At 34.5% G+C, this 62,828-nt stretch overlaps 7 protein-coding genes across 21 annotated transcripts; 5 read left to right on the top strand and 2 right to left on the bottom strand.

Moving 5' to 3' along the window:
* Positions 1 to 7,571: 7,571 nt before the first annotated feature.
* On the top strand, positions 7,572 to 12,465 carry LOC107905576 (THO complex subunit 5B). The gene is made up of 8 exons (XM_016832264.2): positions 7,572 to 8,380; positions 8,488 to 8,778; positions 8,941 to 9,277; positions 9,641 to 9,978; positions 10,085 to 10,341; positions 10,677 to 11,274; positions 11,351 to 11,479; positions 11,756 to 12,465. Exons 1-8 carry the CDS (start codon positions 8,153 to 8,155, stop codon positions 12,020 to 12,022), a joined length of 2,445 nt encoding a protein of 814 aa, XP_016687753.1. The 5' UTR covers positions 7,572 to 8,152; the 3' UTR covers positions 12,023 to 12,465.
* Positions 12,466 to 12,670: 205 nt separating this feature from the next.
* Positions 12,671 to 15,800, bottom strand: LOC107905577 (ABSCISIC ACID-INSENSITIVE 5-like protein 5). The gene is made up of 5 exons (XM_016832265.2): positions 15,683 to 15,800; positions 14,069 to 15,169; positions 13,451 to 13,522; positions 13,325 to 13,354; positions 12,671 to 13,029 (listed from the first exon to the last, which is right to left on the bottom strand). Exons 1-5 carry the CDS (start codon positions 15,779 to 15,781, stop codon positions 12,955 to 12,957), a joined length of 1,377 nt encoding a protein of 458 aa, XP_016687754.1. The 5' UTR covers positions 15,782 to 15,800; the 3' UTR covers positions 12,671 to 12,954.
* Positions 15,801 to 20,305: 4,505 nt separating this feature from the next.
* On the top strand, positions 20,306 to 24,024 carry LOC107905575 (glutamate receptor 2.7). Of its 2 annotated transcripts, XR_005914011.1 has the most exons (4): positions 20,306 to 20,621; positions 21,255 to 22,555; positions 22,646 to 22,943; positions 23,031 to 24,024. XR_005914011.1 is itself a non-coding variant. In XM_016832263.2 (3 exons), exon 2 carries the CDS (start codon positions 21,425 to 21,427, stop codon positions 22,190 to 22,192), a length of 768 nt encoding a protein of 255 aa, XP_016687752.1. In that variant the 5' UTR covers positions 20,306 to 20,621; positions 21,255 to 21,424; the 3' UTR covers positions 22,193 to 22,943; positions 23,031 to 24,010. The 2 variants fall into 2 exon arrangements, 1 of the variants encoding a protein (XP_016687752.1); XM_016832263.2 differs by having other exon boundaries at positions 21,255 to 22,943; positions 23,031 to 24,010.
* Positions 24,025 to 24,401: 377 nt separating this feature from the next.
* Positions 24,402 to 29,839, top strand: LOC107905574 (serine/threonine-protein kinase tricornered). Its single transcript, XM_016832262.2, has 12 exons — positions 24,402 to 25,376; positions 25,613 to 25,787; positions 25,944 to 26,027; positions 26,464 to 26,705; positions 26,946 to 27,177; positions 27,299 to 27,463; positions 27,544 to 27,675; positions 27,986 to 28,099; positions 28,418 to 28,465; positions 28,580 to 28,658; positions 28,958 to 29,014; positions 29,457 to 29,839. Exons 1-12 carry the CDS (start codon positions 25,192 to 25,194, stop codon positions 29,552 to 29,554), a joined length of 1,611 nt encoding a protein of 536 aa, XP_016687751.1. The 5' UTR covers positions 24,402 to 25,191; the 3' UTR covers positions 29,555 to 29,839.
* A 3,719-nt stretch (positions 29,840 to 33,558) lies between these two features.
* On the bottom strand, positions 33,559 to 38,326 carry LOC107905567 (protein WEAK CHLOROPLAST MOVEMENT UNDER BLUE LIGHT 1). Of its 4 annotated transcripts, none has more exons than XM_016832246.2 (4): positions 38,259 to 38,326; positions 38,080 to 38,144; positions 35,882 to 36,813; positions 33,559 to 35,695 (listed from the first exon to the last, which is right to left on the bottom strand). In XM_016832246.2, the coding sequence occupies exons 3-4, from the start codon at positions 36,791 to 36,793 to the stop codon at positions 33,821 to 33,823; spliced, it is 2,787 nt and encodes a 928-aa protein (XP_016687735.1). In that variant the 5' UTR covers positions 36,794 to 36,813; positions 38,080 to 38,144; positions 38,259 to 38,326; the 3' UTR covers positions 33,559 to 33,820. The 4 variants fall into 4 exon arrangements, with proteins under 4 accessions (XP_016687735.1, XP_040950082.1, XP_016687734.1 ...); XM_041094148.1 differs by having other exon boundaries at positions 35,882 to 36,886; positions 38,259 to 38,299; XM_016832245.2 differs by having other exon boundaries at positions 38,080 to 38,299.
* A 2,478-nt stretch (positions 38,327 to 40,804) lies between these two features.
* LOC107905573 (cold-regulated protein 27) lies at positions 40,805 to 42,646 on the top strand. Of its 10 annotated transcripts, none has more exons than XM_041094145.1 (5): positions 40,805 to 41,191; positions 41,492 to 41,683; positions 41,780 to 41,960; positions 42,252 to 42,336; positions 42,449 to 42,646. In XM_041094145.1, the coding sequence occupies exons 1-4, from the start codon at positions 41,126 to 41,128 to the stop codon at positions 42,326 to 42,328; spliced, it is 516 nt and encodes a 171-aa protein (XP_040950079.1). In that variant the 5' UTR covers positions 40,805 to 41,125; the 3' UTR covers positions 42,329 to 42,336; positions 42,449 to 42,646. The 10 variants fall into 10 exon arrangements, with proteins under 10 accessions (XP_040950079.1, XP_040950080.1, XP_016687745.1 ...); XM_041094146.1 differs by having other exon boundaries at positions 42,252 to 42,352; XM_016832260.2 differs by having other exon boundaries at positions 41,007 to 41,206.
* Positions 42,647 to 44,026: 1,380 nt separating this feature from the next.
* Positions 44,027 to 47,658, top strand: LOC107905570 (coenzyme Q-binding protein COQ10 homolog, mitochondrial). 2 transcript variants are annotated; one of them, XM_016832251.2, is made up of 5 exons: positions 44,027 to 44,327; positions 44,979 to 45,335; positions 45,452 to 45,647; positions 46,667 to 46,798; positions 47,223 to 47,658. In XM_016832251.2, exons 2-5 carry the CDS (start codon positions 45,019 to 45,021, stop codon positions 47,343 to 47,345), a joined length of 768 nt encoding a protein of 255 aa, XP_016687740.1. In that variant the 5' UTR covers positions 44,027 to 44,327; positions 44,979 to 45,018; the 3' UTR covers positions 47,346 to 47,658. The 2 variants fall into 2 exon arrangements, with proteins under 2 accessions (XP_016687740.1, XP_040950077.1); XM_041094143.1 differs by having other exon boundaries at positions 44,100 to 45,335.
* The last annotated feature ends 15,170 nt before the right edge of the window (positions 47,659 to 62,828 follow it).

Raw genomic sequence — 62,828 nt, 5'->3', positions numbered from 1 at the left:
TTAACCTTTATTTTTTTTTCAAATCGCTTTAAAATAAATAATAAAATTATTATTTTTTAATTTTATTATATGACATATATCACGGGTCTAAAACTTAAGTCTCACAAACAGTGCGGCTTTAAGTAGAAACTTAATTTCAAAACTACTTAAATTAGTTTAACTCTAGAATGATAAAAATTTACAATTGAATTTTTCTAAGGCATTGAAATAAAATAGAAGTAAACTTTTAAGCGAATGAAAAAAAAGTGAACAAAAAAACTATAATAAAATGTTTGAATAAATGCTCTCAAAGTGTTTCTATTACTTTGAATGATTACAACTAAGTATTACAAAGGAAAGAAAAGAGGAAAGATCTTCATTTATAGTTGAGCTTCCCAAATCAAACGGTACAATTTAAATCATATCGACAATTGAGATTAAGCATATCTACAAGTTTGAGAATCTTGAGGGATCTAAACACTTTACATGATCCTTTAAGAATACAAATATTCACCATGATAATTCTAATTTTACTGGAGTGTTTCACTAGGCCACCAATGCTTCAAGTAAATGGACTTTTCCATGTGTTTCATGAATTAGGTCAGTTCAACTGTTCAAGTGGGTCAAATGAGCTCTATTTAATCATTTAATTATTCGGTTCGCAACGCATGATGCATACACGTGAGTTGCTATTTGGATGACACGCCAACATTTAATTAAATTTTTTAAAATTCCAAAATTAAAAGTTATTTTTAAAAATAAAAGCCATTAAATTTATTGTAAAAATATAAAAAATATAAAAGATAAATATTTTTATTTAAAATAAAATTCTATTATTAATCTAGTACTATGTTAAATTACGAATTTGGTTTTCATATTTTAGTTTTTTTTGTATTTTTTAATTTTTTAAATTTTAATTTAAATACAAATAATAATCATTAAATTCTTTGATTTAACTGAGATTATTTCTAATATTTTATGTTAGGAATATATTACCACATATATATATGATGCAATGTAAATCACGTTATTTTAGTTAAGGGATTTAATTGTTACAGTTTGATCTACGATTGAAATTTTAAATTTCAAAAAGTTTAAGGATAAATTTTACTCAATTAGAGAAAATGGACTAAATTTACAACTTATATATAATACGAGACTAATAAAAAATTTTGACATAGCAAATTTAACCTTAACTTTTTGAGTCAAGACTAAAATTTCAAACTCCAAAAAGTACAAAAACTAATATGAACCAAATTTAAGTACACGCTTGCAATTTACACTGAGTATAGAATGATTGCAGAATTTAAAGTCTTTTATTTAGTACTAGAAATCATATCACACACGTATGCATGTAAAAATTACAGATTTAGAACACATATGTTCGGTTAAAAATAATATACAAAAAAATAGTTCGAAACTAATTAGTCATAATAACACATGGAATATGTATGATATTAAAATAAAATAAAATATTAAATTATGAGTAAAATAAAATTTGAACACGTAAATTCATCGTATTAACAATACTAAATGCACTACAAGTTTGCAATTGTTTATCATTGTATTGTCATCAAGTGTTGAGTTGACTTGCAACACCAACTCAATTCACAACATTGTTAATATATACAACTAATGGAGATAATAAATTATGCATATTAAGATAAAAATGTATATAACATATCAAAATGAAGCTTTGGTTAGGGATAACAAAAAAAACCCAAATATGACAGGTTGTGACCCAACCCGATCTATCAGGATTGGATTTTTTTGAAAAATTAGATTCAGGCAGGCTAGGTTGGGTGAACTTACAAAAGAAATAAAATAGTCAGGTTAAGATCAAGTTTGAGGTAAATCCATCCTGCCTTGTCCTGAGATATTTACAAAAATACTCTTGATAATAAATAAATATATAAATAAATAAAGATCAAATTTTAAATATAAACTAAAAATAACAATATTATTTGCTTCAAGAGATCTTACAGTCTAATACTGATTTCCTCAATAGAATTGTTTGGTTTTATTGTTTTCGTTTAATGTTGTTTACTACTACTAAAAAAATAATATTATTTGCTTCAATATAAGGAATAAAACAATTAAAATTGCAATCTTATTTGGTCTCCTATTAAATTTTGGATTCGAAGCGAATTTTTTTCTTAAGAGTTGGGGTCAGGGTGGATTGGTCAAGTTTCAGGTTGGGTTTGGGGCGGGCAATAACCTGTCCCGTCTTGCCCTGCCCTGTTGTCATTATTAGCTTTGGTTGAGTGATAAATTTAAGATATTTACGATTTTATCAATTCAATTGGCATGAGTTCAAATACCACTATATGTATATTTTTATTGGTTTTTGTTAAAATAAAAAGACTAACGTAGTATTAAATAATACAACTTATTCTAATTACGAAAGAAAATTTCCGTAATTTCTTTAATTAAATTGGTGCCTTGTTGACTCGTGAAACAATTCAATTAACACCTTAAATAATAGTATAAATTTAATATTTTATCTAATATATTTAAACAACCCCAAGTGTTAGTGGAGTGACACTTGGCTTAATAACAATATTTAAAATAAATAATTACGAACAATAAAATTTGAATTTCCATGTCAAAAATTTTGAAAGAATAATTAATTATTAATATTAACTAATAGAATAATTGAGAAAGTACTATAAAACATTTTTTTATTTTGAGAAAAATAGGATGGTCAAAACTAATAATTGGTAAGGTGCAATTCTTGTGTTATAAAAAGGAAACCCATCAAAAGGAGCTTGCATTTTAACACATTGAATTATATAATTCAATTTGGATTTTTCGAAATAAAAGAAAATATATATTAAAAAAATAAAACTCCTGAGTTAATTTACGAGTTGTTGGTTGAATTGTTCATCGATTCTATTTATGTTTATTAAAGATGATTTGGTTTATTGTAAATTTTATCAAATATATAATTTCAGAAATTAAAGACAAATAAAAAATGTAAGTAGAAATAATTATGTTGATCAACAAATTAGAAATCATAATGGAAACAGGGAATGAGCAAGACAAGCCATCAAAATAAAGTTGGAATTGACCCCTACATTACAATTCCATTTATGACTTGAATATATAAGGGTAAATTACAAAAATAGTCACTTTTATTTGTCTCAAATTATATTTTAGTCACTTATATTTGAAATGTTACGTTTTAGTCACTTACGTTATTGTTTTGTTATTACGAAATAGACACTCACTGTTAAGCTCCGTTACTTCCCTAACGGCGGTTCTACATGGCAGTCCAAAAGGGTTTTAAATGTCAACTTGGATGTCCTACGTAGTAGTCCAAATTAAATTTATTTAATTAACAACCTATTTTCATCCAAGCAATTAAACATCCAAGTTGATATTTAAAACCTATTTGGACTACCACGTAGGACTGCTGTTAGGGAGGTAACAGTATAGAGTGATCGCTTCATAACAAAACGATAATATGTAAATGACTAAAACGTAACATTTTAAATTTAAATGACTAAAATATAATTAGAAACAAATTTGTAGGTTTACCTTCATATGTATTAAAGTCATAAATGGAATTCTAATCTAGGGTCAATTCCAACTTTATTTTGATGGCTTGTCTTGCTCATGATAACTGCTGAACCCCACATATAAATAAAACATTGTTTCTAAAGTTACATCAATAATCATTCTAACTATATAATAAACGAAACTCACCGCAATTAGCTCTTTTCCTCTCTTAACTTTTACTATATCATAATAATAATAAATCATGTGTGTTATTGACTGCTTTAAATTGGTTGGTTGCAAATATAAGTAAGAAAGACAAAAAGCATAGTATAGATGCCCAAACATTATCAATTGACTTGGATTAATATGCAGGGGTCCTTTGATAAAATAATAAAATTTTAATTTTGATGAACAAGGGTTTAATCTTGCATAGCATTGCATCCTGAGTGGGCAAAAAACTGCCTCACTACGTGGAGCTGTCATCTTCGTTCATCCGACTAGTATTACTCAGCTTACAACTTGCATGGATATTTAATTTTAACAGTTTTCTTCATCTCTCACAGCCTTCGGGGCCTACAACGAAGCTCGAAGCTTATAAGCTTCCTGTTTCTTTGCATATGTGACCTTTAATGGTATGAAGTATATATTTAAAGAAAAAAAAACTAAAAGCAATTAGCCAGCAGTTCGCAGCCCTCACTTCCTTTTTCTCATATCCTGCTGAATTTTTAATTAATGTTTACTGAAATTATTAAAATGGCGGAAGAACTAATAATCAAAGATAAAACGATTAATTAATAAATCATAAAGGATATGTACTCACTATTTATACTTAGCTACTTACATACATATATGCACATATCATGAGATGAAATTGGTAAATTTGATGACCCGGTTTGATAATATACTTTGCTAGGAGCAACCATGTTTTTGAATAATGACAAAATTATTATTATTTTGACTCTTTTCATGAAATTAATAATTTAGTTTCAGTCTTTTAATTCCTTTAAAAAATTAGTGATTTAATTTTTTTTTAAAATGCATTCTAATCATTCAAAAAATTAGTAATCTGATTTAAAAGATTTCAGTACAAATATTTTGATATTTAATCTTTTAATAAATTGATTTATGCTGGTCGGCATTGTTGTTGCTATCATTGTTGGTGAGTGAGGTTAGCTAGGTGTGTTTGGTTGAAGCAGGAATGGACCCAACCCCCTTTTTGGAGTAGAATGGATGGGAGGAGGAGGTTGAGGTTCAGGTGTCGCTTTGCCCGAATTAATTATTTTGTGGTACACTTCACAGATAGCAATAATTTGAATGGATATTTTTCTTCTGGTTCATCTTGCGTGGTATCTCGAGTCATTGACCCCAATCTGATTTGCCTTTTAAGATGGTATTTGTCTTCTTTTCATAACACGAAAAAAGTTGAAAAACCAGGCCATGCATCATCTCTGTTTTCTATTGGAAACCAACCTCCAAAGGGACCATTTTTATATTCCTACTCATAACTGTAATATCTTCCTACCAAGCACATGCTCTCACGTTGTTGGCAACTGTTTGTTAATATTGTTTATTACTAGGTTATCCAGTTGTTGCATCCATATTCACCCATCTCTTTAAACATTAAATATTTATTACTTTACTTATTTAGCACAAATCATGAATCTTCCCTGCACCTTAACTTGCATCTAGCTTTACTCATTCATAGTAAACCTGCATATGGAGCACGAATTGTAACCACCAACTGCAATCTCAATAATTTAGCCTTCTTTTTTCATTTATTATCCACTCCTATAAAATTTATTGTTACAAACCGATTGCTTCACAAGTTTGATCCTTATGAACTACTGTTAAATGAGATTGATTAGGGTTGATATGTAGTTTGGTATATGTAGTATACTTCATTCATTAATGTTTTTAATTCGGTACCTATGGACAATAAATATTTGGTCCCTGAACAATCACAAAAATGTTACAATAATCTAACGACGTCATAATATAGACCAATGTAGTGCTGCCATATGTTATATATATACATATTTTAAAAATAAAACCTTTTTCTTTTGTCTTTTCCCACGTCGCTTCTTCTTCTTCTACCTTTTGCTTGATTGGGTATTTACTTAGCCAATGAAGAATTATTATAGAAAAAGGATTAAAAAAAAAACTCTCATCATCTAGAAAAAAAAAAGGGTTGTTTTTATTAAAACAATATAAAAAAATTAATTAATTACGAAATTGAGTTGACGATAAATTATTTATGTAAATGGGTTGTTTGTTACAATATCTGATTTGTGTCGTCATAGTGTTAGGAGGTACTCACATATGTGTATCCAAATATCAATGAAAATACGAGTATAAATAATGAGAAAAAACCAAAAAAGTATATTTTTTAATGGTGTCACCGGTTTGTCAGGTGGCACCACTTTAAAAAAAATGTTTAAAAAATATTGTAAAGAAAAAAATATTTTTTTAAAATGGTGCCGCCGGTCTGTTAGGAGACACCAGTGTGAGAAAAGAAATTGTGTTAGAAAAAAAAATGTTGTGAAGAAAAAAATTAATAGGTGCCGCCGGTGTGTTAAGCAAAACTACTATTTTTTTAAATGGCTGCTAGGGGAAAAAAAGAGAAACCAAAAAAAAAAATTAATTTATTAGTGGTACCATCGATGTGTCAGGTAGCACTGGTGATCTCCCGACACTGTTAGGCGGCACCACCCAATATATATACTCTATCCCAAACCAAAATCTAATTTGTTGGAATTTTTTCGTTATTGTTGAAGTTTTTGGTTTCTACTCAAGTTAATAAAAAGAAGAAAAAAACATTTATGTTTAGTAGAAGGGTAGAAAACATGAAAAAAAAACTTTGCGTTTAGTAGAAGAGATGGAAGCGGGAAAGAAAAGACTTAAAGAAACATTTTAATTTATATAATTGATAAATTAATCCTAAAAAAATAAAGGAAAAAGAAATATTTTTTATAAAAAATAAAATAAAAATTCCCTTCCACTAAAACCCCAAAATTTTTTATACCTGTTAATGTAATGTAATAATTTAGTCATGCACTTATACCTATTAATGCATTTCTCTCTTTTTTTTAAAGCTAATGAATTTATCTTATTAAATCATATGCTTCCCTTATTCAGATCACTATTCATTTAACTAAATATCATTAATCATTTATATTATTTAATCATATATTCACATATACCAATTACTTCCTCCATATCAATTACCAATCCATAAATGTTTCCATGTATTTAAATAATATAATTATTATTTTTAAAAATATATTATATATAATTGGGCAATCTTTGACTTAGGTTAAAAATTTCTTACTTGACTCCAAAAAAAAAATTTTTAAATTTTGGGAGTGTTTGGTAAATGATATTTTAGGTTTTTTTAATTGATGTAGGCACAAACGGAGGATTGAGTAGTCAAACCCTCTAATTGTAGTGTTTAGTGAATGAATGTTTGCAAGAATTTGTTGAGCTAAAACCTCAAAGACAAAAAATGCAGAGATGAACAGCTTTTTCCACAGCTGATTGAGAATGACATATATGAAATGATATATCTGACCATACTTGCTCAAAAATTACTCAATTTCCCGCATGCTCTCAAATGTTATTGAATATTTATTTACTCTTAATTTATTTTCAAATTACTTGTGTAAAATGACTTTATATGTAACTTTATATTAATTGAAATATGTTACTTGACAAGTTTATTCGGAGACATAATTATCACTAATTTATACACTAAGAGCATGACATAATTGTGTACAGTTATATTGATACACTATTAATATTTATTAATTTCCACAAGATTAATATTTGTAAATAACGAACTTAAGAAATTTGTTTATTTAAAATTTTAAAAATATTTACTAATTAATTTTCATAATGAATGTTTTAATTAATTGATAATAACATTTTATTTCAATAATTTCACCAAAAAAAATTAAAGTATTATAAAAAAATAAATACCTAATAATAAAATGTGTCATATCCTTTATTTGTTATTTTACATATATCAACTTTTAACTTTCAACTTTCAACTAGATTTTATCAAACACTTTTAAATAAACTACAACTAATAAAATCAATTGCTCAAATCAACTATCAGTCAATTACCGAACAAGCTTCGCTTCGTGGAAAAACATTTTTCAGGAATTATCATTCGAGTTTTATCCCACATACTCCCATATTTTGGGTGGAGTTTCAGGCTTGATCGCCAGACCTTGAAAAAGTCCAGGCTACATTCCAACTTAATAAAGGACGGCACAGCACTTGTCCCTAGGAAATACTAGCAGTGGTTGGGGATATTAGGTTTTCATGTGATTTAGGCAGGGATATTTCCTTCTCCCGTGTTAGCGGAAACAACAACAAAACCACTGATCAGGCTGCAAGAGACACTGGAGTATATGCATGAGCTGATCAGTGGAAGGAATCTCCACTGGATCAACTTATTAAAACATTTAAATGAAATTTCATTTTTATCTCTTTAGAATGTTGGGCTTCGAGCGCCCGGTTTTAACATACCCAAACCCTAAGGCAAAGAAAGGCCGAAACAACTAAGGGGATCGCCGTTTTAATCAAATCGAAGTTGGAGCTGATTTTTTGCTTGGGATTTGTTGTTGTAGCCAAAAACTGAAGCAGAGTGCTGCTGAGGGGAAGCAAGAAGATGGAGGACGGAGAGATAGAGGAGGGAATGGTGGTGGACGAGAGATCAGAGTCACCAGCTCCGCCGCGCAAGCCTCAGAAATCTTCTTACGATACGCTTAAAGAAACCAAAGCCTCGGTCGAAGCAGTCGTCGCCAAAATCCTCTCTGTCAAAAAGGAAAAAAAACCAAAATCCGAGCTCAGAGAACAGGTCACCCAAATGTTCCTTCACTTCGTCAATCTCCGCCAGGTTATCTTCGTCTCTTCCTCTCTATCCCTCGCATCTCTATTTATCCATTAGAGAAGGAAAAATAATTGAAATGGAAACCTCGTGTTTTGATTTTCTTTATTTTTCAGGCGAATCGTAGCATATTGTTGGAGGAAGACAAAGTGAAAGCGGAGACGGAACGCGCAAAGGCGCCGGTTGATTTCACGACGCTGCAGCTTCACAATTTAATGTACGAGAAGAGTCACTATTTGAAAGCTATAAAAACTTGCAAAGATTTCAAATCTAAGTATCCTGATATCGAGCTTGTATCCGAGGAGGAGTTTTTTCGCGATGCGCCTGAAGAAATTAAGGGTTCAAATTTGTCTGATGATAGCTCGCACAATTTGATGCTTAAGAGACTTAATTATGAGTTATTCCAGGTATTTGCTAACTAAATCGAAGCTTAATTGATAAATATATTATTTTCTTTATCTATTTTTTTGATGTTATGAAAACTGTGTTTAGTAAAGCATATAACGTGTTTAAAGGAATTAGGGTAAAACTGCTTTGCTAAGCCAATGTTTGGATATTATCTTTCTCAGAGGAAAGAGCTATGCAAACTTTTAGAAAAGTTGGAACAACAGAAGAAAAGTCTTCTGGAGACGATAGCCAATCGGAAGAAGTTTCTGTCGAGTCTGCCATCACACCTCAAGTCCCTTAAGAAAGCATCGTTGCCTGTTCAGAATCAATTGGGTGTTTTGCATACAAAGAAACTGAAGCAACATAATTCAGCCGAACTTCTTCCACCTCCACTCTATGTGATTTACTCACAGTTCATGGCCCAGAAGGAAGCATTTGGTGAAGATATTGATCTGGAGATCATAGGAAGTCTGAAGGATGCTCAGGCTTTTGCCCGTCAGCAAGCAAATAAAGACAATGGTGAGTAATGCTAATCTTCCTTCTGATTGTATGCATAGTGACCATAGTTGATAGCTTTTGAGATGTTACTTTAAAGTTATTTCTGTACTCCAAGGTAATGGACAAGTAGGTTATTACAAATGGACGTGATCATTCAAGTTGAAAAATAAGGGTTGGTAACGAAATTAACTTTGTTAGGTTAGGTTAAACTCCTAGGAGGGTGAGTGTAACTAATCCTGTCTATTTCTGCAAAGAATTTTATTTATGATGTTTCCGATACTTATTTTACTTCAGTTTATCTTCTTAACTCTGCCTCTAAAATGTTCTGGGCTAGCAAATGGCTTCAATTTTTTTTAATCAAGTACTGATATTGTTAATTGCCAGGCGTATCTAATAGTATAGAGAGCTCAAGGATGGAGGATGATATACCAGATGAGGAAGATGATGGACAGAGGAGGAGAAAACGACCAAAGAGGGTTCCCAGCAAGGAGGCTATTGATCAGGCGGGAGTCTATCAAGTTCATCCTCTGAAAATTATCCTACACATATATGATGATGAGGCATCTGATCTTGGATCCACAAAACTTATTACTTTGAAGTTTGAGTACCTGTTAAAGTTGAATGTTGTTTGCGTTGGGATTGAAGGATCATCTGAAGGACCTGAGTATAATATCCTCTGTAATTTATTTCCTGATGACACCGGACTGGATCTGCCTCACCAGGTTTGTGTCTGATGGATATTATGTGCCCTGCTTTCACTGTTACCTTCACTAACATTTTTAAGCTTTCCTTTTCATGTAATACTGACTGTTCTGAATGATATTGCAGTCAGCCAAGCTCTTCATTGGTGATGGGGCTACATTTGATGAAAAGAGAACTTCACGTCCATACAAGTGGGCCCAGCATTTGGCCGGAATTGATTTCTTACCTGAGGTTTCACCATTGCTTAATAGTCAGGAAGCTTCAAACAATGAAACCAAAAGCGAAGCTGTTATCTCTGGTCTTGCATTGTATCGCCAGCAGAACAGAGTGCAGACAGTCGTGCAAAGAATCCGCTCACGAATAAAAGCTGAGCTGGCTCTTGCGTGAGTCACTGTCCTGTATGTTTGGAGTTTGGATCTTGAAGAAAACAATAAGAAAGCAAATAGGAGTGAATTCCACAATGTGGTCAAATCTGAATATTTTGGTTATAAAATATAATTTCCTGTGCTAGGGTCTTTGTTGGCATCTTTATGATATAAAGTCCCAAATTTGTGGTTTTAGTACAAATTTCTCTCTCTTCCTTAAATGGAACTTGTTTGTTTGATGCATCTTGCGTGTTGGAATTTGTTTTATTCTATGTTGGAATTCTCTTAGCTTGTTTTGTCTTCAGTATGGTAGGTTTTTGTTGAAAATTTGGAATTCTTTCATTGAATTACAGGGAACAGCTTGATTCACTTTCGAAGCTTAAATGGCCTGCTCTGAATTGTAAAAGTGTTCCGTGGGCCTTGCATACTCCCTTGTGCAGTTTGCATAGTTGGTCATCTGTAGGATCCAAAGTCAACGAGGCTTCATCTCAACCTATTATTGACTCAGAACCAGTTCAAGAGCCCATGGATGTTGATATGGATGGAAGATCTGGTATCTCGAAGGAAGAGCTGGAGGGTTTTAGGGAAGATGGGGAGCTTCCATCTTTGCTTTCAGTTCCATCCGTCACAAATGATGCTAAACTTACTCCACTAAAGGGATCTAGTCTTAACCATTCCAAGCAGTTGGCCTTGATTTCGAAGAGCATTTTGTCCCCAGGCAGTAGGGGAAAATTACCTAGTTTCAAAAAACATGACAATGAGTGTGTCTTCATGCTAGAGACTGATAGTGAAGTGGATGAACCCCTAGAGACAGAGACTGAAAACTCTTCTTCTACTCAGTGCTGTGAAATAGCTGAAAAATCATGGGTTGACTGTGGTATCAAGGAATTTGTTCTTCTTTTAACGAGGAAAATGGACACAACTGGGCACAATATGAAACTAGAAGCCAAGGTGTCAATAATTACTTCGTTTTGTTTTATCATGTTCATTAAAGATGGAAATCTGACATCAAATTAAACTGTTGCAGATTAAGATCAGCATGGAGTACCCTCTCAGGCCTCCTTTGTTTACTGTGAATCTTTACTCTCCTGGAGAAAGTTCTTCCAAGAATGACTATTCCGGGTGGCAGAATGAAGTTCGTGCTATGGAAGCTGAGGTAAGCAACTAGAATTTCTGAAGTAGCTATTTCTCATGATAATGCATTGTGATTCATTAGAGTTTTTCTTCAGGAGTTGACATGGAATGACATTACATGTAGCATAATTACAAGCTCATGCTTCTTATGGTGAATCATGAAGTTCGGAAATGATAAAAAGTTTTACCAATTTCTTATTCTCCTAACAACTTTAAACTGCATTGCCTGAGAGCCTACTGCTACTATCTTCCCTAAGCATGTGCAACTAATTCTCATTCTCTGGTTGCATTGTTGTAGGTAAATCTTCATATGTTAAAGATGGTACCCCCAGATGATGAAAACTATACATTATCACATCAAGTCTACTGTCTTGCTATGTTGTTTGACTATTACATGGATGAGGCAACTCCATCTTCCGAGAAGAGGAAGAGTAGTTCTGTGATTGATGTTGGATTGTGTAAACCTGTTAGTGGTAGGATTCTCGCCAGATCATTCAGGGGAAGGGATCGTCGGAAAATGATATCCTGGAAGGACATGGAATGCACTACTGGCTATCCTTTTTAGAATTAAAGTATATCATGATTTGGATGTAATGATGCTATCTTGCTGTACGGCCACAGAGGAAGTAACTTGGAGATGGATTTTTAACCCAAAAAAAGGACCAGGTTGAACCTTTTGTGCAACTAAAACAGTGAATCTACTAGTGAAGGTAAGGTTGCTATGGCAACTTGAAAGGAGTTGTTTCAAAGTGGATCTGATTCCCTTGACTTGCTAAACTCAAAAAGAAGGGGCTCAGCCTTTGATTAGCAAGCTGTATTAATGTCGGATGTGGCATCAATTTGTTTTTTCATAATGTTGAACCGTAAGGTATGTCTAGTGCTCTTATTTATCGATTTGCGATTATGTTTTAATTGGTTTTTGAATTTAGGGCATATCGATAAAATTATGAACAGGCATGTTTTCTAAGCTGTATGCTGAATTACACCCCTCCCCCGATCGTTATTGCATGTATTTCTCTTCGTTGAGCCATCAACGGCCCAAAGAACAGAGATTGGGTATTTTCATTGGTTACTTTTGCCGAGAGACGATGGTTTAGTAAAAGAGAGTAAAAGCCTAAGCATAGCACGATCCAACCGGCCAAGATGAAAAAATTCAGATCATGATCCTCTGATGAACATGTACTGGGCATCGCATTAACTAATTGGGCCATGCTTTTTCATGAAATAAACTCAAATTAGTTCAATTGATGTTGGGGATATTCCGAAATTTACAGATATGGTGTAACTAAATGAACCATCATCCTTGTGGGAGCAGGAAAAAAATTATTGCAAATATTGGAAGATCCTTATTCTACACTACAGGCTACAGCACTAATTCATCACTCCAAACCTAAAGATGGAACCATCCTTGCCACTTAAATATGTACAACCACCTGCCACGCATAATTTTAAGTTTTAACCACGAATCACAGGCTTCTTCGTAAACATGATTTACTTTCACCAAGGACCGGTCTGGGTTCTTCGTAGGCATCGCTTCTTAGCTCCTTGTTGCATATCCACCATCTCAATGACCTATGGCAGTCGAAGAATTTAAGCATGATTTTAGAATATAGAACATTCAAAGGTTGCCAAGTTCAAAGCACATTTTCTAGTAAGGTCGGTCATAATATTTAATAGGGCAAAAGAAAAATTTACAGCTCACGTGGATTGTGCACTTAAGAATGCTTTCAAAAGTAAACCAAGTAGTGAAGTAGAGTACATGGTGCAAGATTACGCAAATAACGATGCTTCATGGTGTTTGAGGAGGGTATAACTTAAGTTGTTAGTATATAAATAAAAACAGAGGTGCCAAAGACAACTTCATCACCTGATTTTTCTGCATTTCCATGATTTCTGCCTGCAAACAACCAAAGTACAGACGATAAGAGAATGTATAAGTACTATTGTGTGCAAATGATAAGGGGGTGCATTGAAAGAAAGAAAAGTAAAATACATGTTTCTTCCGCAATTCTTGATTCTCCTCTTTTAGCTTTGCAACTTCTGCTTCCAATTCCATTGTATAAGCCTAGCAGAGAACCCCCCCGGCGCCCCCCCCCCCAAAAAAATAAAAATTAAGAAACTTCAATGCATATATTTGAGACAACAATAATTTCACTGGTTAAAAGCCACCATGGGATACAACCGTTTTGCTGGATAATAGTTATACCAAAATCAATAAGGTCAAGAATGTCAACCTCAATTAAAGGGTTTTTTTAGGTTCTTATACGATACACAGCTTCAAACCTCCCATGTTGTTAAACAAATGCTCCATTTAGCCAGTAAAACTTCCCATGTCATGTCAGATGGCTATCAAAATTACCATACTGCAGCATAAATATTCCATGAAGTTTCGGTACGCACCAAGTCACAGATAATATGAGCAGAAGGTCAATGACTGATAAAACTCATTAAGCCACAACAAGAGGAAAATGGGTGGGATGGTAATTCTGATTTCTCAACTTTGGAAATTTAATGTGGGTTACGTTTTATTCGACTCGAAAAGCATAAAATTTCAAACAGAAGTTTCATTGAGTAGCTAAACGAATTTGAGTAACCTAGAGAATAGATTCACCTGCTTGCGAGCTCGTGATCTTGCAGCTGATTCTCTGTTCTTTATCATTCTCCTTTGCCTCCTCTCAGCAACCTTTTCCACCGCACTGTATTTCCTACCCCTCATGCTTCCATTAAACACATAAGGAACTGGGGAAACTGATGAAGTATCTCCACTGCTCTTCCCAATCCCATCTGACGAAACCTGGTTAGCAGGTGATCCGGTCGCAACACCTACCGCCCCTCCTAAACCAACCATCCCCATCCCTCCACCTTGCAGTGCACCTGCCTGAATCAGACCATTACTTATTCCCTGATCCCCAATCCCATGCATTCCACTCCGAATTCCAGGACTCCCCAACTGACCACCACTTTGTAAAGGTATCTGAGCTCCATATCCCACCCCTGTTTGCTTAGGAAAGATTGGTTGTTGGTGTTGGTGCTGCTGAGCCAACTGGTGCTGGTTTGATCTAACTCCATTAACGTTAGGATGCAAATTGGAAGCCTGAATACCAATTTGGTTACCACCATCAGGAATCCTAGTTCCCATCAAATTTGGACCTTTACCACCTTGTTGAAACCCAATTTCAAAACCAGTATTATTCCCACCAAAGAACCCCTCATTATTAACCTTCCCAGCCAATTGGGTATCCTCTATTACCACACCAGCCCTCACCAAAAACTCCTCTAAAGTCATCTCTCCTAAAGTTTGCTGCCTTTGTGGCATATTATTAGTGCCTCCTCCACCTCCAATACCGTCTTTCCCCAATGAATACTCCTTTGAAATATCTTTCCAGACTTCATCAACTGTTTTCTGGCTAAGTGTTCTTGGCAGAGTCAAAGAGCCTTGCCTTTGTAACCCTCCATTTCCCTCTAGGACACCACCGGAAGAAGCCATTGTTTGAATTTCTTCAGTATTCCAAATGTTCCTCAACAATTCATCCATGTTCATTGACCCAAAATCTTTGCCTATTCCACCCATAGTGCTTTGAAACTCATCAAAGGTTAGAGAATAGATTGACGGCTGTCTAGTTAGCAGGTTATTGCCCGGCGGTTTGTTCCCGCCGCCATCACCTGACGGCGGTGGGTTACTTCCAAAGTTCATGTTAGTCCCCATTAAAATCTGTATAGAATAGTGTCAAAGAAATGATCCTAAAAACTATGCTATATAAAAGTCCTTAACTACTACTTCAATGAAAATAAAACAGATAAAATAAATCCCATGCAGTTTGAATGATTTACATATTTCTATATTTGGGAAGTACACGTTGAAAAAAGAAGGAAAAACCCAAAAATCAAGATCTATACAGTAAATCTTTAACTAAGAAAAACAATAAAAAAACATAAACACAAAAGGGGATGTAAAGACCAACTCTTTCTTTTTTTTGTTCTGCAAGTGCTAGTAACACCTAACATTCCAATGTGCTCAAGAAATTTAACAAGCCACACCCGCAAAAAATTAAAAAATCAGATACTACATATGAGTCGATTAATTATTCAAAAGAAAACCCAATTTTCTAAATGAAATAAAAAAGTGGAACACGGCAAAGAGAAGAAGGGCTATAGCTAGCTAGAGAGACAAAGAAACACAGTGCTAAAGTTAGAGAGAGAAATTAAAAAAGGTAATATATTTCACCTTGTTTTTTAGGTTTAATATAATTTGTGCTTCTGGTTGCTTCTTTGGACGGCGTTTGGGGCGTCGTGGAAGCGCCAAGTGTTTATTTGTCTTTTTCATTTTCCCTTTTAAGACATTAAATATATAGGTTTTTTTCTTGCAGGACTGTTTTAAATAATTTTGTGGGGCGACGTGGACCAATAGAGTAGGGGTAGGAGGATTGTGATGTAAGCTCTGACCAATCATAAGTCGAAAAGTGGGACGATCTGGACCGTCCACGTTGCGTGCAGTGATTGAACTCTTTTGGTTGGTTTGGTTTGGTTTTGGATTGTAGTGGTATTGTTAGTTGGATACCGCCGACAAGAGAGAAATAGCTAAAGAAGAGTAATGGGCAGGCGTTGAATTGGATTCCGGGGGTATTTTCGTCTAAACAGCATGTTTGCGTGATGTTTATCCCCCCCCCTTTTTTTTTCATAGCCCCGATAAAGCCAATAATTTTTATTTGTTCCTTTATTACATGAGATTCGGGCTGGCTTCTTCAAACCCGGGATAAAGCGTTGAATTTTATGAATTAAAAATAATTAATTAAATTAAATTTTCGTTATAAAGCATTGATTTTGGTTTTTGGATAACATATTGTTTAATGTTTAATATAGTAAAAAATATTACTTCTTTATAATTTTCTTCATACCTTTTTCTTTTTTTTCTTACAAAATAGAAAAAAAGGAAGTGTGACGTCAAATATTATTAGCTCTTAGCTTGGACGAGATTCATATTTCTACATATAATTGAGTATGAAGTAAGCCACCAAAAAGACGAAACATATAAAACTAAGCTACTAAAAGACGGGTTATTTACCTAAGAAATAGCACCTTGTCTTCTGAGTTCGTGTGTGGCCAAGAAGATCCCATTTTTGTATTTGATTAGTTCAAATCAAAGGCAAAAGCATGATGGTTGATGAGATAAGATGTGGCAACAATTTACCTATAACAGAAATTACAAACAAGAATTCACCTAATTTTTAGTCAAGAAATAAATACCTTTCTAATTTGTGGAGTGATACCATGTAAGTGAAAGACAAAAAACTCTTTATTTTATATATATATATACATATATATACCTAAATTGAAGGCAAAGAAAGAGAAGAGAAAAGCAGAATTTTATAACATAAGATATGGTTTTGTATTGGTAATAAATACTTGGATGTCTTGTTCCATACTTTGCAGTGAACTACCCAATTCATTAAAATATTGTTTCATTGTCGGAATTAAAAACGACAAACCCTTTCTCTACTTTTCACCTATAAGTGGAAAGTTTAATGAAAATGAGAGGTGCATATGTTAATTGGCAATGATAAGCGATTAGCCGAGGTGAAAGCTTGGTATGCCAACACCTAATGCCCCTACCTAATGGTAAAACAATCAGGAAGAGCTAAAATGATGATAGTGAAGAAGTAAATGGGACAGATATGCAATTCACTATGCAAAGGCTGACTGACATATCCTCCGTTTTTAAGAAAGACAAGGTGCAGTCAAAGCAGCATGAGTGTGTGCACATGGCCGCGTTTATGTGTTGAGAGGGACAGAGCAGCAGCAGAGCAAATGGTGAAATCCAGTGATGTATCATGAATTAAGGGTGTGTCAAAGCCATTTAGCAGAGATGGTTTACTATTTTAGGAATATGCTTTTCCAGAAACTACATCCGGCACTTAATTATACTACCTGCGTTTTTTCTGGGGGGGTTCATTTACTACTGGGCTTTATAATTTTATACCACAAAAGAACTTAACAAATACATATATACATGGGGAATTTACTCAATATCGAATGGGTTGTCCTACCTGCCACATAGAGGTGATGAAAGCAATCCGTATTGCAAACTTCCAAATGTCTAAACATAAGAAAACTAATCCCACACAAAATCAATCCCAAGAGAATTCCGAAACACACGTATCAAAAGTCATGGAGGATCCTCCATACATTTGACAATATAAAATGTCATGATAACAGACTAGAAATTCCCATCATAAATCTCTATCTAAAACTAAGCATAAATTCATCAACTTTTCTACATTCTAACCTGCTGTTGGTCAAACACAGGTTAAAAAAAAAACTAAAATACATTAAGGGAGGTCGTGCTGGAGTATCGGCAGTTTTCCCTAAAAACATACTCAAGGGTCTTAGAAGTCATAACAGTCAGGACGAGAAATAATTAAATGCATTCTCTTTATTAGACATAGAAATGTATGATAGTAGTTGCATCTACTTTCATGTATAAGTTGCTAATGTTCAAGTCTCTAGTCATCAAGAGACCATCCCTGAAGGCCCACAACTCTGATTGCTCCATTGTCCTAGGTGGGAGCCATCTTTATTAAGTTTGTACCATCCTCTTAAGGGGGTCTTCCAAGCCACCGGGACAAAGGATGGTAGAGGTGTTATGGTGAGAGGGCAAAGAACTCTCCAGGTCCTTCAACAGCTCGAGTAATCGCATTAATTGTGGATTGCCCCAAAAAGCCAAAGCATTTCATCGGAGCCAAATTTCCCACGTCATACAAGAAACGATCATAGTCCAAGGAATTTTTGGACTATGGAACCAAGCATTGGAGGTTAAATCCCAGTTTCTCCAACTGCCCAATCTAGTTGGTAAATTAGGGGAGTTAGCGAACACTGCTGCTGACCACCATTATTTAGAGATTAGACGTTCCCAAAATAAGTGCTCTATAGTTTCCTGATGAATTGAGGAAAGGGAGAGGGGGTACTAATCTGAAACTTCCATCCCTCTACCTTTCAACAAAATTTTATCAGTCAAATTTCATTCTCCAATACACTATATGATTGTGACATGAAAAACGCATATGAAAAATATGAAGTGTTTTGGCAACCGCAAATCTCAGCTGACAAAATAGATGGTGAGAGAACGATTCTTGGTACAGGTTGCCCGCCTTTTGTTTTTGCTTATTTTGCTCTTCTTCTTGTTTTGTTTATTTATTTGGGCCAAATACTGGACCTTGGGTTGATAAATAATAGGAAGTGATTCACATAAAAATAATTTTTCTTCACTTGTACTTATTCATAGTAAAAAAGAGAGAACAGAAAAACACAGTTCTTGCTTGTTCTCTCATCCTCTAGTATCTATAGCTTCAAAGTAAATCCCTCTTTTTTGTTCCCTCTTTTAAACAAGTTTTACATATATAGTGTCATTAAGTAAATATTTTTAAAATATATTTTTTATTGATATCAAAATTTAGTATTCATACAATTTTAAGTCGTATGTGCGATATATAAATATGCTTTAATTTATACTACAATGTAAACATCTTCACCACTTTGAGTGAGTTAATATGTAATTTGTTTTTTTGAATGTATTCATGTAACAGGCTGAATCAAAACGTGAGAAAATAATGGTTACATAATATTATTAGTCCCTGTAATTTGTAGAGATTATGGATTTAGTCCCTATATTTTAATTTGATCAAATTTAGTCCTTGTACTTTTCGAATTTTAAAATTTTAATCCTATCCCAATCAATAGCAGTTAAGTTCATTTGGTTTAGTGCAATTACTAGTATTGTATTATGCACATGGTTGTAGATTTACTCCATATTCTCCAATTGGATTATTTTAAATCTCGATACATTTCGAATTTTAAAATTTCAGTTTTAATTCAAATAACAATCATTAATACGTTAACGATATTTTTAATGACTAATAGTGGAAATAACAAGTTGACATGACATTACACATATGGTAATATGTTTCTCGCAATAGATTTTGGAAATAGCAAAACTTAATGAATTTAATAGTTACCGTCTGACGATGACTGACATTTTGAAATCCGAAAAGACATGGACTAAATCCACAACTTTGATAAAATATAGAGACTAATAACATAATTTAGTAAAAAAACATACATGGTGGATTAATTCAATATTGGTTCATAAGATATTATTATTAAATATTTAATTCAAATATTTGTTAAGAATAAAGATGACTGAAAATATTAAAATACATGAATATTATCTTTTATTTAATAAATGTAATTTTATAAAGTAATATTACATTCTTAGGAAAGTGCTGAATATATCAAATGTGTTAATGTAACTTCTCCAAATTTTAGTTAATACTTTCCAAATATTCTCATCAATTACACTCCATTCAAATCATAATATGGGAAAGTACCAAACACCCACTTAAATTCTCCTTAAACAATTTTGAACATTACTTCATTATCAATATATTTCTTTGAAATTTATTATTTCCGCTTGATTTTGTTGTGTATAATATTAGTGTTTAATGCATGAGATCATTTTTTTCTTTATTTATTTTAGATTTGTTGATAAAATTTATTAATGAATATTTTATTCACGCAAGTAAGTAAAGTATTACCGTTGACCCTAAGTTCCATATGTTAATCGGCAAGTATATGGGATGATGAAAGCAGTATCACAACTTGGATTTGATTAAGAATGTTTGCTTTGTAATTTTTGGTCAAAGGATTCAAAATGATATTGGTCCTGGCGTAATGAAGAAATGCCAAAAGGAAGAAAAAACTGTGTGGTTTACTTGTATCATATAAACGTCAATGTCAAGTCATTTTCGTAAAGAGTAATACTAATTCTAGCGTTGAATCGCCCTTCAGCATACGCTAGATTAATATCCACAACCCAGACTTCCTTTATCTTTCTCCTTCAGAAAGAAAAGGTGTGCGAAGACTTGAACAGTACGTCTCGAATCTCATATTTCCTCCTGCTTTTGCTATTAATAATGAGAATAATCGCTGAATCAAACGGCAAAGATGAGGGGGAATGCGCCAATGAAACATGACGGAAGCAGGAAGATAGGTGGCGTTATTGACTACAGCTCTCGTACCGGGAGGGAGCAGGGAATAGCAATGGAAATGGCCGTCCAGGATTTTCATCATTTAACTTGCTCAAGGAAGCTCAGCTCGAGCAGCTTCTTCTGGTAAATCATTTTAATATCCTAAACTGCATTGCTTCCTCTTTAGCACATAAAATTACGTCAGGAGATTATGAGAAATTTGGGCTTGCAAGAAAAAACAAAAACTATGGGTCCAATACCATACTTAAGTCAGTAAGAGAAGAGCGCTTATTAGTCTGATAAATGTACTTATTATTGGGGTATGTGAGGATCAACATGTTGGTTAGATTATTAGAATTGTGTTTGATTTTTTCAAGCTAATTTTAAGTTTTGAGTTTTTTACTTATATAGATTTTAATTTACTATTTAGTGACGTTTTTGTTTTTTCATAAATTTTTTAAAAATTCAAATAAATAAAAAATAATTAATAACTCTTATTTAGAATCTTAGTTAAATTATTTTTATTATTTAAATATAAATTAAATAAAATTCAATTGTTGTAACGATATTTAAACTCGTGTTTCAAAACCCTGGTGTTTGGATGGATTTGGGTTTGGTGACTTTTGATTATCATCAGGGGTTGTTGCGCTAAGTTAGGACAATTACATGTTATCCAATCGTCTCATACCATGTAAGCAATTCTGTAATTTGGAGCTTTGATACTACTGAGTTCTTGACCATAGCTATAACACAATTTAAATACTACATCTACTGCAGCGTTGGAGCTCATTGGTAGCGAAGAAGTGGAAGCAATCATCGGAACAATTACACCGCCAGAAGCAACTCTAGTATCTGAAATCGAAAAGGCCACCAGGGATATGCCTATTATATCCCTAACTTCTTCACCATCCATCTTACCAACATACCAGTTGCCCTTCTTCCTCTAAATGGCTAATGACATCAAGGTCAACATACAATGCATTGCTGCCATCGTAAACTACTTCCGATGGAGAAAAGTGACTGTAATTTACCAAGATAACAATGATTTTATTACTGATTCTGTTATAACTCTGCTTTCTGACTCACTTAGAGTTGTTGGTTCAGAGATTGATCATCATTTATCTTTCCCTTCTCAATCATCTGTCTCGGAACATAATGGTGCCATCGAACAAGAGCTCAGGAAACTGAGGAGCAATAGCAACAGGGTCTTCATTCTAGTACAGTCCTCTATACGGTTCGCTATCTCGCTTTTCGACAAGGCTAAGCAAATGTGTATGATGGAAAAAGGATATGTATGGATTGTCGGTGATGAAATCGCCAGCCTTCTTGATTCTATTGATTCTTCAGCTCTTTATAACATGCAAGGCGTGCTCGGTTTCAGAACCAGTTTCATCGACTCTAGCAAGTCTTTTAGACGGTTCAAAACAAAATTCAGAAAGCACTACGGGACAAGATACGCTGAAGAAGAAGAGTATTCGAACCCAAGTATTTATGCCCTGCGAGCTTATGATGCAGCTTGGACAATTGCTGAAGCCATGGACAAATCACCAGCTAATGCCACATCCAAAGAATTGTTTAAACAAATGTTATCAAGTAACTTTGAAGGTTTAAGCGGAAGAATAAGATTCAGAAATACCACATTATTGAAACATCTTCCAACCTTTCAGGTCATTAATGTGGTAGGTAAAAGCTACAGAGAGGTTGCAATTTGGTAACCACAATCCGGGTTCACGGAAAACTCCAACAAACATGAAGGAGAGAACACTACGTTTGGCAACATGACCATGAAAGAATTAGGCCCGATTCATCGGCCTGGCGGCTTACAAACTGTTCCAAAGGGATGGACTTCTTTTGAATTTGACGAGGACAAGCCACTGAAAATTGGGGTTCCTGCCAGGGGAGCTTTTAATCTGTTCGTTAAAGTGAGTTACGACCAAGGCATTAATGGTTCATATGTCACAGGATTCTCAGTTGAAGTGTTTGAAGCTGTTGTCAAACGCCTTCCTTATCGATTACCTTACGTGCTCGTTCCGTTTTATGGCTCATATGATGATATGTTGGAACAAGTCTATAGCAAGGTCAGGTTTCTTCCTTTCACTATGCTATAGCTATCTATAATCTTCCAACTGTGCTTGGTGAACACTGATAGATTCATGTAAACTTGGTAGGACTTAGATGCAGCAGTTGGAGATACAGAAATAATGGCATATTGATATCAATATGCAGAGTTTTCACAGCCATACCTTGAATCCGGACTTATTATGGTAGTGACTGCAAAACCAGACAAGTCAAAAGAACGGTGGGTGTTCTTGGAGACATTTACAAGGAGAATGTGGCTGATAACTATAGCAATGCATACTTTCATAGGATTTGTTATTTGGCTAATTGAACATGCGGAGAACCCCGATCTCACGAGGTTTGGGGCAGTACTTTGGTTCTCTGTCACTGTTTTATTCTTTGAACACAGTAAGCTCAGTTAAAAGTCATTTAAGTTTTATAAATATGTTCCATTTAGCTTCATTAGAGAAGTCTGAGATATATGATCACATGCAGGAGGACCATTAAGGAGCAATTTATCTAGATTTGTGCTGGCCCCATGGTTGTTTGCAATTCTAATAATATCGGCAGGCTTCACCGCAAGTCTTACCTCCATGTTGACAATCTCACACCTCCAACCATCTGTTTCAGACATTGACACACTTTTGAGAACAAATGCAAGCGTTGGATGTAATAGGAATTGATTTATCGTTGGGTATTTGATCAATGTGTTGGGTTTTAAGCCAAAGAACATTAGGAAAATCGATTCCATTAATGACTATCCGGATGCCTTTAGAAATGGAGATATTCAAGCTGCTTTCTTTGTTGTGCCTCATGCAAAAGTCTTCCTTGCCAAGTACTGTAAAGGGTTCACCATGACAGGACCTACCTTCAAGCTTGGTGGTTTTGGCTTTGTAATTAATTCCTACCACTTTCCATATACCGTCGATTTTCCATTGATGAATCTTTTGTAAAATATATTTTTGTCTGCTTTGGGTGTTCCCGAAAGGTTCTCGTTTGGCATTTGAGTTTTCGGAGGCAATCCTAAAAGTGATGGAAAATGGAGAAATGCCGCGATTGGAAGAATATTTGCTCATCTCTAACAACTCATGTTCACAATCTACGGGCGTGAGCGACGGATTAAGCTCAAGCTTAGGTCCTCGCCCAGTCGCTGGCCTGTTTTTTGTATCAGGTGGAATCTCAGCATTTGCTTTCCTAGCGGCTACCGTGCGCCTGGCAAGAAGACACCAACATTTCATACGGGCCAAGCTAAATGGACTCCGAACATGTGCATTTACATTTCTCACAAATTGTACCCAATTTGTCGAATTTCGGTTCTTCTAGGGAAATCCCATCCGCCAAACAAATAGTCAAGCTAATATTTTAATGGCAGAAATTAACATCTAGTAGGAAATTTCAGAAACATTACTGTACATATATATATATATCCATGTCTTTTTTTGTGAATAAAAGTAATTAATATCAATCAATTTCATTTATTTTTCTTTTTTCATACGAGAATCTTTCCGAATATTAAGGTAAAAGATACATTGAGTTAATAAACTTGTAAATAAATACTTGCTATTTTGTTCCGGTTAAGCTGTAGTTAGGTGCAACTTTTTTTTTTTTAAAGTAAAATTATTTTCTAAGAAACAAAGTATGGAGCGATAACATAATTACAAAATTCCTTCTTTTTTTTGTTACTGAAATTAAAAATAGATTAGAAATAGAGGAATTGATGCATAACTTTTATTACCGTGATTAAACGTAGAATTAGGCCTTTTCAGAAAAACCACGTGGCATGTTGCTGTTAAATTGAAGCATTTTGACGCACACAACATGGCAGAGTCAGAGACCATTCCAGGACCATGTCGGATGTCGAGTTGGGATCGATCATACCAAATGCATCCCCTTCTTCCGCTCGCCTAACCCACGCGCGTCAACGTCAATCTCCTTTTTCCTCCACTCCACGCGAATTCATTTCTCCGCCAAACTCATTTTTCACGTTCCCACCCACCGCTCCACCGTTTATTTTAAAACCAGAACTCGTACAATTCACGCGCACATATAACACGTACGTTAGATCTCCGCCGACACTGTACAGACGCCAGTTCATAAAATCTACACCAAATTGCGCGCACCTTTTTCTTTTTCAATTTTTTGCTCTAATCTTAAAAGAAAAAAAGAAGAGGTTTCCTAGCAGGCATTCAGTTTACGGGTGGAAAACGATGGCGTTGATTACACTCAATTCCCAAATATAAAGCCTCAAAAAGAAAATTAAACCTTCGAAAAGCCTGAACAGATAGAAACAATAGCAGTAGCAGTCTTAACAGTTACAGACAGCCTTGCAATGCAAAGCTGTATGTGAATTTATATCTGTAAAACAAATCTGGCGCGCGCCAAGGCACACGCTTACGCATTAAACATTTGGTGGTTCATTTTTTTAAAAGAATATTTGTAAATCCTTTTGCTCTTCTTTGAGTCATTTTCACAAGCAAATAACAAGTGGCAGCTCCTAGATCTCTCCTCGATACTGTGTCACCAAACAAGCTTCATTTAACAGCTTTTTACCGTTGTATTTGGAATGGTTATTATTACTTAAATTTTTTGATTTAAAGTTGAAAGCTGGTATTTGGTGAAAATAGAAAACCTTCAATTACAACTTTTTTGAGGAAAAATGGACGGTGGAGATGGGACGGTGAGATTAGGAGCTTTGAATTTGAAAGCGGGTCGAGGCTTAGATTTGGATCCAGATGTCTCCGTTTCTTCGCCGGTAACCAGGCAAAAAGCTGCCGCCGCCAAACAATTTATAGAGAATCATTACAAGAACTATTTGCAAGGATTGCAAGAACGTAAAGAAAGGTAAATTCTGGTCCGTACTTCTGTTCCATTTATAATATCCACGTGCTTCTTTATTCTCATTCTTACTATTATTTGCAAATGCAAATTATTGTAGTTGAATTCATTTGTTTTAGGTCATTATTGAAAATTTGATGTTAATCAATGGATGTGGTTAGCTTAGATGGAATTTGCTGTAAGGTTTTTGAGAATTCAAATTAAGGTAGCTTTATTTGGATATTAACTGTTGCTCTTTTAAGACGGCGAGCACTGCAAAGGAGAGCTGAGGAAGCTCAGATTTCAAGCGAGGAACAAGAAGAGATGATGAGGAATTTGGAAAGGAGAGAAACTGAATACATGAGGCTACAAAGACGTAAAATCGGAATTGATGATTTCGAACAATTAACTGTAATTGGAAAAGGTGCATTTGCAGAGGTATATTTCATAGGCTTGTTACATTAATGCTCTTTATCCTTGGTTCAAATTTTCAGTGGCATTTTTAACCTGTTGCCTTTCTGCAGAACAAGAAATTGGTAACCTATATAATCATATGGCTTTGCACTTACTACCGTATATATGTAACAAATGCAGGTTAGATTATGTCGTGCTAAAAGTACAGGAGAGATTTTTGCCATGAAGAAGTTAAAGAAATCAGAAATGCTTAGTCGTGGACAGGTAACCCATAAAAATGAATGGATAGTTTCGGAATAGTATTGCATTTATTGATTATGCCAATTTCTTTTATCACAGGCTTTGTATTTCTTTTTTGTTTTAATTTCTAGTTTAATCATATGAATGCAAAAATTGCTAGAATTCCTGAACGTGACCAGTAGCTTCTTTAGGGATGCCTTTAATGCAGGAATATTTGCATGGTTATTGCCTTCTTTTACTTTCAAATCCGCCTTTAGTTTTGGTACTATGGTATTATTGAATTCCAATCCCATGCATAGGCAGTTAGCAAATACTCGCTTCATCTTAATAACATATCGATTTCACTTGCTTTGGTTAAGTTCTTTTTGGAACCTTCTCATGCATTCATTGGGATCATGACACAAACCCACAGATTAGTTTAAAGTGTTATCTTTACTTTTCACTTTATTTTTTCTTCAAGGTTGAGCATGTTCGCTCCGAGAGAAACTTACTTGCTGAGGTTGATAGCCGGTGCATTGTAAAGATGTTCTATTCTTTTCAAGATTCTGATTTCTTATACCTTATTATGGAGTATTTGCCTGGTGGTGACATCATGACACTATTGATGAGAGAAGATATTCTATCTGAAGACGTTGCGCGTTTCTATGTAGCAGAGAGCATTTTGGCTATTCATTCAATTCACCAACACAACTATATTCATAGGTATTGCATTTTGCTAACATGTTTGCAAAATTACTAGGTGGAGTGTTTCAGTGGCTGGACCTGGATTTTCCTCAATGTATGTGCATTTTAATCAATGATAGAGGATAGCCATGGCTAGCCACAAGGTTTTCATACATTCTGCTTGGCCTGGAGGAAAAAAGCGGGGTTAATTAGATACTTAAAATGCTTGAAACTTGAATGGTGTCTTTAAATATGTTTACCCTCTATGATGTTTTGTAGGGACATTAAACCGGACAACCTGATTCTAGATAGGAATGGGCATTTGAAGCTTTCAGATTTTGGCTTGTGTAAACCTCTAGATGGAAAATATTCAACAATATTGTTGGAGGATGAAGATTTAACTTCTATGGAATCTACTAATGAAGCTGAGGTCCAGTCGCGCTCTGAAAGAGCCCCTTGGTTGATGCCAAAAGAACAGCTACAACAATGGAAACGAAATCGCCGTGCGTTGGTATTATCTTTATCTATCTGCAGTTACTTACATACAAATAACTTTTTACTTTTCTGATTTTACATTTGTTAATCAGGTAAGTTACTTTCATTCAGTAACAGTTAACTTCTGGCTTTTGCAGGCTTATTCAACTGTTGGAACTCTTGATTACATGGCTCCTGAAGTTCTTTTAAAGAAGGGTTATGGTATGGAGTGTGATTGGTGGTCTCTAGGGGCAATCATGTATGAGATGCTCATCGGCTATCCTCCTTTTTGTTCTGATGATCCTAGGATAACATGCCGCAAGGTGGCACCAAGTTTGTCATTCTAAGTTATTCTGTTACCCTCCTTTGTCCACTAGATACTAATCTTTTTCTCTTTGCATAGATAATCAATTGGAGAACCTGTTTGAAATTCCCTGAGGAACCAAAAATATCTGCCGAGGCTAAGGATTTAATTTGTCACCTGCTCTGTGATGTTGAAACACGCCTGGGCACCAGAGGAGTAGAAGAACTGAAGGTAAGTACTTTCAACGACATATAAATGTTCATTAGCATAAGTGTCATATATTAAAGTTCAGACAGTTCCATATATGTTTCTCATACCTGGTTTTGTTGCAAAATACTCTAGCAGTAACGACAAGTACACACTGATTCTCCTGACAAAAGGCTGCTTCTAGATCTTAATTATGTAGATTGGTAAACTAGTTGCACCAATATGTAGATTGACAAACTAGTAGCATTATCTGTTTGTGCAATACTTAATGTATTAGATCAATTTGTTCATTTTCTTGTTTTGAGATCGTTAGCGTTTGTTGAATATTTATCAGGTGCATCCATGGTTCGAAGGTGTTCAATGGGAAAAACTTTATGAAGTTGAAGCTGCATATAAACCAACAGTCAATGGAGACTTGGACACTCAAAATTTTGAGAAGTTCCCTGAAGTGAGTACTCTGAATGTTGATGCATCTGATTCATACCCTACTGATGGGGCAATAAAGTATTTACAACTCTTACTTGGAGTAATTTAAACTCAATAAAGCCTGTTTTACATGGCGGATATTAATATGTCTAGAAATTTGTAGGCTGGTAGTTGCCTCCTTTTATTTTGGTTGAAAGGTGGTGTAACAATTTTGATTACTTTTTCTTCTTGGTCCTTAATGTTTTTTAATATAAGTTCGGAATCCCTTTTGTCTTTCTTTAAAGTTACTTCTAATACATTTTTAGTAAAACTAATTTTGCAATTTCTTGCTTTTTCGTAGATTGATATCCCTCCCTCCGCAATACCACAAGTGGGACCTTGGAGGAAGGTAAAACACCTTTGCTCAATTTTTTGTTTTTTTTTCTAGAAAGCATTCGCCACTGTATTTTAGTAAATTGATTCTGAAAATTGTTACTTTGTTTTTGTTTATTTGATTGCGCAGATGTTGACATCAAAAGATACCAATTTCATAGGATTTACTTTTAAGAAATCAGATATCGCTAAATCACTTGAAAGTTCAGGTATACTTCTTTACACGTACTTGGGAGTGATTTGAAACTCCCATGTAGTAACATTATTTCGTGGGATTCATAAGGTTGATGTGTCACTAAAGCTACTTGATGACGGGGAGTGCAATTCTGGTTTTTTTTTTTTTTCTTTTTCCTTCTTCATGATAGCAGTTCAGAAATGCTTTTTCTTTTTCGCACAGCAGCTATGAATATGATAACTGTACAAACAGAGAATTTTATGACAGACTTCGTGAGTTGCCACACATGTCACTATTTGGGATTAGACTTAATAATTTAGGTATGCATTACAGGTACTGACAGGACAGCCAGCGGCCCTTCAAAAGCCCCATCTCTTATTTCCTTGCTAGGTATGATATTTTCTCATTGGAGAATACTGAGAATACCCGACTTATTATATTCGTGTATGGCTGGTTGCTGGTTGATCAAAACGTATATATGCCTCATTATCCAGCATAAGAACACACATACTTGCTCTGCACATGAGATCCAATTTGTTCTATATACTATATTGTTTTTGTTTTCTTTCCCCTTTTCTCAAAGTAAGCAAAATATCTGAATTCCATTTGCCCTAAAACCTGTCTATAATATCTAGAATAGTTGTTTAGCATAGGACAAATTGCAACGATCGTGTGTGGATTCCTCCCCACTTTCCTCTTGTGGAGCAAAACATCAGATTACGAATTGATTGTTTATGGAAATATCATCTCCATATATGATGACACAACTGTTTTATGTTTGCAAAATAAAGGGTTCATTTGACAATCAATTAGTTCCTTTCAATTGAAACAGGTCAGATTGATCTTCAAGAAACAGTGATACCAGAGGGTGAACAAAATGCAGAAACAGGAGGAAACTTGAATCAGACAGAACATAGTCTGTCTGTCTGATACCTTTTGTTTTCATCTCATGAAGAACAACACTCAGTAAGCGAGAGCCCAAAGGGTTGCTAGCTATCATATGAGATTGAATTTGTGATGAACCGGTTCTTGGAAGGAAGACATTAATAAGGTCAGGTGGAAGGAAGTCATCTTGACCACTATATTTTGGTCTTCTTTCTCCAAAAATTGTTGTGTATAAGCTGCTACTTTAAAACCCAAAATTATGTTGAATCCATTTTTGTCTGTAAAATAAATACTACATTCAACTTTTTTATAAACAGATTCATTTGTCTATCCAAATTTTAGATGATATAGATAGCTGGTTGTTATACACTACTAACAGCATACCTATAACAAGATTTGAATATTTTTAAAATTTCAAAATTAAAAAAACTATAATATATTAATAATATTAATTAGTGAAAATTAGATGGTATATTGAATAGAATTTAAAAAAAGAATTTCATTTATTAAAGATAATTAATATAGGTTTATATAAAGTTAAACATTATTGAAATAATATATTAATTAGAATATATTATTTTTATTTCACTTAAGTATTGAATTAGTTTTATTAAAATTTTAGGTAAAATATCTTTATAGATAACTAATTTAATAAGGAGTGTATTTCATATTTTACGAGAGTTGTTGGTATAAATGAAAAGCTGTTATAAATGTTAAAAATAAAATATGATGAATCAGTTATACAACAAATTTAGTTGTTGTAATGAAATGATGTTATTGGACCAATCATATTAAATTTTTTGATATTTGAATGTTAAAATAAAATATCAGATTCATAGATTTTAATTTTGAAATATTCATAAAAAAATATAGTATATTTGCTAAAACTTAATACATGATGATGATAATAAAGTACGGCCACGTAATTCCCCTGATGCAAAACAAAACCCTGAAAAAATATCCCAGGTTTAGGAAGATTAGAAGACAATTTTATTTATTAAAAAAAGAAAAAGAAAAGATAGAGAAAATGCTTGAATAGAGAGGAGAGGAGATGGATGGCCTGAATCCAAGTCATGGGTTTTTCTGGCAATGTTGAGACAACTCCAATTTCTTGGCCTGAATGGAATTTTAGCAAATATGTTATGATTGACAACCTTGGCATTCTCATTTCTGACTGGCATGTTATTAGATTAGAATACATTAACGCTTAATGGAAAACTACTGATTTTTACTACAATCTTAAGCTTTTTGAAGCAATCTCTCCTCATGTTAAATACATATGGTAAGAAGTTCATTGTCGGGTCATTTAGCATTATTTATATAGTAGGGTATCTTGTGAAAGAGCGTTTAAAATGTATTATCGGGAGATTGTTGTTAATCTTTTAACTTTGAAGATTCTAAGTTCAGTAATAATATTGTACATTTTCATAATGGACTTATGAATCTCTTTATTGATAAGCTTCATAAATATCAATCTACTCATTAATGTGTTATTTAAATTAAGCATAACTGTCTTAAATTAAGCATCAATAACTACCATATTATTCTAGACTTTCTCACAATTCGGTATCCACCCATGAATACTATCCATCATGTGAGATTTGATAAACATTGTACTTAAATAGTTAAATTGCTTTCACCATTCAATGGATACACCTTTTAGTGGGTATAGTCAAGGTCAATGCACTCAAAATATGAAAGGACATCCTCTTTCCATTACAATATCATTAACTATAATTGACATTTACTTTTATATCATCATAACATGTAAATATATACTTAATTTGTATGCTTTTTTATAGAATAAATATTGTGATTACTTTAAATTATTCGAATTTATACGATAATATAAAATCATGATCAAATGTTGTATAGTATTATATTTAACATAGCATTTAGCATTGCATAATACACAACAAAGCAATAAAATGCAACATTCATGCATTATTTATACATAAAACACTAATTTATGTTAAATATTAACACCAAATGCATTTTGTGAATCATAAAAAGCTTGAAAAATCTATGTCCTCAAAAAACATGAACTAAAAATCATTACATGCACTCTCATGTGCTGGAAAAACCAAACCATATGTCTTAACAAAGTTTCATATGCCTCCATGTGTCAAAATGTGGCCTCATGTGCCGCCCACACTATGTGCAACTACACACCGATCAACATTGGTCAACATTTGACTATTGAGTTGATTACTTCAACTAGTTTGACTCAGTTCAAACTTATTTGATCTTTTGTAATCTGATCTGACTTGATTTAGATTTCTTTAACTTGAATTGAACCTATTTGACTTTGGTTTAACTCGGTTTGGCCCGATTTCATATGAGTTAACTCAGTCAAACTATATAGGTTGACTTTATGGGTTTGTTTGGTGGGTTTAATAAGTGTTGGGTTACTTTAATAAAATCTATTGGGCTCAAGCAACATTGGATACTTCAAAAGTAATGTGTTTTCTGACTTTTTCAGAAAACTAACAAATATATATTTCAATTATCCGGATTTTTGAAAAATACAAATTTGAAATTTATGATAATCGAAAGGTTTCCGTTAGCAGACAAGTAGCTTTCCAAATTTTACATTACATTCAGCTGCAACTCATTTTCAGATAGGAGTAAACATCTTGCTTTAGTATTCGTAGCTTGCCGTTTTCCATAAATCATGACCACACTTATTTAGTACCCTTGGAGCTTTCTGCCAGGAGCTGCAAAGGATACACGTATTGGCTAAGTTGAAATGGATGATGTCTCCGGCAGGTGTGCACCCTTTGAAGCACACCCCAGCTTGCTGACCTTTTTATTGATTAAATCCTACTTAACCACACTCTTCCATTGGAAAATCTGTGTCTCCAAGACATGACATAGAACCTTATCATGCAGTGAGTGGCCAGGGAATATATGATTTTTATATGGTTTTCCCCTCGTTTGAATCGTGTCATATTCCTGATCATCTAATTTCTAGATATGCCATATCTTGAGAGGTTCACTGATTTTTAAAAAGGCCATATCTAATAGGCTTCTTCATCTTCTGCAGATAAATTCCAAAATTCATGAATCTAGAGGATGAACTTCAGATCATCTTTCAAGCATATCCCTTGTTCCTTGAATGCTATTCAGTCAGACTGCCATCAGTAAGTTCACTACATATCTATACCAACACAAACCATCAGAATTTTCTCCAAGATTAAAAACTGTGCTCTATTTCGACATAAATAACCCTCCATGGATTCACGGTAAGCCTAAAACTGAATGATAAACAAAAAATCATAAGGTATGACATATGATTTTTTTTCAAGTCAATAAATATTCATATTCCTAAGTAGGGTTGTACATAGGCCGGATCGGGTCTTGATAAAATTTTAGGCTCAATTGATAGGTCCTACTCAACTCAAAAAATGAGGTTAAATTTTTGTCTAAGTTCAGCCGAATAAAAATGCTAAAATTTGGATTCGGCTAAGCCCACTTATATTAAATTATTTTATTTTATTATATAAATTTTTTTAAAAAAATAATTCATTAAAAACACTAAAAACATTAAAATAAATAATTTTCTAATAAATTAAAAAGTATTTATACTTAAATAACATTAAGATAGGTACAATTTAATAAGCAAATGCTTGTACAATCTTTCTCCAAACTCTACAATCTTGAACTAAGTAAAGCAATATCCACGTTCCATTTACACCCCAGTTTTCTGATCTTCCTTTTGTTTTTATTTTTCTTCACACCACAGTTATTATTGAAGTTATGTTTTCTTTCTGCTAAGCAAAAGCATCTAAAAACTTATCCATCAGTAAAATATTTATCAGTTTATAGTTCATCAAATACTTGCTAAAAACATAAACAACAGTTTCGACAAGAACAGCAAGAATTTGGGCATTAAAACTACAAGTTTTCTGCGAAGGAAATTGTTCTTCATGTTACAAGGACCTTGAATGAAATTGAACAACTTAATGAAAAGCTAGAAGCTTCCCTGCGGGCAAGAAGTGACTAGCTTATGCAGACGAGGTTAGGAATTTCTTAAAATACGCATAATGTGAATAACAAACCAAAATCTGTCCTCATAACAAACATCACTTTTACAAGAGTTGACGTCCAAGCGTCTCAAAGCCTATACAGAACCATACAACCCTTCCAGTATGCAAAAATATGTTCTCAACTTTATCATACATCAAATAAATCACTAGAATTTACACTCAATGAGTAAAAATCTGTCAAATCTTATTGAACATTTATGGACACTGTGACAACCCAAGAAAAAGGGAGGCAAAATCACAACAACAAATATACCTCAGCACGTCATTGACTACTTACGTGGGACTTGGATGAACTTGACTTCTTCCTGGACAAAAACATTAAAATCTTCGGGAACAATGACTTTTTCTTTTTCTTTACAACCTTAGGTTCCGGGGATGATTCAGTTTCTGTGGTGCTCCCGTGATCATATGCCTTTGGGCTTGCTAGGGTATCGGCCAGAGTAGGAGCAGCAGGTACAGGTTCAAAGTTCTTTGTTTCTTTCTTTCCCTCAGAGCTTGCCCTTGGAGGGTTTTCTCCATGATTTAATTCAGTAGCCTTACGCCGCTGCTCATGTTCAGCCCTCCACCTTCTCAATTCCTGCTCAATACCTAACTTCCCTTCCTTGGCCTTCTCAGCCTTCTCCATAGCAATTTTTAGTGCTTCCTTTCTTTCAGCCATCTCTCGGGTCACTTCTTCCAGCTTACCCAAGCTTCTTGACTCAGATTGCTTAGCTACCTCAATTTGAGAAATAGCTGCTGCAACCCTCATGTTGGCCTGCTCCTCTGCCTCATTTGCACGTCTACTAAGATCATAATACTCCTCTAAGGAAAGTGTTACACCAGCTGGTGAGTCAACATTATCAATGCTTTTAGCCGATTCGCTCTCTTGCAACGCTTTGATTGCAGCTAAAGCTAACTTCTCTGAAGCCCGGGCAGCCTCTATCTCTTTTTGAGCTGCAAGTAATCGACTCTCCATGGTACTTGCTCCAGCCTTTGCTTGCGCTGCTTCTTCTTTTGCTTTGCGCAGATCTTCACGAGCCATTTCAGCAAGTGACTTGGCCTCATCAGCCACTTGTGCTGCCTGCTGCAGTTGTTTGGGGAGCTCCACCATTTTTTCTCTGGCCTCTTTTTCCTTCATCTGGACTACTGCTATTTCTGATCGAGTCTTCTCCAGCTCAGCTTCCAAAGAAGCAACTGCAATTGAAGCCATGCCTTCTCTCTGCTTAGTGTTGGCAAGATCAGATTTTTCCTTGTCAAGCTCTGATTTTAATGAAATAGCAGCCACCTTCAAACAATCCACTTCTGCAGTTGCTTTTTCTATATTGACCTTCACGTCTTCAAGTTCCTTCTTTAATGAAGCAACGGAAGCTTGTGCATCAGTGTGAGTTCTTGACTCTGATGCCTGTGACTCAGTATTGTGGTGTCCATCAGTTTCCTCCTTAAGTGTAGATTCCATATAAGAAGCTAACTCAGCTTTTAAATCAAGTAGCAGGGCTGAAGCAGTGTCTAGCTTTGATTTTAGATCCTTGGCTGAATGAATTTGCTGATTGAGTCTTTGGAGCTCCTCTTCAACCTGTTTTAGTTCCTTTTCCCAATGGTGAGTATCTTGGTCTCGGGCCATTGCTGCTCCAATCCTTTTCTCTTCTGCTTCTAAATGGGCAGCATGTGCGGACTCTAAGGACTCCTTTGTGGCAATCAGCTCAATAGTCAATTCTTCCACTGTCTTGTCAACCTCCTTTGAAGCAGAAACAGCCTCTTCAGCTTTCTTAACGGCAATATCTCTGTCATTCATCAAAGAAGCATATTCCTTTTTTAATGTTTCCAACTCTTCTTTAACGGATTTCAGTTCCGAAACTGCAGCTGCATGCCTGGCTTTAGCAACCTCAAGCTGTGTCTTTGCTGCAACACTAGCCTCATCAGCAATCCCTTGTTCCATCTCCTCCACCCTAAGCTTGGCTAGTTCAGAGTCTTGTTTTGCCTGATTTTCTTCAGTTTGTGCTCTCTCCAGGTTTAGCTTGAGCTCTTCTATTAGTCTCTTTGTGCTATCGAGCTCCTTTAATACTTTCATTTTTGCCTCTTCAGCATCCTCTGACCGTTTTTTATATTCAGGCATCTCTTCCTGTACTTTTACAAACTCTTGTTCCACAAGCTTGCGTCTCTGTTACATAAAATTTAAGTTTTAGTGGACATGAACAAAGTAGGCAGAGAGAAAAGACGAATTTATGATGATCAATAATAATTGATAAAGGCATAATAAAATTCAAGATAAACAACATTCACTAGACATGAAAAAAATTGCAGCAACGCAGATTATTTTAAGACCATATTAACATATCTAATATACCTCCAAAGTTTGCATTCTATGAGCTTTCCAATCAACAATTCCTCCAAACTTAGAAACAGCTTCTTTAACAGATTCAAAAGGTGCAGCTGTATCAATGAGACCTCTATTTAAATCAATTTGCTTTTTACGTGAAGGGCCAATATATTTTGGGGATTCAGCAGAACTGATAATCTTTTGATGAGGCAGGGTAAGATCATTGATTTCGTATACATTATCCTCATTTTTAGCATCTCCTGCCTTAGAGTCATTGACCTTGGGAGAGGATGAAATAACGCCATCAAGCAGAACATGAGAACTATCAAGAGAGGATCCAATAGAAGTATCTGGTGAGGACCCAACAGCAATGGTACCAATATCGGAAAGGGGCAAGGTAAGCTCACTAGTTTGTGATTGATTGGTAGAAACAGAAGGTAAAATCACGCCATTATCATTATTAACAAGAGAAGAACTGACAACAGAATTGATTTCTTGAGATTGTTGTCCATCAGAAACACCATGAATAGATCCAACAGCAGTTTTGGCTGGTTCTAAATGGTCATTTCTGGAATCTCCAACCTTTGGATTGGAACCAGTATTTTGAGAGGGATGTTCATCAGAACCATCATGTATTCCCCCAGTCTTAATATCTTCTATCAGTCTACCCTGATGATCTGTCTCAGTTTGTTCAATTTTAACTGACGAAGTTGAAGCTGCACTTTCTGTTCTACTGGCTTCTTGTCCTCTAACTGGATCACCGGAAGCATTTTGTAAAGAGGCTGATTTAGAACTGTCTGTTACCAACAAATGACTTTTAGGTTGCTTTGTTCCATTACTAATCGAAATTGCTTGACCTTCACCAGAAATGTGGTCCATATCTACAGGCGACGAAACAGATTCTGAACGAGGCATCTCTTCTGCTTTTACATTCTCCATATTTGAAAATAATAAGGTGTCTGAAACCGAGAAAACAAAAACCGTCTAAGGGACAGGGAAAAGAAACTCACAAGATATCACAGCGTAATCCATCTAATTCCAAGAAAAAAAAATAGCAGATATGAAAATCAGCAATTATATGTTTAACAAGCAAAGTAGATTTCAGCAAAACGAATTAGTGTCTACAACTGCATTCATGTATTGTAGATCCTCAAATTATGTTAACAAGTTTTGACCAAATAAATTAGGAGCAAGAGTAAGAAAGCATTAAAATCAAGTGGACCCTGGAAAGCTAGAACAATTTATCATCTCAAACTTGTTTTCCTCTATCTATGTTTAAGCTAGCACATGCACCTTATAGATGTCCTCTTTTATCAGGCACAGATGTTTAACTAAAGATTCAATTAGTAAATACCTCAACAACAACTAATCACATCAAGGAATGAACCAACAATGTCAAAGAAAACGGAGCAAAAGTTGAACATCTCATCAAATTTAATTTCATGCAAAAGCCCCATTCAATTATCAATTAAATGGAAAAAGACGCCAGCTTTCAGCTCAAACCTCTAAAAAGGTAAAAAACAGAGCCCCATTAACAATTGACCCCAAATTCAGCCCCACAAATTAGAGGGTCTCTCAATGACATAAACTAGCAATTTAATCAGCAAACAAACATTTCCTAGATCATTCATCTGCTAAGGACTGACAATATAAGTTTCATATTCCTAAATCTTATTCCTAGTCGTAGATTAGAAGCGTAACCATTTTCAATCCTATTTCTTTTGTTATAAGCAGATAAAACAACTTGATTTAATCAGGATTGAAGATCTTTACCAGTGTTTTCAAATAAAAGGATTGCTTCTTATCCAAAGAGTGATAATCATGATAATACTTAGAATAAGTTGACCGGTTATCATCTATAAAATCTGTAACCTTGAATTCAATTGCTAAAAGTTGGGAATATAAGTGTAAAGGAAAGCTCACAGCAGTCAAAAGAAGCTAATATGCTAATTAAGAAGCCATAAATGATTTGAAGTCTCGACTGTTTCCGTCAGCCACAAAAAAGGAAAATAAATCAGGAAAGTAAGCTTCATTACTTAAGTCAACGTCGTGATAATAAATTCAACCAACTCAAACACCAGCAATTCTCAGATCTTCATTCCCACAGGCAAAAAAAAAAAATTGTCGCTTAATTTATAATTAAAGCTTCGATTTGTCAGAGATTAAATGGAAAGTTAATTAATAAATTCCATTCCAAAAAAAAAAAGAAAAGGAAAGAAACTTACCCGGATTTCTCAGAACCAAAAGGACAGACGAAGAGTGGAAAGTAAGCTATAATTATTAGTGATTTCTGGAAATTAAAGAAAAATAAATCATTAATTAATAGAGAATGGTGAGGAAAATTTACTGCTAAAATTAGGGAAAATAAATGAAAAAGCAAAAAAGCCAGAGGGAATACACGTGCCTATCTATTCCTCGCCTCTTCTTACATACCAGATAACGGACGGATTGTGATTTGAGGGGTGTTGAGATTAAAGAACCAAGTGTGGCAATAATATCGGCCTTGTCTGAGGTTAGTGGGTTTAAGCCCATTGGTAGCTTTGTGAATAGCCCAGGAACTGTTTTGGGCAGCTCGGCCATTTTGTAGCATTTAGGTGAACACTGTACTGAACCCAACAAGGGTCGGTCAGGTAGGGAGACTTATCAATAAATTTCAGCCCATTAAAAGCTTACTGTTTGGACTCTCGCACCCAAAATTCTTAGACACTTGTGGAGGTGTAAATGAATAGATCAATCTGTACTTGAATCGTTCGTTTATTAAGTTAAATAAATGAGTATGAACAAAAATTTTATATTCGTTTAATAAATGAATGAACATAAACAGATGTGTGTTCGGTTCGTTTATGTTCACGAACAAACTCATTTAAAAGCTTGTTTATTGACTTGTTTATTTATTAATGATATTTTCTTATAAAAATTCCATTAGTATATATTAATAAAATTATCTTAAAACTCGTTTATTGTTCCATTAGTATATATTAATAAAATTATCTTGGTTTGTATTTTTTCATTTATAATATAATTATTAATATTTATATTTGACTATTTTATATCCAAACAATATATGCGTGTATGTATTTATTTATTGTTTGTTTGTTTATTATTTATTAATATTGTTCGTGAACATGTTCAATTATATATTCATGAGCATGTTTGTGAATATGTTCGATTAAGTTAAATGAACATGTTCGTGAACATTAAACAAACGAACATGAATATACATAATTTTAAATAAACGAACATGAACAAAAAATTCGAACTTCTTAACGAACACAAACTGAACACGAACAAGCTTAAAAATAAACAAACGAACATGAACAGAGGTTTGTTCGTTTAAGCTCAGTTCATTTACAGCCTTAGACGCTTGAGCAGAAATGTTACTACCACTCTGATCACGTTCAGTTTTGACGAAATTCAAATTTCATAGGCCTTCCCCAGAATACAAAGCTAAAGATAAGTCACTCTCGGAAAATAAAAAAAAATTGAAAATTTTTTAAGATATCAAAAATAAAGTAAAAGTAAGAAGTCACGAATGAAATAGAAAAATAGTGCACATCAAGTGTTTGAATAAATACTTTAAAATATATTCAAATTATGTCCCTAAATCTAATGATACAACTTACTTTACATCAACGGCCGAGATTCAAGCTTATTACAAAATCAAATTTGAGAATGTATGTATGATAAAACTCGGGCACCTTATTTCCCTCGTACAAAACTATACATTAGTGGAGGATTTGCTTAGTGCTCAAACAAGTTGTCAGGCAGCAGATACGTACAACTATAGTACTCGTATATTTGCAAAAGGTGGAAAATGGAGGCTTCACTTGATAATCAATTAGTTCCCTTGAAAACTTGAATCAGACAGAGCACTGTCTGTCTGTCCGTCTAATCTTTTTGTTTCATCCCATGATGATTGAGGAACACTCACTACGCCAAAGCCCAAAAGGGTTGCTTGCTATCATATGGGATCGAATTTGTGAAAGAAGTGCTTCTTGGAAGACATAAAGTCAGGTGGAAGGAAGTCATCTTGACCGCTGTAGTTTGATTCCATTTTGTTCTCTGAAATTTTGGAGGATTCGAAATTAATTGTTTTGGATTTTATTTTTAAAGTAGTGATTGTTGTTTCTATTATTATTTATTAAAATGTATATATGGAGAATATTGCTTTGAATAAGTTTTCTTTTAGAGTTACTTGTTACTATGGTATTCATGAAGGTTGAATTATATATGATTTTTTTTACTTAGCCAAATATTTTGCACTTGGTTGAAATTAGAATAATTATTTCGATTTTAAACGGTGACAATAATATTGAATATTTTAATGGTTGGACTAACATTCAATTTGAAGTTTTATGAAATTTTAAGAATTAAGTATAATGTTTAACGAAATCCTAAATGGACATCAACATCTTTATGTTTCAAGTTTCAACTAAAAACTTCAGCAAAACCCTCATTTAAATTGGCTTGGTAAAAGGCCCTTTAGTTAAAAAAGTTGACATTGTTAATTCCTCAATGACGAAAAAATTAATTAGGACTTTTCATTTGCGAAAATTATTAACCGTTAGTGGTGTTAATACAGCTGATCATAGACACTTTAAACTTAAGACAGATATATACATATTAAATGAATTTCGATAAATGGTTTTTATACTCCAATGTAAAAGTGTAAAAAATTGATCATATTGCCAATGTGTTTTTGATGCGACAATTTTCCCTAATAATAAATTACTTTTTGGAAGGCTGAAGAGGATTTTGAAAAGAAAAATGAGAAAAAATAAAATTCCTAATTCAAACTTCAATATTTCAACTTAGTACCTATAAACGTCAAGATATTATTAATTATAGTTGATAGGATTGTCCTTATGATTAGATGACTAGGGTCTTATTATAAAAATATCTTTTACATAAACAAATCCAAATATAAATAAGAAATAAGAAATAGGAAATAGTTGAAGGAAAAAAAAGAAAGTACTGCTACATAATCTTATCTCCGAAGTTAAGCGAAAAGGAGAGAAAGAGAGCGAGGGAGGGAGGAGATATTTTGAACACTCCAACAAATATCTGGCGCTTGTTTTAAGGAGTGACGTGGCTATGTGAAAGTCCTATGACACGTGTAAAAGTGATGACAAGTGTAACTTTCTTTTGTCAATCCTCATTCCTCGACTGATCACCTTTTCAGTACATCTCACCTGCCATCATCTCTACCCCTCCCTTCAAATATATTTGTCTTCATCGCTCTGGGGATCTTTTCTTAAGGTGTTTTTTTGCATGGAGGGTATCAACAGAATTGAGCCTCGGAGGAGTCTAGAGGCGTCTCCCTCTCAGTTGACTAGTGTAATTTTCACATGGGTTTGCAGCTCAATTTCCTTGCTTCACTTTAAAACCACCTAATATACTAATAAAACACTTTTATAGGCTAATTTTTTATTTGTTTATTTTCAAGCATGCATCTTCTTTTAATTTTTCATTTACAACCGTTCTTCTTTTGAGCATTAGTTTTATATTTGGTATTTATTTACTTTAATTTTGGATTGTTGTTTTCTAATCTGGTTGCTGGCAAGAATTACGTACTGTTTTAATTTCTTCCCTTTTGCAATAACTTGCTGATGATGTCTGTTGATGATAATACAACAGAGTTCTGTGGTGGCAGAGTCTACCTCTACTGAATGGACAGATGAAAAGCACAGTTTATACCTTAATTCCATGGAAGCGTCATTTATTAACCAGTTATATGATTCTGTGAATCTTGTTGGCTGGAACTCACAAAAGGAGAAATTGGAAAGACCAAAATCATCAAGGCAAATACACTGTACCTCTTCTGGCCAGGTTCAAGGCTGATCTCTGCTCCTTCATAATGATGGTGTTCCTCTGAATTCCCTATGCAAAGTCTTATATACTGCTTTCTTCCCATCTATACTGCAGTTTAAAGTTCTTCGAGGTGGTTGCTGGAAGAAGATCAATTTCGAAAGACCTGGATTTCAACCTAATAAAACTAATGGCTCTCGTTCTTTTGTGGGAAGCCCTTGGATCCAGCAGTTCAGATCTGGATCTAAGTCATGTGTCTTAGCCTCCTCTAGTCTTCAAGGCAATGCTTCAACCAGAGGTAAAAACAAACAATTTAAATGAACACTTTCATGCATCTCATTACCCATAGTTGGCCGAGATTGTGAAGATAACTTTATTTCACTTGGCAGTACTACAACAGATGTCCGCACTGGTATATCGGTGTGTGCATGATGATTTAAAATTGAATGGTCCATATGTCAACGTTTAAATTGAAGTGCTTTCACTAATATTTTTCATATCTATTATAATCACCATTTCTATATATATGTATCAAAATGAACATTTTATTCAAGATTATCAGAACTTTGGCTGGAGTTTTTGTTTGCAGAGGTGTCTGATCAGAACTTCGTAGATGAGGAAAAAGGTGAAAAGGCTAGCAATGAGAATGTAGCTCCAAGAAGCTGAAACCTTTGGTAACTGTTGCTTCATGTAATGATGAGATCAAATTGTTAGCATTGCCATTGATTAATGATCACCTCTTTAGTCCTAAGTTTCTGAATACTTTTTCATTTTTCTGTTTTTTAGTTTCATCCTTAAGGTGAAGCCTGCTTTAGCAGAAGTACCTAGCTTAACATGTATTGGCACGGCAGCTAGATAAAGAGCTTCCACCAGTGAATATTCATTTGGAAAATAGCAGATGTTTTGTTTAGTTACATCCTGATATAGTGAGCAAACCCAAGGATACTCTATAAATATTAAAAACTTTTGTGACTTCATACTCAATGCTTGTGTTACTTGCATTTGCGTACGTATAAAGGAATGACACTAACAAAGAGACAGATAGGAGTAGTTCATAGAGGGCAGTTTTTTTCCTTGCAAATATAAACAAGTGCGGCCGACATTGGTATTTAGTGCCAGAAAGAGGAGTTATAGGGTTCAAATTTAAAGCATTGTTGATATATAAATTTATACACTTGCACAGGCAGTGATGGTATGATCTGAGAATATTTTGGTCTACCCTGTCCTTCTAAATGTGCATACTATTGCCATAGCAGTTTTTGAACTCAGAATGGATACTTTGATCTGAGAATATTTTGGTCTACCCTGTCCTTCTATATGTGCATACTATTGCCATAGCAGTTTTTGAACTCAGAATGGATACTTTGTTATCATCTTCATAGTGTAACAAAAGGTTTATACTAATTTTTAGTGAAACTACAATGGGTAAAGTAGAGCAATGCGTTGCAGATAGTTTGCTGTGTCCTATTTTGCAGTTTTCATATATGGTTCTTTTAAATTGTAAATGATATTATTTTAATAGTTAAATTATGATCTTATTTGTTTTTTTAGTATTGCCACAACTATAAAAAATTATATATAAAAATCAAACATGATTTTAATTAAAATGTTAAAACAAAAATCCATGGTTCGTTTATTTATTTAATATGAGAAGACAAAATCTTTGTTATGAACAAAGTGAAAACATATAGGGAATACAATAAGAAAAAATACCTACAATCCTAACTTAACAAAGTTGATATCATTCCATACTGATTGGATTTCCCAAGTCACCCCAAGTAATTTCTCTTTAGTCCAAGACACTACAAATGAGAAACCCATACGATAAGAAGATGGAGAATTTTTATTGTGATATCTTCCGGATCTTCCATCCAACATACACGTTATAAGTTGGCGTCGTGATGCTCTCGATTCTCGTCACCAAATTATTTTGCATTAGTAGTTAGTGATTACATTAGCTCTCATAAGCTTTAATCGCACTATTGAGGTAAACCGTAGCCATGATGATAACGATTGGATTTGGGGTTTCTCTATTATTTCTTAACTAAGTTGTTATTCAATTTGGATCGAGAAATTAAATAGTGTAGAATTAGTTTCGTTCGATTTTTGTTTCAATAACATAAGAACTAATTTGGACCAGGATCGTTTGCAAGTACATTTATTTCACTATTGATAAAAATTAATTATTTTTTGGGAGTCATGATTCTTCTTCTCTATGGTATTGTCTTTTAAGATTTAAGTACAAATATGTTTTGTCATGCGCAATTATATCAATTTTATCATACATTGAAATTTTTAGTCTAGTTTTTTGACTTTAATTTAGATTATATTAATTTTTAGCATGTTTGTGTTGTAATGATTTGATTCTATTTTACGATTACTCAGACAATTTGTTCAATTGTTGTGATTACCGTATTCGCATTTGTGATATATTTGTTACACTTAAGCAAAATTGTTTTATCATTATTTCTTGATTCCGTGTACGTACTTACACCGTTTAGTGTGTGTTGCGTGTGAATATTGTTATAAGTTGAGGAGGTGGAACAGATTCATTGTCAAAAAAGAAGGAAGGACAAGTAAATTTGGAATCTGCTTTATGGTTTGGTTAAGCTAATTGTAGATCAGCTGCCATTTGACCTTATGGCCCATGGGCTTTGGTATTGAGGTTGAGGGCTAATCTTTGATTTTCTTTTTTTTTTGTTTATAAAAAACTAACTTTCACGCCTTGCCTGTGAAATTATAGATAACGAAGATATAATATTAATAATTTAACTTTCACTATTTTAATTTTATCATTTTCATTTTAAATTTTTTATATTTCTTTGAAATATCATGACCTGATAATCTACGTCACATTTCATATGTAATTTATAATAAAAAAATCTAGAAATTCCTCAAAAAAATAAAAAAAAAATCTAGAAATAATTAATAGCCAGCATCATTTTCAAAATCAAAATTAGAGAAAATTCTCAAATTCTTAAATTTAGAGAAAATTAAAATTTATATTAGTTTTTCTCTTTCGTTTTTTTTTTCCTTCAGAGAAACCAAAAATGATATTAATCTAGAAACTTATCACGCAACCCTTAAATTGGAAATTGAAACCGGGAATATCCAGGAACCTCACTCCATGTCCCAAACAAAGAAATTTCTATGGTAAACTTGTCCTTGTTCTTCTAAACGACGTATCTTTTCTTTCCCTCTTTCCCTGTCAACTTAGGGTTTCCTTTTTTCCTTTTTTTTTTAAAGATTTCCTATACCTTCTACACATTAGTCTTCATCATTGATTTTAACCCCCCAATCTTTTTATACCTAACAGTTTCAATTCGTGCCTAATTGGCTAATTCCTGAAACTTGCAATGCCGCCATTTTTATCGACCTCAAAGGCGGTCGGGTCGGTAATATCCCGTAGAAATGTGATTAACCAGTTTGTTAGGCACGCAAAGAACGGAGGGCGGACCGGGAACTTCGGTCAAATCCGATGGGTTACTAGTATTTCCGGTATCCAAATGCCGTCGGTTCACCCGTTACTTGGTTCTCGCAAGGTGGATTCCATTGTTCCATTAAACTATTTTTTCAATCATTATACTCTCCAAAGGAGACAATTTTTAGGCTGTGGTGACGGCGAAGAAGGCGGTGTTTTATCTAAAGTTTACGAGGAAAGGATCGTCATGGGGTAATTTTATAAAAAATCTTCTCTTGAATAAAGCTTGTTTTACTTCCGTTAAGAGATTTAAGTTAGTATTAGCATTAGATTTCTTATTGGATTATGATGATTTTGTTGATAACTAGGTATTCGCCAGAACAATTATTTGATGTGGTCGCAGCTGTTGATTTGTATCACGGATTTGTTCCTTGGTGTCAGCGGTCTGACGTAATTAAACACTATCCAGATGGATCGTTTGATGCTGAATTAGAGATTGGTTTTAAGTTTCTGGTTGAGAGTTATGTTTCTCATGTAGAATTAAGCAGGCCAAAGTTTGTGAAGGTAATAGCAGTGAATTTCACCCTTATATTTAAAACTGCTGCTTTCTCTTTGCTTGGCTTTTATGTGTTCTGTAAGCTGATGGTATCTACTTAGCGATGTCTATTGTATTAAGATATTGGATATTTGATGCTTGAAAATATTGCAATATGCTAAATACAACACATTTTATTTGGTAGATACTTTGAGAATGGAGTTGAATTTCAATACGCTGTTTAGTTGTAAACCTTTTTGCATGCTTTGCCATTTCATGAAATTGAAGATGAGTGACAACATTTACATTGAGCATGCTATTGTCTTTCTCTGGATATGCTACTTGCAAACTGTTAAAGCCTTCATTGTCCTATATATTTACGGAATAGAGTAGTTCTTGATGTAGATTGGTTGCCTGTCTGAGAATGTTTCCGGTGCAACTTATGTGAACTCTATGCAATGCATTTAGGGGGATTCAGATGCCAAATTTTGGATTAGGGTGAACTGGGCATGATTGAGATATGATACTTAATGTTTTGAACATAACCTCACCAAAACTGGAATGAAGCCATTGGACAGCAGCACATGTTTTTGTCACTCTCCCTTCTCCCAAAATATTGAAGTTAGAATCCATTGCCATGTAGCCTCAACTTAGAAAGAAATCATCTTATTTCCAGTCAAAACAATCTCAAACTCGAAAGTTTGCCTGAATGTTTTGGGTACCATTTCAAGTTATCTTATAGTGGATTTTTATTTGTTTAACCTGTATGCTCGTGGAGTATGTATGTGATCTCTTTTGCTCCTTAGGATTGCAATGGCATGCTACTTCATATTGATTGCTTTTAACTAGGGTTTCCTCTTGGCTGGATAATACGAAGAGTCTTTTCTTAGTCCCTGTCTATGGCATCTGCGGGCTACTATTTTGTACTTGTAAATTATAAAAAGGATATTACTTGGCTCATGTCTGTATAGATGATCCCTTTTTTTTTTGTCCATGAATTTAATTTTTTCCCTTACTGATGATCTGACCCTGTATAATGTTTTTGCAGTCAACTGCATCACAAAGTAGCCTTTTCGATCATTTGATAAACATTTGGGAATTCAATCCTGGACCAGTCCCAGGAAGTTGCAGCCTTTACTTTCTTGTGGACTTTAAGTTCCAGTCACCACTCTATCGGCAGGTAATGTCCTAATAGGCCATAGGGCGTTTATAGGTCATTACCAATACTTGATTTTCCCTCTTGTGGTATGCGTGTAACAATCACTCTGCTGTTTGTTTTTTGACTTATTATTTCTTTTCTCCTTTGATGAAATGTTGCCAGCCCTTGAGTAGTTGTTTTAGATTCTTGTTAACCACCTGAACCTTCTTCCCTTCTGTTCTTTTTTAATATAACTGCATCCATATTGTCAGCTAGATGGGTTTCAAAGCATTTTATTGCTTGAGAGTGCATATTTTCGGTTTCAAATATATAAATATCCAAGGACCAACAGAGTTTTAACTATTAATTTTATTGCTTTATAATAGATAGGTTTAAAAAAGGAAAATTTTATCTGAGGTAACTTGAATAGTCTTGGATCATCCTAATATTTTGGTGTGTGTAACAGGTGGCATCCATGTTTTTTAAGGAAGTGGTGTCCCGAATGATCAGCTCATTCAGTGAACGTTGCCGATTGATTTATGGGCCAGGGGTTCCAGTCCTTGAGAACTCTTATGGAGAAAGGACATAAACATTTGTTTTCCAGAAGCAGCTTTTGAAGTGCATTTTAGGACAGCAGCTGGAATTATAAGGATACTCACAATGCCTGCTGGGTAGTGTGTTTTCTGTACTGCCCAGCCATTAAAACTTGCCTTAACCATATTAGGTATTCGTTTGCCCTCATCCAATTTTCACAAAGATCAAGTGATTGTCATTCAACCAATTTTCAGCTATGTCTATATTTTACGGTTTACAATTGATAACTATTGAATTATCGATCATGCATTTGTGTTGTTGCACCCAAGAATCTTATGATAGCATGATAATTTTCACTTTAGTTGGAATGAAGGGGTCTTCTTTTTAGTGTTGATAATGCACACTGGTTCTTGTTTCCTTTGCTTTCTAAAATTTCACCATAAATTTGGCAAGTTAAAACGACTCATCGGTCCCGGCATATATGCCTATTGTCTACCCATAGCTTAAGTCTTGGCCTCAGGCCCAATCGTTCTGATATTGTAAACCCAATAGATTTCAAATATCTAATTGGAAAGATATTATTTAGTGGAAGTATAAAAGCCTAATGAGGTTGCGTTATAGTGAAAACTTATGTAATTCGGATTTACTTATAAATTAACTCTTTTCAAATTCGTATCCTGGCACGGTAACTTTTAGCTTTTCATTCATATTTAACAAGCGGATGTGTTCGTGTGTCTGTATGGGTGGAATGCGTTTTCTTGCCATGATTATTACAAGTAATATTTGTTCCTTTTAAGTTATAATCATGTCATAGTCATCAATGTCTCTTAAGTTATAGAACAACAATAATAGAGCTTTGCATCTCGTTTAAAGATTTAATTTAACTTGATTTTCCAAGACTACTGAATATAGGTGAATACAAGACAAAAATAAATCTTCTTAAAGCTTAGGATATTGTTGGGCTTCTGCATTTGGAGGTAGAAATAAATGTTGAGAGGAAATTCGGGATGTGTTGTTCTAATTTTATGAAGTGACAAATCAAGCATTTGAGGATGCTTCACCATGGCCGTACCATTACATAGGAAGAATTAAGAGGATGCTAGTGACAATGTTCCCCCAGGTGTGATAGGCCTTCATCACATCAGTTTCTGCCCACCTATTATGCTTACGTGCCCATCGAATTGCCCGTCACTAAATCTGAGTTTGAGATTATAATACACGGGTGAAGTCAAGAACAGTGATAAAAGGAGATTGAAATTAAAGATGTTCATGAGTTGAGATAGGTTAGTTTATGATTTAGAAAATGTTCAAATTGGAGCACAGTTTAATCCAATAATTTCAAATAGCTCATTTCATTATTTAAAAATTAAAATATATAATTTTATACATTTTTACAATGAAATTTAAATAAAAATATTTTTGCAATTTATTTAACAAAGGCAAAACATTCTGCCCAAACCTATAACGAGTGGGTTACCTAAACCATGAATAGAGCTACACAAAATTGGAGGAGTTAAAAAATGTACTGCTATTTAAATTTTTAAAAATTCTAATTGTTAAACAATAATTTATTGTGAGGTTGCCAAAATAGAGAAAACACCATATCTTTTTAAGTAAGCATTAAAGAATTAATGTCTCGACTTCAAAAAGGTATAACTTAATTGATCAGTTAACATAAATATACCTACTTGATTAAAAAATAAAAATAATACTAATGAATGAGGTTTAGATAAAAAGTGTTACCGAAATTTATAATTTCAGAATAAATATTTTAAAAGGCTCAAACATCAATATACCTTTAAAAATTTAATTTTTAAATATATAATATTAAATTTGGGTATTATATACCACCCGAATAACATGTTGTGAAAATCTACAAGACTACTCTTGTATTTGGATTAGATTAAAAGATAGGAAAGTGAGGGAAAATAAGCACATTTCTCTTCTTTGGATGAATCTTTTTACTAAGTCAAGGAGAGTATTTTCCTTTGAATTACTCCATTTTTTTTATGAGGAGAATGTTGAAAACAAGAGTAAAGGATAATTATGTAAAAAAAATTTTCCCATCCCCTTAATCATTTTTCATAAATTATTTTATATAAAAAATAGAATTTAAAAAAAAAGTAATTATAATAATCTTTACTTTCCTTTCATTTGTTTAACATTTTTTTTAAAATAACAAATTTAGCCTTTTAACTTTATATCGGCTCTTTTTCTTTTTTGGTGTCATTTAGAATGAGTTAAATTTATGATTAGTAGCAGTAATATCAAGAAGACTTGTCTATCATTGATTGTCCTTCACATCTATTACAAAGAGAAAAGATTGAATACGTCACTTTGAATATAATAGTTGACGTGAAAACAAGTGTTGGTAAAAATCCTTGGAGAAATCAATGTTTGGAAATCGATAATAAAGAAAAGCAGTGTCTACTTTATTATTATTATTTATTAAGGATTTCACTTTAGATTAAACTTTTGAACTGGCAGATGTTTTGGGTACACTTATTATAGTTTAAGGATTGGCACGAGTTTGAGTGGGACTGGGGATCGGAAGTCTGGGCCGCACCATTTGTGAATGCCAATCATCAATCGTTGTTGTAGCTACCAACACATGCGCATTGCCCCTTCCTTCAAATCCCCCCATCCCCTTCCCCTTTGTTTTTCTGCAGCATTAATAAAAAAGGGTGTGGTGAAGAAGACAAGAGAAAGGAAGCGGGGTTATGGAAAATGGGTAATGGGTAATGGGTAATGGATGACAGGCCAAAACTCACGAAAACGACCCTTGACAATTACAAACACCAATATGATCTATAAAATCATAGATTTAGACTCTGATTTTATGTGGACTCGCCTTTGCCATTGAATCTTCAACCAAAAAAAAAGAGCTTGTCATATCAAATATTGATCAAAGCGTTTGGAACAAAAATTATAAAAAGAAAAAAGAGAGGATGATGAGAGTGAGCCCACATTCAAATTCAATTGTATGCCTATGCACCATGTAATCGATTGGCTGTAAGTAAGAGTTGTCAAGATCCCCCTCATCTATTTACCTCAAATTATAAATAATCCTAAAGCCCACCCAATAATTCATGTACTTTCGGAGATACCTCCAGCTGGAACTACTCTTTTATTACATACCAATATTTCCCACACACTGTCCCCCCCCCCATCCATGATGATTGGATATATGTATTAAGCAACCCTCACATTCCATATCAAATATGACCAACAGCTAATACATTATATCTTTTTCTTCTTTTCTCTTTTTATCTCATCTACTTTTTATATCAAATAATTCAATTAATAGGCTTTGATCATTATAATTAGCAAGAATTCAGAAGTTAGGTAACAATGCTAAAATTTATCATTAAATTGCATCCATTTATATACAATAAATTAACAAAAATCAATAATTCAAGAATGAAAATCAAATATAAATTGGGGTCTATATATAATAATGCGGCGAGGCGCGAAATCTCACATCAAGCAAACAAGCAGCCATGTTGAGAAGAAAATATCTGGAGGTGTACGTCCCAGAATTGCAACTGCATTGCTGCCCCACCACACAATGTGGTCGTGGATCCCGCCCTCCACCTATTCCTATTGCTATTTTTCATATTGAGGTTGACTGCTTATTTTCCAAACTCAAATCAAACTAATAATAACCATACCATTTTATTGTTAATTTAACTAAAAAGAAACTTGTTGATAAAACTAAAATTGGTATTTTTCAACCTTTTTTTTTGAAAAAATAAAAATAAAGATGATCTCGAGCTTAACAATTGGCTTATCCAATATAGAGAACAAGTTGTTGATGAAGGAAGAAATTCATTATTGACGGCTATTAATTTGATGCTGATACGTTATCTTGGCGTTGTTACAGCAGCTCCCAAAAGTCGCGCCTCTCATGAAAATCAAAATTGAATGTTCTTCAACTCTATCCATACGTGTGTGTGAATAGGGTCCAGCAAGTTGATAATGTAGCGAAAATCTATAGCCAAAATCTTTTACGACTGATACATTGCACATCTTTAATAATTCCGTACATGAACTTAATCCAGACATGCTTAGCTTTTGCCCACTTGCTATAATATATATCCTATATGCTTTTCGTACCGTTGTTTTATTATTATTGATTGTATTATATACCTCTAAATTATAGTCTAGGTTTTTAATTGGTTTTCAAATTTTAAAATATTTAAATTGAGTTATATACGTATTAGTATGTATTGGTTAGGTCTTCTACTAACTTTGCCACTAGTTTAGACAGACGTGGATTAAATTATTTACATGAACAACTTGGATATATTGTAATAAGAAAAAAAAATCCTTAGACATTTTTTTTATACATTTGATATATATATGAGTGTGCCTTTACAATTAGTGTTACATGTTTTAAACATACTCCATGACCCACATAAGATCCAAATGGGCGTTTAATGTCTAAATTGACAGTTAAACTAGAGAAATGACTCAATTGATATAATATTTAATACTTTGACAGCTGAATAAAAATATGTTAAAATTTATAGACCAATTTAAAATTGAGCGATGGTTTGAAGAATGGATTTAACCATTTTTTATACACCTGAAATTTTTTTAATCACCTCGTTGAATCTTAGTTTGGTTGACATCAATATTGTTATTATCGCAGAAAGATGTGAGTCCAAACATGTAAAATGCATTTATACCTCTTATTTAAAAGTTGAGAAGGTCGTTACATCAAAATAACTGTATTTGATTATTGAAAATTAAAAATCTAACATAAAATGCTATGTTTTACAAAATGCAGGCACTGCTTTACGGACTGCACAGTTGATATACTCTTAATTTTCTTAAGGTAAAAAGCATTTCATTAATAGTTGGATAAAAAAACAAGAGAAACCAAAAATCCAAATCAACATGCTTAGTTATAAGCTTATACATCCATTCCTAAATCTCTTACTTGTTGGGTATGGGTCCCACTATGTGGGAAACCCATAATTTCTGCCACATTTTATTGTCTCTTTTTTGGTTTTGTCAAAAGCCATTTTGGGGGTTTTTAACGGGTGTTGGGCAAAAATTTTAGTAGAGCCAAAAAAAAAAATCTCAAATTAAAACAGAGAGAAAGAGAGAAGAAAATTTCAGTTTTTCAAGTTTGGTGCAGCAGTGATCAACTCTTCGATCGAAGGTTCATCCGTGGTTCGATTGAGCTGATTTTTGGACAGCAGCTAGGCGATAAGGTGTTCTTGACTTTGTACGGTCGGATTTTTCATCCGAGTCTTGTAGCGTGGAAATACCCATTTTTCAGCAGCTACGTTTTTGGTGATGTTCTCTCATTTTTCTCTCTTTTGCTAAAGATTACATATTGTTAGCCTTGTCGTAGTTGAATGCTTGTTGTAGGCTTGTTATTGTGATCTTGTAGTTGAACATTTGATGATAGTGGAACTCTTTATCGGACTCTAAAGTCCCGTGGTTTTTACCCTTGATTTAGAGGGGTTTTCCACGTAAAAATACCGGTGTCTCTATTTATTTTTGTTGTGGTTGCATTAGTTGATTTGTGGTTGATTAAGGTTGCTAGAGAACATATCTTGTGCTATTGTGCTTGCCATAATTTTTGACAGGAGTTATAAGGAGAGAAAGAACACAGGTTGTGCTTTCGCTTTGTTTCGGTTGTTCGGTTTCTTCCCAACAAACTGGTACCAGAGCTTGGTTATTGTGTCAGATAATTATGGAAATTAATACGAGCAAGATGATTATGTTGAATGGCACAAATTATCAACTTTGGCGGAATAAAATGAAGGACTTGTTGTTTGTGAAGGCTTTGCATCTTCCGGTCTTTACTACTCAAAAACCCGATTCGAAAAGTGATGAAGAATGGGAATTTGAGCATCAACAAGTGTGTGGCTTTATTCGGCAATTTGTTGAAGAAAATGTTTACAACCACATTGATCAGGAGACACATGCTCGAACATTGTGGGAGAAGCTTGAAAGCTTGTATGCTTCGAGGTCGGGCAATAACAAGTTGTTTTTGCTGAAGAAAATGATGGCGCTGAAATATAAAGAAGGAATGTCTATAGCTGACCATGTTAGTGAATTTCAGAGTATGATGAATCAGTTGCTTGGTATGGGTGTCAAATTTGATGACGAGATTTTAGGATTTTGGTTGCTTGCTACTCTACCAGACTCTTGGGAGACCTTTCGAGTCTCACTCATTAATTCTGCCCCACAGGGTATTATTACTTTGGATTTGGCTAAGAGTGGTGTGTTGAATGAAGAGGTTAGAAGAAGATCTCAGGGTTCTACATCACAGTCCGAGGTGTTGGTTATCGAGAACAGTGGGAGAAACAGAGACAAAGATGGAAAGGGTAGAGATAAAAGCCGAAGCAAGTCAAGATCGAGATACAAGAATCTTGAGTGTCATCATTGTGGTAAGAAAGGTCATATCAAGAAATATTGCTTCAAGTGGAAGAAAGAGAACAAAGGTGGTGGTGATAAACACGATCGGAATGACGATAAAAAATCCGAGCGTGTTGCTACTGTTACTCGTGAAGATCTGTTAGTTATTTGTGATGAGAATTTGGTCAACCTAGCATGCGACGAGACTAGTTGGGTGATTGATACTGGTGCATCACTTCATGTCACGTCGAGGAAGGAATTCTTCACATCTTATACTCCTGGTAATTTTGGGGTATTGAAGATGGGTAATGATGGTTTGGTTTCGGTTATTGGTATGGGAGATGTTAGCTTGGTAAGTAACAATGGAACAAAGTTAACTCTCAAGGATGTCAGACATGCACCGGATGTCCGTTTGAATTTGGTTTCTGCAGGAAAGCTTGATGATGAGGGATTCTGTAACACCTTCAGTGAAGGGCAGTGGAAGCTGACTAAAGGCTCATTGGTTGTGGCTCGAGGAAAGAAGAGCTCAAATTTGTACTTGATGCAAGATTTGACTTCTCGAGAGACGGTGAATGTGACACTGAATGACAACTCAACTGAGTTGTGGCATAAACGACTCAGTCACATGAGTGAGAAGGGGCTTAGCTGTTTAGCGAAGAAGAATCAACTTTCGGGTTTAAAGAATGCTACACTGAAGAATTGTGCTCATTGTCTAGTAGGAAAGTAGAAAAGAGTTTCATTTAGAAGCCATCCTCCTCATAGGAAATCAGAGTTGCTAGAGTTGGTCCATTCAGATGTTTGTGGTCCGATAAAAGTAAGATCACATGGTGGTGCACTTTAATTTGTGACTTTCATTGATGATTGTTCAAGAAAGCTATGGGTTTACACTTTGAAGTCTAAAAATCAAGTCTTTGAGGTGTTTAAACAGTTTCAAGCATCAGTTGAAAGGGAAACTGGGAAAAAGTTGAAGTGCATTCGTACTGATAATGGTGGCGAGTACACAGGGTCGTTTCATGAGTATTGTCTGCGACAGGGAATCAGACATCAGAGAACACCACCAAAGACTCCACAGTTAAATGGGTTAGCTGAAAGAATGAACCGAACATTGATTGAGAGAGTCAGATGTTTGTTGTCAGATGCAAAGTTACCAAGATCATTTTGGGCTGAAGCTTTGAATACAGTGACACATGTGATAAATCTGTCTCCTAGTGTTCCTTTGAAAGGTGATGTGCCAGATAGAGTTTGGTTTGGTAAAGACGTGTCATATGATCACCTACGTGTGTTCGGTTGTAAAACATTTGTTCATGTTCCAAAGGATGAAAGATCCAAGTTGGATGCCAAGGCTCGACAATGCATTTTTATTGGTTATGGTCTAGATGGTGAGTTTGGTTATAGACTCTATGATCCAGTTCAGAAGAAACTCGTGAGAAGCAGAGATGTTGTCTTCATTGAGGATCAGACCATTGATGACATTGATAAGACGGAGAAAGTGGATTCACAAGGTAGTGGTGACTTGATCGATGTGAATCCGGTTCCCCTAGACTCTTCACCAGATCCTATCCAGAATGATGTGCATGGTGATGTTAGTGGTAACCATCAGACTATAGGTGACTTTGATACTCCCATGGATGATGTTGTGAATGATCAACAACAAGCACCTATAGCTCCACCAGCAGTTCCACTTCGAAGGTCTTCCAGAGATCGACGATCTTCTGTCAGGTATTCTCCTGATGAATATGTTCTTTTGACTGACGGGGGAGAACCTGAATGTTATGAAGAGGCTATGGAGAGTGAATGCAAAGATCAGTGGGTTGAAGCGATGAAAGACGAACTTCAATCCTTGCATGAGAACCATACTTTTGAATTGGTGAAACTGCCTAAGGGCAAAAGAGCTTTGAATAATCGGTGGATTTACAGGTTGAAGCAAGAAGAGAAGTCTTCATCTCCACGATACAAAGCTAGATTGGTCGTCAAGGGTTATACTCAGAAAAAAGGGGTTGATTTTAAAGAAATATTTTCTCCGGTTGTGAAGATGTCCTCTATCAGAACTATACTGAGTTTGGTAGCTTGTTATGACCTAGAGGTTGAACAAATGGATGTGAAAACTGCTTTTCTTCATGGTGACTTGGAAGAAGAGCTTTACATGGAGCAGCCAGAGGGTTTTGTTGCACAAGGGAAAGAGGACTATGTGTGCAGATTGAAGAAGAGCTTGTATGGTTTGAAGCAAGCTCCAAGGCAATGGTACAAGAAGTTTGAGTCTGTTATGGGGGAGCAAGGCTACAAGAAGACTACTTCTGATCATTGCGTGTTTGTTAAGAGATTCTCTGGTGATGATTTTATTATTCTTTTGCTCTATGTTGATGATATGCTTATTGTTGGTCAGAATGCTTCTAGAATTGAGAAGTTGAAACAAGAGTTGAGTAAATCCTTTGCAATGAAGGATTTGGGGCCAGCAAAGCAAATTTTTGGCATAAGACTGACACGTGATAGAAAGGCCAAGAAATTATGGTTATCACAAGAGAGGTACATTGAGAAAGTACTTCAAAGGTTTAGTATGGACAAAGCTAAAGCGGTGAATACTCCCTTTGCTATGCACTTTAGATTGAGTGTTAAGCATAGTCCTTCCACAGAAAAGGAGAAGGAAGAGATGCAGAAAATTCCTTACTCTTCAGCCGTGGGTAGTTTGATGTACGCAATGGTTTGCACGAGACCAGACTTGGCTTATGCCGTTGGTACAGTTAGTCGGTTTCTTTCTAATCCAGGCAGAGAGCATTGGAATGCAGTTAAGTGGATTATGAGATATCTTCGTGGCACTTCCAACATGAAACTTTGTTTCGGCAATGAGAAACCTGTTCTTGTTGGGTATACAGATTCAGACATGGCCGGAGACATTGACTCGAGGAGATCTACTTCAGGTTACTTAATCACTTATGCAGGGGGAGCTGTGGCATGGCAATCGAGACTGCAAAAGTGTGTTGCATTGTCCACCACCGAATCAGAGTTCATTGCAGCAACTGAAGCGTGTAAGGAGATGCTTTGGATGAAGAAGTTTGTGCATGAGCTTGGTTTTACTCAGGAGAAGTATGTCCTGTATTGTGATAGCCAGAGTGCTATTCATCTTGGTAAGAACTCAACTTTTCATGCTAGATCTAAGCATATTGATGTGAGGTACCATTGGATACGAGATGTTCTTGAAGCTAAGCTGTTAGACCTTGAGAAGATACACACTAATGATAATGGTGCTGATATGTTGACGAAGGCCTTACCAAGAGGAAAGTTTGAAGCATGTTGTTTGACCTCCGGCATGGAGGCATTCCCCACATAGTTGGAGGGGGAGATTTGTTGGGTATGGGTCCCACTATGTGGGAAACCCATAATTTCTGCCACATTTTATTGTCTCTTTTTTGGTTTTGTCAAAAGCCATTTTGGGGGTTTTTAACGGGTGTTAGGCAGAAATTTTAGTAGAGCCAAAAACAAAAAAAAAATCTCAAATTAAAACAGAGAGAAAGAGAGAAGAAAATTTCAGTTTTTCAAGTTTGGTGCAGCAGTGATCAACTCTTCGATCTAAGGTTCATCCGTGGTTCGATTGAGCTGATTTTTGGACAGCAGCTAGGCGATAAGGTGTTCTTGACTTTGTACGGTCGGATTTTTCATCCGAGTCTTGTAGCATGGAAATACCCATTTTTTTGCAGCTACGTTTTTGGTGATGTTCTCTCATTTTTCTCTCTTTTGCTAAAGATTACATATTGTTAGCCTTGTCGTAGTTGAATGCTTGTTGTAGGCTTGTTATTGTGATCTTGTAGTTGAACATTTGATGATAGTAGAACTCTTTATCGGACTCTAAAGTCCCGTGGTTTTTACCCTTGATTTAGAGGGGTTTTCCACGTAAAAATACCGGTGTCTCTATTTATTTTTGTTGTGGTTGCATTAGTTGATTTGTGGTTGATTAAGGTTGCTAGAGAACATATCTTGTGCTATTGTGCTTGCCATAATTTTTGACAGGAGTTATAAGGAGAGAAACAACACCGGTTGTGCTTTCGCTTTGTTTCGGTTGTTCGGTTTCTTCCCAACATTACTTTTAATAATGGTCATTATCCAAAATACATAGAACTTATCATGAATAAAATTATCTGCATAAAAATAAGTTTGCCTTAGAGAAATAGGAGCATTATCATGAATATATTTTAATTGGATAAACTATAAAACTACCCACTTTTGTTTGTTTCAGATTATATTTTAATCACTTATGTTTGAAATTTTACGTTTCAGTCACGTTTTTGTTTTATTACGAAGTGGTCACTCTACCGTTAGCCCCGTTACTTCCTTAACGGGGTCCTACGTAGCAGTCCAAATGTCAATTTGGATGTCTTACGTGGCAAAATGATGAGTAGAATTATACCCTAAAACAATCACTACAAATTCAGTTTGATATGATGAATGAATGGTACTATATAGAATGCAAGACCCACGACGTTTAGAGTTCCTTAAATAAAACAAACGTGAAAAATCAATGACTGTATTAATGGAATGCAGCCAAGGCAGTGATATATTGCAATGTGACAAGAGGACACTAATGCATGTATGATTTTGAATTTTGTTACTTAGTCTTTGCATAGGGAATAAAATCCGAGAAAGATTTTTCTCATGATGGGAAGCCATGCATGCATCTTGAATCCTTGATGCATGCTTGAAGCAGAATTCCTGAGCCAGTCTATTCATTTTGAAAGTATTCAACTAGGAAATGATCAGTATTTACTTGCAAATACTATTGCTCGATGTGTCCTTCAACCTACATTGGATAATAATATTTTATGTGTGATAGCCCGAAATAGGGCCTAATCGGAATAGTGGTTTCGTAAACACAAATCCGAAGTGAAATAGTTTAATTTTATAAATTTTTATTAGTTACTGATTGATTGAAATATTGTGTGAAAATATGGATAGGAAATTTTAATGCTTTAGTGCTTAATTGAATTTTTAGGACTAAATTGAGAAAAATACAAAGTGTGTCTAATTAGTGATTAAATGACTTAATTGAATTATTGCATGAAATTGGAAGTGTTTATGTGGCAATTAGACCATAAATTAGTGTTATGGACACAAAAGGGTATTTCTAGAAAAATATCTAAGTAATGGGTCAAGGGCATTTTTGTCCAAATTGGGTAAAAGACAAAATAAAGAGAAAATAAGTGTCCATCTTCTTCAAAAAAATCAGAAGCTTGCTGCCGAAAGTTTCAGGTTACCATAGTTAAGGGTTTTGATTTTCCTAAGCTCAATTGTAAGTGATTTCTTGCCCCGTTTTTAATTATTTTCGTATTTTTATGCTTATTGAAGCTTGAATTTCATGTTTCTACCATTTAATTTAAATGAAATTAAAGTTTAAAAATTGACCCATTCATGATATAATTGTAAATTGATTAGTGATGTTAGATAATGAATGTTTGAAGTGTTAATTACAAGTTTTACTAGATGAATTTCAATGAAAAATGTTGAAAAAGGGCTAAATTGTGAAAGATGGTAAAGTGTGCATAAAGTTGTGATTTTGTGAAATTGAGGCCCGTTATGAGCATGAAATATGATTTAGTGAAGTTTGAAATTTAAGAATTTAGAGAATTTTATTTTTACGAGCTTAGGGACAAAAGTGGAATTTTTGAAAAGTTATGGGGAAAAATGTAAATGTGTCAAAATGTTGTGTATGAATTGTATTTGAATGGAATATTGATAAAATGTATTAAATTGTGTTAATATAGATCAAGAAAGAAGAAATAGTGCAAGTGATCGGGGAAAAGAGAAAGTTATCGACTAAATTACAAAAATAGTCGTTTTGCATCCGAGGTAAGTTATATGTAAATAATAGTTATATTTGTATAAATTGTGAATTATATTTGATATGTGAATTAATATTGAATGTGGAAGGAAAGTTGTTCATGAATTATTTAAGTGATAAAGTGTTGAAAATAAAGTGTTAAGTGTAAATTCCCGGTTGAACTTAGGAATAGAATTGGATACAAGTGACATGTCACTAGAGACCAGTGTTACAGTGTTACAGTGAGTCCCGGGTGCTGGGTGATCTAGCATGTGTTGCAGACACCTGACAGCTTGTGTGAGCAGACCCGTGGACATTTCCAGTGTTATTGATCAGTGGTAGCTTCGACTACATTTCAGTGGTAGCTTTGGCTACATCCAGTGGTAGCTTCGGCTACATATCAGTGGTAGCTTCGGTTACATATCAGTGTGGCACTTATGTGCTAAATCTCTACGTATCCGTGTATATTCCAAGTGTTCAACGGGATTAATAATGAATTAAAGTGAATATGAAATGTTAAGTGTGAAAATGTATATGCAAGTGAATTGGTAAGATTGTGTATGTGTAAGTGATTGAAATTGCTAAGAAATGTTTTGATTAGTTATATGTTAAAAGTGTTAATTATTAATTGAGTAATTATTGTTTACATGTAACTTACTAAGCTATTTATAGCTTACACATCTCTTTCTTTCCTTTGTTTTATAGTGATTTGAACTTGATCGAATAGTGGACCGTCGGAGCTCGTATCACACTATCATAACCATCTCGGTATTATGTGCTTTTCAAAATGTTTAAACTATGGCATGTATAGAGTCTTAATCATTTTGAGCATGTCCAAATGATATGGCTAATGTTAGCTATTGAAGTAGTTATTAAAGAATATGTTTTGGAGTTATGTATGTTTATATGGTAACTAATTCAAAAAAGCAGTTTCTTTGACAGCAGCAGTGACGTGAATGTGAAAAATCACCATAAATAGTAGAAATGGAATTAGAGGGTGAATGATATATATAATTAAATCTTATCAAGTCTATTTTTACATGAAAGAAACGGTGTAGGCAAAGGAATTTTATATTTTGAGATATTTAAATTTTAGTGAGACAGGGTCAGAATGGTTTTTGAAGTCCCCTGTTCTAACTTTAGAAAATCATTATAAATTGTACAGAAATAATTATAGGTCATAATTTATATTTTTAGATTCCTTAGTGAGTCTATTTTCAAAATAAATTAATGGTAACCTTATATGAATTCTGTACAATTAGATATTTGATTTTTAGCGCCAAGAGGTTAGATCTGTCGAGCTGTGAAACAGGGGATACTTTAATGAATAAACTGTACTAATGTGGTAAGTCAAAAATTCTGAAAATTTTATGGTAAGTAGGAATATGAGTCTAGTTTCACGGAAAATTTACGGATTTAAATTTTGAGTTTTGTAACTCAAGTTATAATTAAATTAGTGACAGTTGCGCAGGTGGACAGTGTTGTTATGAACAGTGAATTTAATTTTAAAAGCAAATTTTTATGCTCCGAATCGGTAAGTTAAATTGGATGACATCTCGTACTCGATTCCGGAGACGGTCTCGGGTAAGGGGTGTTACATTTAGTGGTATCAGAGCTACGGTTTAGTCGATTCTCGGACTAACGTAGCGAGTGTAATAGACTATCTATACATGCCATAATTGAATAATGATAGTGTGACGACTCCTGACATCTTAAAATGTTTTTTTATAGTAATGGATTCTACCCGAGATACAGCTGATGATGCTCAAAGTAATGTGCCTGTTGAAAGTCGATTCGAGACTCAGGGTCAAGGAGATGAGGCTCGAGAAGCTTTTCTCCAAATGATGAACAATTGGTACACTGAGTTTGTTAGAACTAATCCTAATGCTCAACCTCCTCCGCCCCCTCCTATTCCTCAAGCTGTTCCCATAGCTCCTCAACAAACTGAAGTGTTAAAATTGTCAAAGCCTCCAGTGGACAAAATTCGAAAGTATGGAGCCGAAGAGTTCCGAGCTAATGTAAATGATGATCCTGAAAGAGCAGAGTTCTGGCTTGATAATACTATCAGAGTGTTGGATGAATTATCTTGTACTCCAGAAGAAAGTCTCAAATGTGCTATCTCATTGCTGAGGGATTCGGCTTATAATTGGTGGAAAACTTTAGTGTCAGTGGTGCCTAAAGAGAAAGTTACATGGGACTTCTTTCAAGAAGAATTCCGGAAGAAGTATGTGAGTCAGCGTTTCATTGATCAAAAGAGAAAAGAGTTTCTTGAATTGAAACAAGGGCGCATGACGGTAGCCGAATATGAGCGAGAATTTGTCAAATTAAGCAAGTATGCCCAAGAGTGTGTATCTAATGAAGCTACATTGTGTAAAAGGTTTGAAGATGGATTAAACGAGGATATCCGATTGCTAGTGGGAATTCTTGAAATTAAAGAGTTAGTGGTACTAGTTGAAAGAGCTATCAAGGCTGAAGAATTGAGCAAAGAGAAAAGAAAGGTGGAAAGTGAAGCAAGAGATGAAAGAAAAAGATCAATGGGCAAGCCATTTCAGTCTCAAGCGAAGAAGTTTAAAGAAATGAATACTCAATCGAATGTTTCTAGTGTGAATTTTCAAAGAGATCGAGGAAGACAATATTCAGGTTCTAAAGCTCAGGCAACTTCTATGGCAAGTACAGGTAGTGTTAAACCTACTAGATCGGAATGTCAACATTGTGGAAAATGACATTTGGGGGAATGTTATTTAATCAGCCGAGCTTGTTTTAAATGTGGATCTCAAGATCATTTTGTGAAAGATTGTCCGGAAAGAGAAGAGATAGAAAAGTTTCAGAATGTGAGATCGAGCAGTGTGACTACTAGAGGAAGACCACAGAGAAATGTGGGGATTGGAACTAGTGGTAGAGGCGTAACAAAAGACACGACTGTAAGATCTGAAGTGGGAGCTCCAGCAAGAGCTTATGCCATCCGAGCTAGAGAGGAAGCATCTTCTCCTGATGTGATCACTGGTATATTTTCTCTTTACGACACTAATGTTCTTGCATTAATTGATCCTGGTTCTACTCACTCGTATGTATGCATGAATTTAGTGTCTGATAAGAATTTGTGTGTTGAATTGACTGAGTATGTGGTTAAAGTGTCGAATCCTTTAGGCAAACATATGATAGTTGATAAAATATGCAAAAATTGTCCTTTGATTATACAAGGTCAGTGTTTCCCTGCCAACTTAATGTTGTTGCCATTTGATGAATTTGATGTTATTTTGGGAATGGATTGGTTGACATTACATAAGGCCAAGATAGATTGCAGTCAGAAAATTCTTGAGTTGAAGTGTGGTAGTGGTACAGTTCTTCGGGTTG

Source organism: Gossypium hirsutum, chromosome D05, assembly GCF_007990345.1.
Source record: "Gossypium hirsutum isolate 1008001.06 chromosome D05, Gossypium_hirsutum_v2.1, whole genome shotgun sequence".
Lineage (NCBI taxonomy): Eukaryota > Viridiplantae > Streptophyta > Magnoliopsida > Malvales > Malvaceae > Gossypium > Gossypium hirsutum.
This window is presented reverse-complemented; position numbering and strand designations above follow the sequence as displayed.

What these genes read in the sequence shown, in the direction of transcription:
- LOC107905576 (XM_016832264.2), top strand. Translation starts at nt 8,153, where the DNA reads ATGGAGGACGGAGAGATAGAGGAGGGAATGGTGGTGGACGAGAGATCA. An exon ending in GACTGGATCTGCCTCACCAG is followed by an intron (nt 9,979 to 10,084) that starts GTTTGTGTCTGA and finishes ATGATATTGCAG; the next exon opens with TCAGCCAAGCTCTTCATTGG. An exon ending in AAAGCTGAGCTGGCTCTTGC is followed by an intron (nt 10,342 to 10,676) that starts GTGAGTCACTGT and finishes ATTGAATTACAG; the next exon opens with GGAACAGCTTGATTCACTTT.
- LOC107905577 (XM_016832265.2), bottom strand. Translation starts at nt 15,781, where the DNA reads ATGAAAAAGACAAATAAACACTTGGCGCTTCCACGACGCCCCAAACGC. An exon ending in AAGAATTGCGGAAGAAACAT is followed by an intron (nt 13,355 to 13,450) that starts GTATTTTACTTT and finishes GGTTGTTTGCAG; the next exon opens with GCAGAAATCATGGAAATGCA. An exon ending in TGGAAATGCAGAAAAATCAG is followed by an intron (nt 13,030 to 13,324) that starts GTGATGAAGTTG and finishes CGACTGCCATAG; the next exon opens with GTCATTGAGATGGTGGATAT.
- LOC107905575 (XM_016832263.2), top strand. Translation starts at nt 21,425, where the DNA reads ATGGCTAATGACATCAAGGTCAACATACAATGCATTGCTGCCATCGTA.
- LOC107905574 (XM_016832262.2), top strand. Translation starts at nt 25,192, where the DNA reads ATGGACGGTGGAGATGGGACGGTGAGATTAGGAGCTTTGAATTTGAAA. An exon ending in CAACACAACTATATTCATAG is followed by an intron (nt 26,706 to 26,945) that starts GTATTGCATTTT and finishes GATGTTTTGTAG; the next exon opens with GGACATTAAACCGGACAACC. An exon ending in GAGGAGTAGAAGAACTGAAG is followed by an intron (nt 27,676 to 27,985) that starts GTAAGTACTTTC and finishes AATATTTATCAG; the next exon opens with GTGCATCCATGGTTCGAAGG.
- LOC107905567 (XM_016832246.2), bottom strand. Translation starts at nt 36,793, where the DNA reads ATGGAGAATGTAAAAGCAGAAGAGATGCCTCGTTCAGAATCTGTTTCG. An exon ending in ATAGAATGCAAACTTTGGAG is followed by an intron (nt 35,696 to 35,881) that starts GTATATTAGATA and finishes TTTATGTAACAG; the next exon opens with AGACGCAAGCTTGTGGAACA.
- LOC107905573 (XM_016832255.2), top strand. Translation starts at nt 41,126, where the DNA reads ATGGAGGGTATCAACAGAATTGAGCCTCGGAGGAGTCTAGAGGCGTCT. An exon ending in CTAGTGTAATTTTCACATGG is followed by an intron (nt 41,207 to 41,491) that starts GTTTGCAGCTCA and finishes ATAATACAACAG; the next exon opens with AGTTCTGTGGTGGCAGAGTC. An exon ending in AGGCAATGCTTCAACCAGAG is followed by an intron (nt 41,961 to 42,224) that starts GTAAAAACAAAC and finishes CAAGATTATCAG; the next exon opens with AACTTTGGCTGGAGTTTTTG.
- LOC107905570 (XM_016832251.2), top strand. Translation starts at nt 45,019, where the DNA reads ATGCCGCCATTTTTATCGACCTCAAAGGCGGTCGGGTCGGTAATATCC. An exon ending in GAGGAAAGGATCGTCATGGG is followed by an intron (nt 45,336 to 45,451) that starts GTAATTTTATAA and finishes GTTGATAACTAG; the next exon opens with GTATTCGCCAGAACAATTAT. An exon ending in GCAGGCCAAAGTTTGTGAAG is followed by an intron (nt 45,648 to 46,666) that starts GTAATAGCAGTG and finishes ATGTTTTTGCAG; the next exon opens with TCAACTGCATCACAAAGTAG.